This window comes from Equus caballus, chromosome 25 (assembly GCF_041296265.1).
Source record: "Equus caballus isolate H_3958 breed thoroughbred chromosome 25, TB-T2T, whole genome shotgun sequence".
In the NCBI taxonomy this organism is placed as follows: Eukaryota; Metazoa; Chordata; class Mammalia; order Perissodactyla; family Equidae; genus Equus; species Equus caballus.
Genome location: NC_091708.1, coordinates 34508375 through 34580463, shown reverse-complemented (window position 1 = coordinate 34580463; position 72089 = coordinate 34508375). Strand labels below are relative to the sequence as shown.

At 38.0% G+C, this 72089-nt stretch overlaps 2 protein-coding genes and 2 pseudogenes across 6 annotated transcripts; 1 reads left to right on the top strand and 3 right to left on the bottom strand.

The window, feature by feature from the left end:
- Positions 1–3460: 3460 nt before the first annotated feature.
- Positions 3461–4402, bottom strand: OR1J51 (olfactory receptor family 1 subfamily J member 51). The gene has a single exon (NM_001391487.1). It carries the CDS (start codon positions 4400–4402, stop codon positions 3461–3463), a length of 942 nt encoding a protein of 313 aa, NP_001378416.1.
- A 16540-nt stretch (positions 4403–20942) lies between these two features.
- Positions 20943–35356, bottom strand: OR1J42 (olfactory receptor family 1 subfamily J member 42). Of its 5 annotated transcripts, none has more exons than XM_070250391.1 (4): positions 35066–35356; positions 26612–26812; positions 24492–24579; positions 20943–24065 (listed from the first exon to the last, which is right to left on the bottom strand). In XM_070250391.1, the coding sequence occupies exon 4, from the start codon at positions 24013–24015 to the stop codon at positions 23080–23082; it is 936 nt and encodes a 311-aa protein (XP_070106492.1). In that variant the 5' UTR covers positions 24016–24065; positions 24492–24579; positions 26612–26812; positions 35066–35356; the 3' UTR covers positions 20943–23079.
- Positions 48232–49173, top strand: OR1J1DP (olfactory receptor family 1 subfamily J member 1D, pseudogene; annotated as a pseudogene).
- Positions 63570–64508, bottom strand: OR1J58P (olfactory receptor family 1 subfamily J member 58, pseudogene; annotated as a pseudogene).

The window sequence follows — 72089 nt, the reverse complement described above, 5'->3', positions numbered from 1 at the left end:
ACTTGGTAATTGTTGAATAAATTCTTTTGTTCATTCACTCAATCACTTAACAAATAATGATAAAGGATCTCACAAAAGTAAGACACTGATATATGCCCTCACGATGTAGCAGTGAATAATATAAACAGAAATCCCTCTCATGGAACATGTATCCAAGGGGGGATTGCAGAAAAAAAAATTCAAACGAAATAGTAGGTAAATAGTTAAAAATGCTGAGGTGTAATAAATATCAGGAATGGGAATAGGAAGAATCAAGGAGAAGTTCAAAAACACTACCCAATGTTACAGGGTTGTTTCTCTAAAGAAGCCAAGGCATGCTTCCAATCAAGTGGCTCCAAGAAATATAAACTAGTATACACCACTACACACCTATTTGAATGGCTAAAAATGAAAGCAGTGCTGCTATCAAGTGTTGTTGAAGCTATGAAGAAACTGGAACCCTCATACACTGCTGATGGGAATGTAAAATGGTGCTACTACTCTGAAAAACAGTTTTACAATTTCCTTGAAAGTTAAATATATACCTAGAATATGACTTCTTATTTGCCCAAAGAAAAAGAATGTATATTTCTATGCAGAGACTGACGCAAGAATGTTTATAACAGCTTTATTTAATAAGCCAAAACTGGAAACAACCCAAATATCCATCAACTGGTGAATGGACAAAAATGCCTTGGCATATCTATACAATGAAACACTACTCGGCAATGAAAAGAATGAACTGTTGCTATATATTACAACATAGGTGAATCTCAAAGCACTTATGCTAACTGAAAAAATGCAACAATAAAAGAATACATACTGTATCACTCCATTTAGACAAACTCCTAGAAGATGAAGATGAATCTATGTGACAGAAAACAGATCAGTGATCCCTCTGGGGACAGAGGGGAGGAGCAAAGAGGGAGCAGGAGGGTAGGCATGGAGAAACTTCAACATCTTGATGGTTTGTGGTAATATTTCATAGGTATATACATATGTCAAAACTATTCAACTACTGTATATTTATATACATGAAGTTTACTTTATGTTACTTATACCTCAGAAAACATGAAGGGTATTTTTTGTTGTTGTTTCTTTTTCTGTTTTATTCGGTGAGGAAGCTTAGCCCTGAGCTAACATCTTTCCTAACAGCGAATCTTCCTCTATTTTATATGTGGGATGCCCGCCACAGCATGGCTTGATAAGCGTTGTGTAGATCTGCGTCCAGGATCTGAACCCATGAACCCCAGTCTGCTGATGCACAGCATGCAAACTTAATCACTATGCCACTGGGCCAGCCCTAGAGTTCTTTTGTGTTTTTTTAAAAAAGAAACAATAACAAAAATAAATATGATCATGTTATTCTTTTATTGAATACTGTCCAATGGGTTCCCAAATCACCCAAACTCATAGCCAAAAACTCTACTATGATAGTTAATTTTACATGTAAACTTGGTTAGGCTATATTACCCAGATATCTGGTCAAACACTATTCTAGATGTTTATATGGAGGTCTTTTTCGGATGGGATTAGCATTGCAATCAGCAGACCTTGACTAAAGCAGATGGCCCTCCATAGTGTGGGTGGGCCTCATCCAATCAGTGGAGGGCCTTAGGAAAAAGACTGACCTCCCAACAATAAGAGAAATTTCTGTCAGTGTACTTCCTTTGGCTCAAATTACAACTTTTCCTGCATTTCCAGCCTGCCAGCCTAACCTGCAGATTTGGTACTTGACAGCCTTCACAATTGTATTAGCCAATTCCTTAAAATAAATCTCTCTCTCCTTCTACAAACAGACACACACATACACATAAACATGCACACACACTCTATTGGTTCTATTTCTCTGGAGAACCTTGACTGATACATCTACTATGACCTTAAGTGTCCTAAAAACTTGGTCCCCTGATATTTCTAAACTTATCACCTTCCATCCCTATCCCACTCAGCCCTGTTCAGCTACAGAGGACACTTAATGTTCCTGGAATAAGTCAGGTACCATCTCACCTCAGAGTATTTCCAGTTGTTTAACTTCATGCCTGGAATGCTTTTTCCCAGACAGCCCCATGCCTTGCTTACCTGTCCTCTCTAACATCTTCGGATGTACCTTCCCAATGAGCTGTACCTGGACCACACAATGTTAAATTAACCCACCTGGCACTCTTTCTCCTCCTTTTTATGCTTCCTTTATTCATAGCAGTTTTTACTTACAATCAAAACTTAGATTTTATTTCGGACACAGAAACCCATCTTTTGTAGAGATTGTGTTACAGGAAAGAGACAATAACAATAAATTAAACAAGTTAAACACTGCTATGGAAAAAAAGGAGCATGATGAGAGGGGTCAGGAGTGCTGGGGTGTAAACTCTGCATGCAGTCTGATTTGTGGGGTTTTTTTTAACTCATCTTCTCAGAAGTTAGAAAATTGTCTGGCATATAGTACTCATGCAGTAAATATTTCTGTGTGCATGAATTAGGAATTCATGGTTTTAGCTTTTCCCTATTAGAAATGGGATCTCTCAGTTTGGGAAGAAGACAGCACTAGTTTTCCCAGACTAAAATTAATCAAACAGATTTAAGCTGTTCTCACCACAAAAATTCAACTTTGTGGGAAAAATTACAGATTTCGTAGAGTGGGGAAATTTGGTAATTGCATTAACTCCACTCTATACTCTTATTACATTTCTGCTACAGGCAAAATCAAATTAAGGTTTTTGGGCTTTAGCACACCAGCAAAAGTACTTTATTAACTAGCTACTGCATCAAGAAAGTAAGGATTCTAGACTTTACTAAAACTAAACATTAGAAACTTTACTTGACATTCGTAACTTTGGAAAACAATAGAGAAGAAAGAGGAAATAAGGAGCTGATTTATATCTCATTTACTTCAACAGAATGACAGTGTGAGTGATAATTAAAAGCTGTAGTACCTATTTCTGAGGGATTTTTTTCTTTTACCTATCAAAACAATGTTCCGCAAAAGTTAAACTGGCTCTGTTTGAGGGTCCAAATGTTCATTTCATTATAGATAAAGTGAGCTACCAAAGACATTTGAGAATTCTGACCATCTACCACCTGGGAGTCAGAAACTCAGGGTGTGAGAAGGTACGGCTTAGTCCAAAACACAATCATGTTTCACACCTCTGAACTTAACCTAAAGCAAAACTGGTTTTATCTTTATAAAGGAAGCAGAAAACGATAGCATAATGTTTAGCATTTTAGCGAGGAGGTTGGTGTGTTTTGTTATATTAGCAAATATGAAAGTATATTTATACTGGCAAATATAAAAGAGTAGTGCAACCTACTCAGAATGATTAATCACACACCACACTAACAAGGAGATGGTCCTTTGAAGACTACAAAGATGAATGTGTGTTGTGGGTAATGCCTTATTTAGGGTTATGGAAGAATAAACGCACCACAGACGTGACTCTCTGACAAGGTCAGTGGGTGAAATAAGAACATGGTAAGGTGATTCTCACTTGACTAAAAGGATATTCTTTCTGAAAAGAATCTCCAGAGCCAATATCATGTCTTTGTTCCTTAGGCTATAGATGAAGGGGTTCAACAAGGGGGTCACCACTGTATACATCAGTGAGGCAATCATGTCTGTGTCATTGGAGTTGTTTGATGAGGAGGAAAAGTACAGTGCCATAATTGTTCCATAGAATAGAGACACCACAGAGAGATGGGAGCCACAGGTGGACAAGGCTTTCCAAATCCCTTTGGTAGAGGGGACCCTCAGGATAGAAGCCCCAATGCAGCCATAAGAGACCAGGATGCCACTGAATGGAAAAATTATAATTGCACCCCCTGCAGTGAATATGACTAGTTCATTGAGAGAGGTATTTGAGCAGGACAGCTTGAGTAGAATGGAGAGGCTACAGAAAAAGTGGGGAAGGACATTGTCAGCACAGAAGGACACCTGGCCCAGGAGGAGTGTGTGCAAGAGGGCACTGCCACAGGAGAGAATCCAAGAGACAGCCACCAGCAGCAGACAGAGCCCCTCCCTCATGATGATGGTATAGTGGAGAGGGTGGCAGATGGCCACGTACCTGTCATATGCCATCACTGCAAGAAGGAGATTATCTACACAACCAAAAAGTTGATAAAAATACGTCTGTGACATACACCCTGGGTATGAGATGGAGAGTTGCTGAGTCTGCATGTTCATCAGCATCTTTGGGACGGTGACAGATGAGAAGGAGACATCAGTGAAGGCCAAGTGGCTGAGGAAGAAGTACATGGGGGTGTGGAGGCGAGAGTCCAGTCTGATGAGTAGGATGATGAACAGGTTTCCCAGCACTGTAGTCAGGTACACACCCAGGAACAGGGCAAAGATCACACTCTGCTGCTCTGGCCGGATGGGGAGCCCCAGGAGGAGGAACTGGGACGCACTGCTCTGGTTCTCCCTCCTCATGCTGCTTTTCACCCTTCTGGGAATGAAGAGAAATGGGAAATGTCAGGAACTTAGAAACACTGAGCATAGCAATTACCATATGGTTGTGTACTTTCTCCAGTGTACAAAAAAATCACATTGCACTCTTTTCACCTTCAATAGAAATCAGGAAAGATTCATTCTTTTTTTTTACACTCATGGAAACACTATGATAGGCACTAGGGAAGGAGTAGTAAATAAGACACAGTCTCTTCCTTTGGCAAGCCCACTTCCTCTTGAGCAACTTTATAGAGTATTGATTAAGAGCATGGCTCTGTAGCCAGACTGCTCATGTTCTTGTGTCTGATTCTTGCTTACCCCAATTGTTGCTCTCTCGCCTCTCTCTTTCTCTTTCTTTCTTTTTCTGTCGCACACACACACATCACCTACAGCACTATTGGGAGTATTAAAGAAATGTACCATGTACTCAACACTAAACTCACTTCACATCATAGAATGACTATTTTTTTTTTTAGATTTTTTTTTAAAAGATTTTATTTTTTCCTTTTTCTCCCCAAAGCCCCCCGGTACATAGTTGTGTATTCTTCGTTGTGGGTTCTTCTAGTTGTGGCATGTGGGACGCTGCCTCAGCGTGGTCTGATGAGCAGTGCCATGTCCGCGCCCAGGATTCGAACTAACGAAACACTGGGCCGCCTGCAGCGCAGCACGCGAACTTAACCACTCGGCCACGGGGCCAGCCCCCATAGAATGACTATTATAAAAAAGAAGGAAATAAAGTAACAAGTGTTGGTAAGACCGTGGAAAATTTGGAACTGCTGTGCATTTCTGGTAGATATGTAAAATGATTCAGCCACTGTGGAAAACATTGTGGCGGTACCTCAAAAAATTAAACGTAGAGTTACCATATGATCCAGCAATTCCACATCTGAGGATTTATCCAAAAGAATTAATTGAAGGGTCTCAAACATATATCTGTACACCTGTTATTCACAATAGCCAAAAGATAGAAGCAACTTGTGTCCATTGATGAATGGATAAACAAAATGTGATATATGTGTACAATGGAATATTATAAGCCTTAAAAAGGAAGGAAATCCTGTGCATACTGCAACATGGATGAACCTTGAAGACATTATGCTAAGTAAAATAGACCAGTCACAAAAGTATAAATACTGTATGATTCCAATTATATGAGATTCCTAGAATAGTTAAAATCACAGAGACAAAAGGTAGAACTGTGGTTTCCAACAGCTATAGAGAAGGAAAACGAGGAGTTATTGCTCAATGTGTACAGTTTCAGTTTGGAAAGATAAAAAACTTCCGGAGGGTCATGGTGGTGAAGGTTGTACAAGACAGGAAGGTACTTAATGCCATGGAACTGTACACTTGAAAACCATTGAAATGGTAAATTTTATGTTACATATATTGTAACCACAATAAAAAATTTTTATTTAGAAAATATATCAAAAAAGTTATTAAATGAATGACTAAAAATAGCAGTCAGAAAGAGAGTGACGAAAAATTTCAAAAAATAACCTCATTTTGGCAGAAGGAGTGACCAAGATCACACATCAAGAATTAAAGATAACGAAGGTATGCGGAAGCCATCCAGCAAGATCAAATACTTTCTTGAAAAAGTATGTTTACTTCTGTGGTCTCTCTCTCACAGCAGAGAAAGATTAAGGACCCAGACGATGTCCCCAGAAGCTTAGTACATCCACAGCACTTGAAACATGGCATTTTTAATACAGTTGCCAATAAATAACTTACTTCATATCTTCCACTATCTCTCTCTTCCCTGTCATCTCCCATGCTTCAAAATGGCTGAGTTGTGAGCATACATACAAAGTGACTGACATGAGAATCTGCCCAATGATGTGGCCAGAGAACTGATATATTACAGATTCTGCAGGACCGAGGAGTTGTATCAGAATTCACAGTCATTTGATTAACTAGACAAGGTTCCAAAATTGACTACATCGTGTTTCCCAAAGTGGAAATGTAGAATTCATTGAATATTAATGAAGAAAATTTGGGGCCCCAGGGAAGTTCAGTAGCCTTCAAACCACAAACACCAATTGCCACCAACTTATCATAAAGAGGGCTCTGCTTATCATAAAGAGCCGCCTGTTTATATCTAGAGCTGGGACAAGAGAAGGGTAAGGCTGTTTCACCAGGTGAAATGCATACACATATTTCTATATCACTCACTTAGCCCTCTGATCTACACACATGCAAAGTGAAGAGAATTAGAATGTGAGTGTGCTATACACAAAAATAGACACACAGAGGGACTCACTGTGACAGAGAAACAAACACAAGGTGCTGGTTTTTGGCCCTCTCTGACCTATATTCATCCTGGTAGAAAGTGGAGAGGTTTTCATGGATTCATATCAACTTACATGCAAGTTTAAAATGAAACACTCTGCTGGCCGGCCCGGTGGTGCAGTGGTTAAGTTTGCACGTTCTGCTTCTCGGTGTCCTGGGGTTTGCCGGTTCAGATCCTGGGTGCGACATGGCACCCCTTGGCAAAAGCCATGCTGTGGTAGGCATCCCGCATATAAATTAGAGGAAAATGGGCGTGAATGTTACCTCAGGGCCAGTCTTCCTCAGCAAAAAGAGGAGAATTGGCAGTAGTTAGCTCAGGACTAATCTTCCAAAAAAAAAAAAAAAAATGAAACACTCTGTCATGCACAGCTTAAAAGACACATAAACAGGAATCTTTCTACACTGTTTTTGAGGATGTAAAATGGAATGGCCACTATGGAAAACAGTATAGAGGTTCTCCAAAACATTACAAATAGAACTATCACATGATCCAGCAATCCCACATCTGGGTATACACCAGAAAGAATTGAAATCAGGATCTCAAAGAGATATCTGCACTCCCATGTTCATTGCAGTACTAATCACAATAGTTAAGTTAGGGAAAAATCCCAAATGTCCATTGACAGATGAGTGGATCAACAGAATGTGGCATATACATACAATGGATTTTGTTCTGCCTTAAAAAAGAAGGAAATCCTGCTATTTGTGACAACATGGATGAACTTGGAGGACTTTATGCTAAGCGAATTAAGCCAGACGCAGAAGGACAAATATTCCGTGTTCACTTTTATGAGGTATGTAAAATAGTCAAACTCATAGAAGCAGAGAATCCTTAGTGGTTACAAATGGCTGAGGGGAGGAGAAAATATAGAGTTGTTATTCAGTTCAAGTGAAGTTTCAGTTATACAAGTGAATTAGTTCTAGAGACCTGCTGAGCAGCACGGTACCTGTAGTTTACTGCACTATATTCTACACTTAAACATTCATTAAAAGGGTAAATCTCATGTTAAGTTTTCTTACCACACACACAAAACAGAGACAAAGGAAACTTTTGGAGGTGATGGATAAGTCTATTGCTTTGAGTGTGGGGAGGATTTCATGGGTGTATGCACATGTTCAAACATATCAAATTGTGTACGTTAATTATGTACATTTTTTGTATAACAATTACACCTTGGTAAAGCTATTTGTAAAAACATGCAAACACCACATTCATTTATCCAGACAATTCACAAACCACCCACACAAAATCTCCTCTACACACACTAAGAATCACATGTAGTCAAACACAACACACAAACAATATAAAAAGAAGCAACATAAACACATCAACACAAACACACACACACGTGCCTTGGCAAGAGATTTCCAGCTCTCCATATTCTTTTATCAGCATGATTCGATAAGACTTTCTGTAATGATGGAAGTGTTCTATATCTGCATTGTCCACTATAGCAGCACTAACCTCATGTAACTATTGAGGAACTGAAATATAGCTACTGCAAGTGAGGAACCAAAATTTTAATTTGGGTAATTTAAATTTCATGCCCACATGTGCCTAGTAGCATTATACAGGTCAGTGTGTGCATCAGTGACCCACTAAAAACACAGGGTATGCAAGCAACGTAAACACACATTTTCTTTCTCTTAGTCTTCACAAAACCACACATATGTAGACTAAGCATTGGTTCCCCACCTTGCTCTAATCAATGCAAATTCTTGCTGGTCCAGGCTACTACCTGAATACTTATCTCTTAGGCCTCCATAGCCTATGGATCTTTAGCACCTTTCATGTCTATTTACAAGCACTACAACAATGAGCAGGGAGATCCACATTTAACAACAGAACTAAGACCCAGGGGAACCCAACCCCAAGCTTCTGGTTAGAGAAGAAGCCAACAGAGCTAATTGCCCAATTTCTTGCCTTCCTCTTGAGATAGATCCTGTGCAGGAGCTAAAGGGGCTGAACCACAGGAGACCCAGGAGAAATTTTCCCTAATGTCAGTGACATGTTGGCCTCTCCTCTGCCTAGTCATGAGGAGGAGGAAAGGGCGTGAACATTCTTGACCTGTGAAGAACACAACAATGGAATTTGCCTCTTCATACATCACAGAAAGGCCCAGACAGAATAGTACCAGCCCTTGTAGATTCAGACACTACTGACCCAGAGCTGCATTAGAACATGGATTTCACCGCCACCATTCACTCCATTGATAGGGAACCACAAAAGACTCACAGAAACCAAAGCAATCTTGAGAAAAATGAGCAAAACTGGAGGCATCAAATGAACAAAGCTGGAGGTATACTACTAACAGATAGTGTAGCATGTTACTGATATGAAAACAGACATGTGGACCATGGAACATAATACCGAGCCCAGAAATAAACCTATGTGTATACCATCCACTAATCCTTGACAAGGAAGACAAGAATGCAAAATGGAGAAAGGATAGTCTTCAATAAATGGTATTGGGAAACTGGATATCCACACGCTAAAGAATGAAAGTGGATCCCCAATAATGTGAAAATAGCTGTTTGTGACATCCTGCCCCAGGGGCTAAAAAATGTTTGCCTCCTTCATCAGCAACAGCATGGCCATGCAGGCATTGTTCAAGTGCATCTTGGAGCAATTCATGGCCATATTCCTGTGTAAGGCCTTCCTGCACTGCTACACTAGTAAGGGCATGGATGAGATGGAGTTCACCAAGGACGAGATTAACATGAATAACCTGGTGTCCCACTACCTGCAGTACCAGGACGCCACAGACAAGGATGAGGGCAAGTTTGAGGAGGAGGTAGTGGAGGAGGTAGCCTAACATCTGGTACCTGGTAGAGTGTGGAAGCCCTGTGAGCTCTATTCACTCACAACTTATCTGACAGCCATGTCTCACTGTATGCTCACTTGTTCTTCTTTCTGTCTCAACATTGCATGTTGTACAGCATGTGATTTTTGCATATGATATTTTCTATCTATTCTGGACACTAGACACTTATATATAATTTACAAATATTTTCTCTTACTATGTGGCTTTCTTTTCATTTTACTAATGGTGTCTCTCTCAGAGCAAAAGTTTTGAACTTTGATGAGTCTCATCATTTTTTTCTTTCATGGATGATCGAAGCAATCTTTTCTTAACCCAAGGAAGCAGACTTTATCCCATATTTTTTCTAAAAGCTTTACAATTTTAGCTCTTATATTTAGATTTATGATCCATTTTGAGTTCACTTTCGTGTATTGAATGAGGTAAGGGTCTAAGTTTAAGGTTTTGCATGAGGTTATTCAATTTACCAGTACCATTTGTGGAAAAGATTATCCCTTCATCATTGAATTGCCTTCATGCCTATGTCAAAAACCAGTTGACCACAAACATAAGGTTTATTTCTAGAATCATGATTTTATTGCAGTGGTCTAAATGTCTATCATTAGGCTAGTGCTACTCTTTCTTGATTATTGTAGCTTTACAGCATATTTTTAAAATAAGAAGTGAAATTTCTCCCTCTTTGCTCCTTAAGTTAATTAACACATCCATCACCTCCATAGTTGTCATTTTTTTGTGTTGCAAGAGCACTTAAGATATACTGCCTTAGAAAATTTCAAGCATATAATACAGTATTGTTAACTATAGTCAACATGCTGTATATTAGATCCCCAGAACTTATTCATGTCATAACTGAAAATTGGACTCTTTGACCAACATCTCCCCATTTCCTCCACCCCCAGCTCCTAACAACTGCCATTATACTCTGTTTCTATGAATTTCACTTTTTTTTTTAGTTTCTAGTTATAGGTGATACTATACATTATTTGTCTTTGTTTGTTAGGCTTATTTCACTTAGCATAATGTCATCCAGGTTCATCCATGTCATTGCAAATGACAGGATTCCCTTCTTTGTTAGGGTTGAATAATATTCCCTTGTAAATATATACCATATCTTCTTTATCCATTCATCAGTCAATAGATAGGTTGTTTCTATGTCTTGGGTTGTAAGATTTTGCATATGACTCTCCAGTTTTCCCCTTTGTTGAGGAAACTATCCTGTCCTCATTGTCTGTTCTTGGCACCCTTATTAAATGTCAGTTCACTATATATGTGTGGGTTTAATTCTCATCTCTCTATTCTGTCCCATTGGCTTATGTGTTGGTCTTTATACCAGTACCACACTATTTTGATTAGAGTAATTTTGTGACATATTTTCAAGTAAGAAACTGTGATGCCTCCAACTTTGTTCTTTTTTCTTAAGATTTCTTTGGTTATTCTGGACATTTGTGTTTCCATATGAATTTCAGAATTTTTTTTCTGTTTTTCTGAACAAGGCCATTGAGATTTTGATGGGAATTGCATTGAATCTATAGATGACTTTGGATAGTATGGACATTTTGACAATACTGAATCTGCCAATTCTTGATCTGAGATGTCTTTCCATTTATTTGTATTTTCTTTAATTTCTTTCATCAATGTTTGGTAGTTTTCAATGTACAAATCCTTCAGATCCTTAGATAAGTTTATTCCTAAGTATTTTATTGTTCTTAATGCTATTGTAAATGATATTGTTATCTTAATTTCTTTTCAGGTAGTTTGTTGTTCATATACACATGCAATGAATTTTACTACATTGATTTTGTATCCTGCAACTTTACTGAATTTGTTTATTAGTTCTACTAGTTCTTTTTCTTAAGTCTTAATTAAGAGTTTTCTGTGTAGAAGACCATGTCATATAAAAACAGATGCAATTTTACATCTTCCTTTCCTACTTAGATTCATTTATTTCTTTCTGTTGCCTAATTGCTGTGACTAGGACTTCCAGCACTATGATGAATTTAAGTGGTGAGAGTTTGCATCCTTATCTTGTTACTGCTCTTAGAGGAAAACCCATCAGATTTTCCCTGTTTTGTATGACCTTAGTTCTGAGCTTTTCACATATAACCTTTATTATGTTGAAGTAAGTTTCTTCTATACCTAGTTTTTGAGAGATTTTATCATGAAAGGATGTTGAATTTTGTCAAATGCTCTTCCTGCAACTGTTGAGATGATCATGTGTTTTTTATTCTTCATTCTGTTAATGGGGTATATTGAACTTAACCACTCGGCCACGGGGCTAGCCCCATGATACATAATATTTTTACTTAATATAAATGTATTACCATTTTCTGTAAAGTAAAAATTTTAAAGAATTAGCAACTTCATGTGTTTCAATCTAATATGACTGTGTGATCAGAGCACATGCTCTTAACCACTACACATAAAAACTTCCCATTTCACTGGCCAGAGGAGCCAAGCACCCTATATTATTTTAGATCTGCAAGGAAACCAATGATGTTCAGAATTTTCTTATTCCCCTGCCTAGGTATTTTCATTCATTCATATTCATATACTTTTCAACGGATTAAAAAAATTCTCACGTTCAATTAACTTCTATTTAAACAATAAACTTTTTCTGAGGGCCAGTAAGTTTCACAAGGCAAGTATAATTCTTTCCATTTTATAGATGTGGAAACTGAGGTCAAGGAGTTAGGTAATTTTTCCAAGATCTTTCCACTACTTGATGGTGATTCTGCACTCTAACTTCACAAAACATGATGCCTGGAGTATTTTTGCCTGAGATGTTTAGTGAAAGTAAAAGGTGACAAAACTCTAAGTGACTCAGTCATACTCAGTTATATTAAAATGATAGCAGATCCTTTTCAGGAACCAGAGGGTCACTTAGAACTTGTTTATCTCAGCCAGTAGTGTCCCAGAAGGAGGGCACTTAAGGAAATTTTTCATGTCATGGATGCAAATCAGACGCCCAGAAACACGCATGCACACCCAGCCACACATCATTCACTACAACAAGCAGAACACATACACTCTACTGAGAGACGTGCTTTGGCCCCTTTTGATCCACACCCTCCCCAGGGGAAGTCAGTCTGGGTGGGGCAGTCAAGCCCATTCACGCAGGCACAGTCATTTAACCACCAACAACCCATGTATGTGGTAACATACATATGGTAACATACAAACAGACAAAAACAGACAATACACATTCCCACTCTCACATACAAGTGTGTCACCCACAAACACAGCTCGCACATACACTAGCACACACTGCTGAGCAGAGGTTTGAGCCCTCTCTGACCTGGGTTCCTTGGCGAAGTCAGGCGTCTTATTCTCCAGCAGCAGAGACAACAATCTCACTCCTGATGCTGAGCTCTCATCCGCCCAGCTGTTATGCAAGTATTTAACATCACAGACATTAATTGGGAGTCCCTAATCACATGTTAGCAGGCTGATAACTTGGTTTTCACGAGCTAATATAGGGCCCAGATTGGGTCTAACAAAAGAAAAGAATCAGGCTGTGAGTCAGATACATAGAACACACACATACATGTAACTATCAAATAACATGAACACAAGCATACACACACACATGCACACTCATGAACACAAAGGCATGCAAAACCACATGCATACAGGCAGATCCATCACCAAGTGTAGATTTTCAGTTCCCTCTGACCTTTGCTCATCATTGGTGACCTGGAACACCTTATGCTCCGGACTTTAGCCCATATCCTCAGCTTCTCTTCAGAAGACTCAGTATCCAGACAAATGGACGAAATATCTGTGGTCTCAGGGCTTCTCCAGACTTTCATATTTCTTAACCAGCTGGAGAGAAATGAGTTGAAAGATAGCATTTTAATTACCATTTAGAGCACAGAAACAAACTCCCCTAAATTCCTGCTAAAGTCTGGCTCTCCTTTGGAGAGATGCATGTCCAAGAGCTGGAGCGCTGGAGTCCCAGGGGTTGGTGTCCCTAATGCCAGCAATGCCTGGGAGTCCTTTGTCTTAGTCATGGTTCCATCTGGGACAAAGGATTTTTTTTTTTCATTAATGTTATGATAGATTACAACCTTGTGAGATTTCAGTTGTACATTTTTGTTAGTCATGTTGTGGGTACACCACTTCCCCCTCTGTGCCCTCCCCCCACCCCCCATTTTCCCTGGTAACCACCGATCAGATCTCCTTATCAATATACTAATTTCCACCTATGAGTGGAGTCATATAGAGTTCGTCTTTCTCTGACTGGCTTATTTTGTGTAACATAATACCCTCGAGGTCCATCCACGTTGTTGTGAATGGGCCAATTTTGTCTTTTTTTATGGCTGAGTAGTATTCCATTGTGTATATATACCACATCTTCTTTATCCAATCATCAGTTTCTGGGCATGTAGGCTGGTTCCACGTCTTGGCTATTGTAAATAATGCTGCGATGAACATAGGGGTGCAACGGACTCTTGAGATTTCTGATATCAGGTTCTTAGGATAGATACCCAGTAATGGGATGGCTGGGTCATAGGGTATTTCTATTTTTAACTTTTTGAGAAATCTCCATACTGTTTTCCATAGTGGTTGTACCAGTTTGCATTCCCACCAACAGTGTATGAGGGTTCCTTTTTCTCCACAACCTCTCCAACATTTGTCACTCTTGGTTTTGGATGTTTTTGCCAATCTAACGGGTGTAAGGTGATATCTTAGTGTAGTTTTGATTTGCATTTCCCTGATGATTAGCGATGATGAACATCTTTTCATGTGTCTATTGGCCATATTCATATCTTCTTTTGAGAAATGTCTGTTCATGTCCTCTGCCCATTTTTTGATCGGGTTGTTTGTTTTTTTGTTGTTAAGCAGTGTGAGTTCTTTGTATATTATGGAGATTAACCCTTTGTCGGATAAGTGGCTTGTGAATATTTTTTCCCAATTAGTGAGCTGTTTTTTTGTTTCAATCCTGTTTTCCCTTGCCTTGAAGAAGCTCTTTAGTCTGATGAAGTCCCATTTGTTTATTCTTTCTATTGTTTCCCTCAACTGAGGAGTTACAGTGTCCGAAAAGATTCTTTTGAAACTGATGTCAAAGAGTGTACTGCCTATATTCTCTTCCAAAAGACTTATTGTCTCAGGCCTAATCTTTAGGTCTTTGATCCATTTTGAGTTTATTTTGGTGTGTGGTGAAAAACACTGGTCAATTTTCAATCTTTTACATGTGGCTGTCCAGTTTTCCCAGCACCATTTGTTGAAGAGACTTTCTTTTCTCCATTGTAGGCCCTCTGCTCCTTTGTCGAAGATTAGCTGTCCATAGATGTGTGGTTTTATCTCTGGGCTTTCAATTCTGTTCCATTGATCTGTGGACCTGTTTTTGTACCAGTACCATGCTGTTTTGATCACTGTAGCTTTGTAGTATGTTTTGAAATCGGGGATTGTGATTCTGCCGGCTTTGTTTTTCTTGCTCAGGATTGCTTTAGCAATTCGCGGTCTTTTGTTGCCCCATATGAATTTTAGGATTGTTTGTTCAATATCTGTGAAGAATGTTCTTGGGATTCTGATTGGGATAGCATTGAATCTGTATATTGCTTTAGGTAGTATGGACATTTTAACTATGTTTATTCTTCCAATCCATGTGCAAGGAATGTCTTTCCATCTCTTTATGTCATCGTCAATTTCTTTCAAGAAAGTCTTGTAGTTTTCATTGTATAGATCCTTCACTTCCTTGGTTAAGTTTATCCCAAGGTATTTTATTCTTTTCGTTGTAATTGTGAATGGGATTGAGTTCTTGAGTTCTTTTTCTGTTAGTTCATTGTTAGTGTATAGAAATGCTACTGATTTATGCACGTTAATTTTATACCCTGCTACTTTGCTGTAGTTGTTGATTATTTCTAATAGTTTTTCTGTGGATTCTTTGGGGTTTTCTATATATAAGATCATGTCGTCTGCAAACAACGAGAGTTTTACTTCTTCGTTACCTATTTGGATTCCTTTTATTTCTTTTTCCTGCTGAATTGCTCTGGCCAGCACCTCCAGTACTATATTGAATAGGAGTGGTGAAAATGGGCACCCTTGTCTTGTTCCTGTCCTCAGAGGAATGGCTTTCAGTTTTTGTCCATTGAGTATGATGTTGGCTGTGGGTCTATCATATATGGCCTTTATTATGTTGAGGTACTTTCCTTCTATACCCATTTTACTGAGGGTTTTTATCATAAATGGGTGTTGGATCTTGTCGAATGCTTTCTCTGCATCTATTGAGATGATCATGTGGTTTTTGTTTTTCATTTTGTTGATGTAGTGTATCACGTTGATTGACTTGCGGATGTTGAACCATCCCTGTGTCCCTGGTATAAATCCCACTTGATCATGGTGTATAATCTTTTTGATGTATTGCTGTAATCGGTTTGCCAAAATTTTGTTGAGGATTTTTGCATCTATGTTCATCAGTGATATCGGCCTGTAGTTCTCCTTCTTTGTGTTGTCCTTGTCAGGTTTGGGGATCAGGGTGATGTTGGCTTCATAGAATGTGTTAGGGAGTTCTCCATCTTTCTCAATTTTCTGGAACAGTTTGAGGAGAATAGGTATTAAGTCTTCTTTGAATGTTTGGTAGAATTCTCCAGAGAAGCCGTCTGGTCCTGGACTCTTATTTTTGGGGAGGTTTTTGATTACCGTTTCTATTTCCTTACTTGTGATTGGCCTATTCAGATTCTCCATTTCTTCCTGATTCAGTTTGGGGAGATTGTAGGAGTCCAGGAATTTGTCCATCTCTTCCAGGTTGTTCAATTTGTTGGCATATAGTTTTTCATAGTATTCTCTTATGATCTCTTGTATTTCATTGGTATCTGTTGTGATTTCTCCTCTGTCATTCCTAATTTTATTAATTTGTGATTTCTCTCTTCTTTTCTTGGTGAGTCTGGCTAGGGGTTTGTCAATTTTGTTAATTCTTTCGAAGAACCAACTCTTTGTTTCATTGATCCTTTCTATTGTCTTTTTTGTTTCAATATCGTTTATTTCTGCTCTTATTTTTATTATTTCCCTCCTTCTACTGACTCTGGGCTTTGTTTGTTCTTCTTTTTCTAGTTCTGTTAGGTGTCGTTTGAGGTTGCTTATGTGAGCTTTTTCTTGTTTAGTGAGGTGAGCCTGTATTGCGATGAATTTCCCTCTTAGGACTGCTTTTGCTGCATCCCAAATGATTTGGTATGTCGTGTTCTCATTTTCATTAGTCTCCAGATAAAATTTGATTTCTTCTTTAATTTCTTCAATGATCCATTGTTTGTTGAGAAGCGTGTTGTTTAGTCTCCACATTTTTGCACCTTTCTCTGCTTTTTTCTTGTAGTTGATTCCTAGTTTAATAGCATTATGATCAGAAAAGATGCTTGATATTATTTCAACTCTCTTGTATTTATTGATGTTTGCTTTGCTTCCCAAAATATGGTCAATCCTTGAGAATGTTCCATGTGCACTTGAGAAGAATGTGTAACCTGCTGTTTTTGGATGAAGTGTTCTCTATATATCTATTAAGTCCATCTGGTCTAATTTTTCATTTAATTCTATTATTTCCTTGTTGATTTTCTGTCTGGATGTTCTGTCCATTGTTGTTAATGGTGTGTTGAGGTCCCCTACTATTATTGTATTGTTGTTGATGTCTTCTTTTAGTTCTATTAAGAGTTGCTTTACAAATTTTGGTGCTCCTGTGTTGGGTGCGTATATATTTATAAGTGTTATGTCTTCTTGGTGGAGAGTCCCTTTTATCATTATATACTGTCCCTCTTTATCTTTCTTTATCTGTTTTGCTTTGAAATCTACCTTGTCTGATATTAGTATAGCGACACCTGCTTTCTTTTGTTCATTATTAGCTTGGAGTATTGTTCTCCATCCCTTCACTCTGAGTCTGTGTTTGTCTTTGGGGCTGAGGTGTGTTTCCTGGAGGCAGCATATTGTTGGATCTTGTTCTTTGATCCATCCTGCCACTCTGTGTCTTTTGATTGGGGAGTTCAATCCATTTACATTTAGAGTGATTATTGAGATGTGGGGGCCTACCACTACCATTTTGTGTCTTGTTTTCCGGTTTTCTTCAGTTTCCTTTGTTTCTCGTCCCATGGTTTAATCTGTTCTGATGTAGAGCTGCTACTCTCTGTTGTTGTCCTTCTACTTATCTCCTCTGCTCTTGGTTTTGTAGCCCCTTTCCTTTTTTGGATTTTTCAGGAATGAGGGTTTTCCTGAGGATTTCCTGAAGAGGAGGTTTTGTGGCAATGAACTCCCTTAATTTTTGTCTATCTGCGAAAGTTTTTATTTCTCCATCGTATTTGAAGGATATTTTCGCTGGGTAGAGAATTCTCGGCTGTAGATTTTTGTCCTTCAGATTTTTGAATATATCATTCCACTCTCTTCTAGCCTGTAAAGTTTCTGCTGAGAAATCTGCTGATAGCCTGATGGGGGTTCCTTTGTAGGTTAGTTTCTTTTGCCTGGCTGTCCTTAGTATTTTCTCCTTGTCGTTGACTTTTGCTAGCTTCACTACTATATGGCGTGGAGTTGGTCTTCTTGCATTGATAAAGTTTGGAGATCTATTGGCTTCTGTCACCTGAAGATCCATCTCCCTCACCAGATTTGGGACGTTCTCAGCCATTATTTCTTTGAATAGGCTTTCTGCCCCTTTCTCCTTCTCTTCTCCCTCTGGTATACCTATAATCCTTACGTTGCATCTCCTAATTGTGTCTGATAATTCTCGGAGAGTTTCTTCATTTCTTTTTAGTCTTGCTTCTCTCTCCTCCTCTGCCTGCAGCAATTCTATATTGCCATCTTCCAAATTGCTAATTCTTTCCTCCATATTATCGGCCCTACTGTTCAGAGCATCTAGATTTTTCTTAATCTCCTCTATTGTGTTCTTCATTTCCAATATTTCTGTTTGGTTCTTCTTTATCATATCAAACTCTTTTGTGACATAGCTCCTGAACTCGTTGAGTTGTCAGTCAGAACTCTCTCTTAACTCATTGAGAATTTTAATGATGGCTGTTTTGAAGTCATCATCATTTAGGTTATATAGCTCATTTTCTTTGGGATTGTTTTCTGTGTATTTGTTACTTTCTTTCTGTTCTGGAGATTTAATGTATTTTTTCATATTGCTTGATGTTGTTGATTTGTGCCTCCGCATGGAGATAGAGTTTAGTTGCTCCTTTCACTTGTTTCAGCTGCTGCGGTGGGGGAGCAGCTGTTTATACTGCACCAACCAGGAACCCTGTCTGCAGTTGCTAACTGGGCCTGGGCCCCTCCTCGTAGCCACAGTGGCCCTTTGGATTCCCTCCTCTGCCGTGGGGGCCGTCACAGGGGGGCTTCAGGCTGCTGGTGCCTACTGTTGCAGCCCACCTAGATGTGCTCTCTCCTTGGGGTCTGCAACGGTGTTATGGGCTTTTCCAGCGGCCAGGGGTGGGATCACTTATATTTGTCGCTCCATTGCTGTCGGCACCCACAAAAATCTCACTTGTCCTCTATGGGTCGCAGGAGAGCTATTGGCATCTTCTACAGTCTGTGGTTAGTTCACCTAGCTATGCTGCTTTTGCCCTGGGGTCTTCCAGCCTTGTGGCTGGCGGCTGGGTGCCTTCTACTGGTGCTGTGCAGAGGCTTTCCCTAAGGCTGCTGTGAGCCTGTAGGGTTTCCCCCTAGGCTACGAAGCTGGGTCTCTGGAACTCCCCCCAGCCCCAGTCCTCTCTGAGATCTCCGGCTATCCCTAGTCCCACGGGGCGGGCAATGGCAGCTGGGGGTCGCCCCGCCCTCTGGGATTCTCTCCGGGCCTCTCCCGGAGCCGTGAATGTTCGGCGTGGCCCCTCTGCTAATGGCAGACAGAGAGTTTTGTCTGCTGCCCAGGCGGAACTCCGGCGCTTCCCGTCTGGGTCGCAGAGCCGGCCTTTGAAAGTTCCCCCAGCCCCGGTCCTCTCCGAGATCTCTGGCAATCCCTAGTCCCACAGGGCGGGAAACGGCAGCTGGGAGACCTCCGTACCCTCAGCGACTCTCTCTGGGACCCTCCGGGCGCCGTGAACACCAGGCGGGGTCTCCCCGCCAATGGCGGGGAGAGACTCTCCCCGCGGGCTCAGGTGTGCAACTCCAAAGTTTCCCTCTGCATTTAGGAGTAATTGCGGGGGGGTTAGGTAGGGTTCTGGTCACCTGTTTCCACCGTCGCTCCTCTGTTGTGTGCTCGCTCCTGCCCTAGATGTGTGTAGATCCTCTGGGAACGTCCGTTGGAAGAAAACCGCTTGCGGGTACTAGGCTGCTCATCGGGGTCGGAGAGTTTTCACCTATTTCCACATCCTCCCGGAGGAAAGTCCATCCGCCTTCCGATGTATAGTCGCGTGGGTGTCTCAGACGTCCTGAGATGCTGTCTGGATATCCTTTGTCAAGCGATAAGTGTCCAAATAATTGTAGACTCGAAGGGGGAGAGACAAAGAGGACTACTCACGGCACCATTTTGGATCCTGCCTCTCTGGGACAAAGGATTTTTTAACTTTTTATTTTGAAATTATTTCAAGCTTATAGAGAAGTTGTAAAAATTCCTACATGGAGTTCACCCAGATTTCCCCAATGGTTAACATTTTAGTATGTTTACTTACATATATGTCTGTTTAAGGCTTAGATTTTTGGCATATCTACCACAGTACATATTATTGAAAAGCACATGATATCAGTGTTTCCAATTACTACTGATTTTTTATCTCTGATGAATTGGTTAAGGTGGTATCGGCTTGGTTCTCTACTGTAAAGTTACTATTTTAACCTTTGTAATTAATATATATCATTTCGATAGAATTTGTAGGCTACATAGCCATAACTTTAAAAAAATTTCAGTTACTATCTTTCCTATCCATTGGTGATTATTATATGAAAAAATTATTGAAAATGTGGTGGACAAATGATGATTTTCTGATTCTATCGTTTCTCCTACCTTTATCAGTTGTGTCGTCCTATAAGAAGGAACATTCTATCAGCCCCCACTCATATGTCTGTTCATTGATTTATTTATATCTAGAACTTGTGAATTCTTACTTCTTTGAGTCACAATCCATTACTGTTGTTATCAATTTTGAAGCTCAAATTATTCCAGATTTGGCCAGTGGGAGCCCCTTCGAGCTGGCCATGTGTCCCCATGATTCATTTAGCACTTTTTACTTTCAGACTTAACAAAATTTGCTTGGATAATCTTGTAATGTCCTAGCCTTGGCCCTGCAATCAGCAGTTTTTCTGAGTAACGTTGGTCCCTTTTAGAGGAGCATGGTAAAGAGCAAATTTGGCATTAGGTGTGTTCATTGCTTTCAAGTCTTCTAAGTGATCTCAGAGGATGCAGCTATGGAACACATATAAAAGAAACACAGGAAGTAGACACTAGAAACTAATAAACTAAAGGAGTGGTTACCCATAGAGGTGGGTCAGAAGTAGGACAGAAAGAAAGGTAATGGGAATAGTATATTTATTGACATATACAATATATAAATTTCAATCTGTTCACACATTTGAAAAATCATGGTTCAATTTGACATCTCCAATTTTAGTTCGACATCATAGAGTTCCTTCCAGCCCCTCATTTTCTATGCACATAGCTTCTTTCCCTAAGAGTGAGGAGTCGTTTCCCCTTTCCACAATCTGTTTACTTATTTGCTCAATCTTTGAATACAGGCTAAGTAATTTCAAATTCTTGAACCAATACCGCTGTTAATGACAAACTAACTGCAGCTCAAAAACTTTGTTTACAGTTTTTTTTTTCTTGTGAGATTATATAAACAAAATTCTCTGTTCAAGAATTACTTAGGTTATTTATTTTCCCCATAGTCTAATTATGCTTATTAATTTGAAACATAGATCTTTTTTTGTTTGTTTTATTGTTTTGCTTTATTCCTTGCCCTTTTCTCTTTATTGTCTAGTAGGCAAAAGATAACATAGTCAAAACTACCCAACTTTTCTACACCATTCCCACCCTCCTCTTGTAGGTAAGCAATCTCATTAGTTTCTGATTTCTTCTTCTAGCATCATATTTTGCACAAATTGGCAGACACATGTGCATTTTAATTCCCCTTCATTATTACACAAAAAGTATCATACTATAGATTGTTTAAACTTTTTTTTCATTTAGCAATATATCCTGTAAATCTCTCCATGTTGATTCTTAGATATCTTTGTCATTATTTATTCTCATCTGCAGAGTACTCAATTGCTGTGATGTTTTGTAGACTTTCCTTTTGGAGTCCTAGAATGAGACAGTGGTGATGAATGTACTAAACGCCACTGAATCTTATATCTCAAAGGGTTCAAATGGGAAATTTCATATTGTGTATACAATACAACAAGAGAAAAAAATTCGAAGAGAATGTAAGAAATAATCTCAACATACAGCACAGAAAAGAATTGTAAAATAATATTACTGTATGAGAAATAAGTTAATAGAAGGGGAATGGAATAACTATATGTATATTTAATACATAACAAGGGAGAAAGAGATGACAATAAGTATGAAACATGTTTCATGAGGAAAATATATAGTAATATGGAAAACATAAATTCAAATATATCCTGATTACATTAGATGTTAATAGATCTAATTCTCCAAAACTATAATTATTGTTGATCTGCATATAAAAGAGAAAAATCCAATTTTATTCTCACAATGGACACTTCACAGATAGAGGGACATAGAAAAGTTAAAAGTAAAATGGTGGAAAAGAAACACCATGCAAACACTCACCAAAAGAAAGTTGGTATATCTATAGTAATATCAGAAGAAGTAGATGAGATGTTAACATAGGAGCCATTGATGAGATAAAGAGGAATATCTCCTAATTATAAATGCAGTACTATATTGGTAAATGCATAAAAAAAATGACTCTCTCTTTCTCTTTTTCTCACTTTTTTATAAAGTCTTGATTTGTAACACTTATCAATTTTCATAATTAAATTATTTGCACTATGGTTGATATCAGTCTACCAAAATGATGTCATTTAATGTAGATTGGGGAAGAAATGTACACAATCACCTTGAAGCCAACGTAAGCCAGCCTCAGCACAACAGGAGCAGATCATGATGCTAAATTTGTATGTCCTCAATAACATAGCATAAAAAATATATAAGCTAGGTGTGGCTTGGTAGTGTGGTAACTAAGTTCACATGCTCCGATTTGATGGCCCAGGGTTTGCAAGTTCAGATCCCTGGCGTGGACCTAACACCACTCATCAAGCCATGGGTAGACAGTGTCCCACACACAAAATTGAGGAAGATTGGCACAGATAGTAGCTCAGGGCCAATATTCCTCAAGCAAAAAGAGGAAGATAGGCAACATATGTTAACTCAGGGCCAATAAACAATAATCAAAAATAGACAGATCTACAAGGAAAAAAAGACAAATCCACAAATTAATTAGTAACAAAGAATATTTAACAATACAAGTAGCTCACTTGACCTGGTTGACATATTAAAAACACTATAAAAACAGCAGAACGCATATGCTTTTAAAGTTATATGGAGTTGTCATGCATATAATAATTTTAGGAGATATGTCTCACTGTGCTCATGACTGCAATAAGAGGATTTAGTGATTGTCACTTAAGGAACTTGGCCTTATTGACAAATATTTCTAGGGCATGTTTTATGTCTCTGTTCCTCAGGCTATAGATGAAGGGGTTCAGCATGGGGGTAACTACTGCATACATGACTGAAGCAATTAGGTCTTTTTCATTGGAACTCCGTGTAAAGGAGAAAAGGTAAACACCTGCAATGGTCCCATAGTACAAAGACACCACAAAGAGATGGGAGCCACAAGTTGAAAATACTTTAAAGAGTCTCCTCCTGGAGGGGACCCTCAGGACTGTCATCCAAATATGGATATATGAGCCTAAGATACTAAAGAAAGGCAAGATGACAACCATTGCTCCTTCGGTGAAGATGACCAACTCATTGAGGAAGATGTCTGAGCAGCTAATCTTCAGGAGAGCAGGGAGGTCACAGAAGTTGGGGATGGCATTGTCAGCACAGAAGGACAATTGGACCAAGAGGAGGGCGTGCAAAAGTGCATGTCCACAACTGAAGAACCAGGACCCAGCTACTAATGAGACACACAGCTCCTGCCTCATAACAGTTGTGTAGTGGAGTGGCTGACAGATGGCCACGTATCTGTCATATGCCATCACTGCAAGAAGGAAATTGTCAAGACAACCAAAAACTATGATAAGACACATCTGAGAAATGCACCCCACATAGGGGATGGATGGTTGCTGAGTCTGCATGTTCTTGAGCATCTTTGGAACTGTGACAGATGAAAGGAAAATGTCAGAGAAGGCCAAGTGGCTGAGGAAGAAGTACATGGGAGTGTGGAGGCGAGAGTCCAGTCCAATAAGCCAGATGATGAGCAGGTTCCCCAGCACTGTAGTGAAGTACATGCCCAGGAACAGGGCGAAGAAGATGCCCTGCTGCTCCAGTGGGATGGGAAGCCCCAGGAGGAGGAACTCAGACATGCTGCTTTTGTTCTCAGGCCTCATATTGCTGTCCTATATGCTGGAGATGAAGAAAGTTTGGGGATCTCAGGAACCTAGAAAGGATGATCAAGACCATCACATTTCATACTGTAATTCTCTTGGAAAACAGTGAATTTTCAAATACACTTTCATTAATTTCTCACACCTGTGGATGGAGACATCTTCCCTCTATCCCAGTCTGGCTCGAGGAAAACATCATACCCAAAAGCAGTCAACAAGACCTCATTGCACAGAAGCAAGAGAGTGCTCAATGCTTCATTAGACCATTATTTTTTGAACAACAAGTCTGAACAAGGACGTCAACTAAGGACTGAGAATGCAGGACTAAAAAAGAGAGGCAAGGTCCCTGATCTCTGTGAGTGTAGATCTTGATGAGCATACAGGGTTAATTACTACACCAAGACAGAGCCAAATTGTAATAATTCCCTGTGTCAAAAATAATAGAGGAGCCTCCACACACTGGTATCAGTTGTATCTACCTTAAAGTAGCATGAGACTCCAGTGCTGAGGCAAAGTCCTTGAAGCTTTGTCACACTCCTCCAGTCAATCTTTCTGGGTCCCAGAGACCTAGAATTGTAAATCATGGTCACTCTAGAAGTAGGTGGTCATTTAAAGCTGTCTGCTTCCAGAATAGATCCCAAACCATAATAGTTTTCTAACTATCTTTCATAAGAATGGTGAACATTTTAGTGAACAATTTGGGTACCAGGCTGAGGACGTTTTAGGTACATTGGCTAATTAAATCTGTGCCTCAGACTTTCATTCCCAGAATTTTAAAATATCTTTCCAGCTTCTATAAGAATGAATGTTCTTTTGCCTATTTTAGCTCTTAGGAAACAGAATTATAAATGGTATAAATTCCATGCATATATAAAGTTTATGTATTCCCATTTTCCGTAGGTCAAAAATTTTAGCAGATTGATTACTTCATGCTGTTCTATCTAATATAACTGTGTGATCAGATCTTGGGCTCTCAGGATGGGAAAATTCCTCCATCCCTGATTAGGAGCGCTAGATGCCTGTGTTGCTTTAGGGCTTCGAAGAAGCCAAAGTAGTTCAAAATCTTCTTACTTCACGTCCTAGATAGTTACATTCACTTGTATTGATCTACTTTCCAATTGATGAAAGTCTTTCACATTTATTATCATTTATTCAAACAATATTTATTGAGGGCCTGTAAGTTTCATGAGGCAAGTGTAATTGCTTCCATTTTATAGATTGAAAACTGAGGCCTAGGAATTAAGCAATTTTCCCAAGATCTCCCTGCCATTTGCTAGGGGTTCTGCACTCTAACTTCACTCAGTATGGCGCCCAATGTGTCTTTACCTAGGATATTAAGTGAATGGTTAAAACACTGAGCGATACAGTCATATTCAGGCATATGAAAATCATAGCAGATCCATTTCAGAAACAGAGTTGTTTGGGGCTTTAGTTATCTTAGTCAATGGTGCTTCAGAGTAAGATACTAAAGGAAACATTTGAGTCATGGAGGAAAGCCAGAACTCCTAAAACACATACAAACAACACGCACGTGCAAACACACATTGCTGATTTGAGGATTCCAGTCACCTGTGACCAGTTCCCATCCTAAGGGAAGGATGGTCAATATGTGGTTCAGTTCATAAACACTCATATACATTCACACAAGTCATAAATAATGCACAAAGTGAGACATACACAACATACGAGGAAGCACCATTCACCCACAAACACACTCACAATGCACATCAATGCACCTGACACATGACATACTTGGTAAACATTCAACTCTCCACATATAGGTAAATCATCACCATACACACACATCACCAAAAACACACAGGGCACACACAATGCAAAGGTCTCACAGGAAACACACACCAAAAACGCACACGCACACGCAGCCACACACTCACCACAACAATCAGCACCCACACTCCCACTACTGAGGGGCATTCTTTGGCCCCTTCTGACCCATACCCTTTCTGAGGGAAAGTAGTCAGCATGAAGTAGTTAAGCCTATTCACACAAGCACATCAGTAAAGCACCGACAATGCTATCTTATGCATGGCAACATACACATAGACAAAAGCAAACAATATACTTTCTTGCTTGCACACATGACTGTGTCACACACAAACACAGCTCACACATACACTAGCATACTGCTGAGTTGTGGTTTGAACCCTCTCTGATCTGGGTTCCTTGGGGAGGTTGGGCATCATCTTTCCCAGCGGTCGAGACAACAATGTCACTCCTGATGCTGAGGTCTCATCTGCTCTTCCTTGACACCCGTCCAGTGTTGGAAATGTTCCCATCATAACAAAAGGAGGCAAATATTTAAGATCATTGGCATGAATGCGGAGTCCCTAAACTGCATGTTAGGAGGCTGATGACTTGGTCTTCCTGCACTAAAATAGAGCCCAGATTGAGTCCAACTCAGGAAAAGAAGCAGGCTGTGAGTCAGATGCATAGGATACACACAATGGATGCAGCTATCAAACAACACAAACACGAGCATACACAATAGATGCAGACACACACCAATGAACACAAAGGGAACGAGCATACACAATAGATGCAGACACACACCAATGAACACAAAGGCATGCAAACTCACAAGCACACAGGCAGATCCACTGCAAAGTGTAGATTTCCAGCTCCCTTTGCCCTTTGTTCATCGTTAGTGACCTCAGACACATTTTGTTCCAGACTGCTGCCCAAATCCTCAGTTTCTCTTCAGAAGACTTGGTATCCAGATGAAAGAAGAAATATCTGTGGCCTCATCACTTCTACAAATTTCCATGCTCCTTTATGAACGCTAGAGAAATGAGCAAAAAGATAACTTTTTAAATACCAGCAAGAAGACAGAAACAAAGTCCCCAGGCTTCTGGGTCAGGGAGGAGCCACCTTAGGTTAATTAGCCAAGTTCTTCCTGAACTTTGGGGAGCTACATGTCCAGGAGCCAGAGACGACAGGATTCCTATGGGGTGGTCTCTCTGCTGCCAGCAGTGCCTTTCTTCTTAGGCATGGTTCCAGCTGGGACAGGAATTTTTTTAATGATTGTAATAATGGCTTATTTACAAAGGTGTGGGCAAGATTAATGGAAACTACTAAGGGATGCTGTGGCACCCAGGACTAGCAGCAGTGGGAAACAAGTACAAGGGGAAGGAGTGGTTGTGAGAACCTAGTGAGACGTGTAGGAGTAGGAGAAAATTCCTGGACATGACTGCAGACAGTCACTGTCAACCTACAGTCCAGCAGGGAAGAAAACAGAATAAATACCCAAATGTCTGTCTCTTTTTGTGTTTGATCTCTTGCTTTCGGCCAAATACAAAGGACCTGGAAGCCAAGTTCATGCAGTTCATAAGACCTCTTAGAAAAACCATGGTGGAAAGGCTGGAGAATGGACCTGGATGGGCAAGTGGAGATTATCTACCACACATTAGTATAGATAACATGTTCTAGTTACACATTCATGCGCCAATTTGTACATGGAAAGTATACTTATATGCTTTTTCTTACAGACATGCTTCTTTTCTTGGGGTAAAATTGCTACTACAGTTTCAATATAGGGACAGAAAACTTGTAAAGAGGAGACATACCATTTTATAGAATTACTTTCCTGCGTCTTGCCCATGGTTCAGCAGTTCATAGTCTGTCTCTGACGGGGACTTCAAGGAGAATATTTTAGAAGATCATAATTGTCGGCCTGGACGCCAACTTTAAACTTAAGAATAGACCTGTAGGATATTCTATTCTCTCCTATTGAGTACTTGTGGACAAAGTATTATTTTTTCTTTTTGGTGAGGAAGATTGGCCTTGAATTTACACCTATACCAATCTTCCTCTGTTTGGTATATGGGATACTGCCACAGCATGGCTTGATGAGCCAAGTGTAGGTCCACACCAAGGATCCAAACCTGCAAAGCTGAACCACTTAAGTGGAGCACGTGGACTCAGCCACTAGACCACTGCACCAGCCCTGACAAAGTATATTTTTTAATTTTTATTTTGAAACCATTTGAGACTTACAGAAAAGTAAAAATTATACAAAAAGTTCTCATATACATTTCACTCAGCTTGTCCAAAGGTTATCATTTAACCCTTTTTTTTTCTTTTTTTGATGAAGAAGATTAGCTGTGAGCTAAGATCTGTTGCAAATCTTCCTCTATTTTTTTATGTGGGGTGCCACCACAGCATGGCTTGGTGATTGGTGTGCAGGTCCCCGTCTAGGATCCGAACCTGCAAACTCTGGGCCACCAAAGCAGAGCATGCTAACTTAACCAGTACACCACCTGCTTGGCCCCTATTTAACTATTTTTGCTTTATTATTATGTAGGTATGCACATATTTCAGATTCAGCCTATAGATCTGTGCATATCATCAGAAGGCAGGTGCAATTTTCCCAATTAAGAGAGATTTTAATCTTGGTCAGTTGATTAAGGTTGTGTCTTCTAGGTTTCTCTACTGTGAAGTTACTATTTTTGTCTTTGAAATTAATAAATATAACTTGGGTAGATATTTTGTAGTTATATAAACATGCTATTTCTCTTTAAAATGTCAACCACTATATATTACATCACATTTAACATGAGTCAAGTGATTCTTGCCTGAAACATTATTGTAATTGTGGTGGCCAAATGGTGATTTTTCTCATCCCATCCATAGTTCTGCATGTATTAGTTATCTCTGAGAGAGAAGTTTCCCTTCTCTTCCATTTATGTATTTACTTTTATTTATATCATTATGTATTCATGGATTCTCATTTAATCTCTGAGTCATAATCCATTACAGTTGTGATTCTTTTTTTTAAATTATTTTACCAAGGTCAAATTGGTTTAAAATATTGTATAAATTTCAGGTTTACATTATTATATTTCAGCTTAGGTATTGACTGCATCGTGTCTTCACAATAGTCTAGTTTCTACCCATCACCGTACATATGTGCCCCTTTACCACTTTCACACTCCCACCACCCTCTTCCCCTCTGGTAACATCCAATCTGTTCTCCTTCTCTATCTGTTTGTTTGTTGTTATTCTTTTTGGAACTCAACTTATTCCAGATTAAGCATTTAGGAGCCCCTTTAACCTGGCTCCTGTGTTCCCATGATTCGTTGAGGACTTCTTTCCCTTCAGGCTCAGCAAAATTTCCCCAGATCATCTTTCTATTTTCCGGCCTCAGCCCTAGAATAACCCATTTTCTATGTAATTTAGCTTCCTCTTAGAAAAGAATGGTATTTAGAGAGAAAATTTGTTAGGTGTGTTCATTGCTTACAGGGCTTATATACATACATACACACACACATACATGCATATATATATATATATATATACACATAGGCATACATATATATATATCAAAACAGGAAGTATAAACAGAAAACTAAGAAACTAATAGAAACGATTACTCATAGGAGATGGATTGGGAAAAGGGTGAAAAGAATAGGGCTTAGAGTAGTATAAATTTTGATATATAATACATAAATTTTAACCAATTTACATATGTAGTAAAAACCACAAGTTCCAACTGATGCCTCCAATTCCAGTTTGATACCACAGAGCTCTTTCTGCATCTCCTTTTCCAATTATGTGACACCTTTCCCTGATAGTGAGGAGTCATTCCCTTCTTCAACAATATTTTTACTTATTCACTGAATCCTGAAATACATGTTAAATAATTTCAGAATCTTGAACCCATATCACTGTGAATGACAAAATTATTAACTGCAGCTCTATATTTTTAGATATTTTCCCTTATTTTGAGTGCATATAGACAAAATATTGTGTTCAAAAATTACCCGGATTAGTTATTTTAATTCTCCACTCTGTCTAATCATGTTATTCATTTGAAATATAGTTAATTTGTTTTGCTTTTGTTCTATTTTTCTGTACCGCATTATTTTTATTCATTTATTTATGAGCAAGTAAAAGATAACTTGGTCAAAACATACAAATAGGTATGTCCATCACCCCAATCTTCCCACACCTTCCAACCCAGCCCTTGTATGAAACCAAACCCATTAGTTTCTGACTTCTTCCTGTGTTCCTTCTTGCTCAAGTGAGCAGATACACATGTGTTTTCTTATTTCTCTTTCATTTTTATGCAAAAGCTAGCATGATACAGAATTCATGGACATATTTCTTTCCTATGGTAACAGTGTGTCCTGGAGGTCATTCCATTTCAATTCACAGATATCTTTGTCACCTGGAGAATAATAAGAGCTTAAATTATAAAAATAGAGTCTGCTAATTGCTTTAGATGATGGACTGATGTGAAAAAGTTGACTTTCACTGTTAACAGCTTAAGGAAGACTATTCTTTAAAAGTTTAGATGACTTATCTGGGATTTGAAGGAAGTTTACTCAAATAAGAAAGGAGAGAAAGGAAGGGCCAGAAACCTGCGAATAGTTATTGACAGGTTGGAGAAGCAGGCTCATTGTAGCAAAGACTCCTCTGCAAGAGGAATGGGCTTAAAAGATGACAGCAATCTCTCACGTGACTTCAGAAAAACTGTTGGCATCCTGATCCAAATTCCATGCCCAGTATGGCATGATGACTGCGGTTATAGAAGTTTAAAAAAAGTCTCTGAAACGTTTCACACCTGGAGACTTATCCCAAAGGAGCAGGGTATGAGCTTGAATTCAAGGCAGAACACCAATATTTTTTCAGGGGAAATTGAATAATAATGTTGGGCTGAGTCCAGGTAAGAAGTTCCTTCAATAAGGCACTACAAATAGGAACTTAGAATGCGGACTTAAACAAAAAAAATGAAGTAAAACTTCATTTTAAAACAGTAATTGCCCTGTGTGAATGTTGCGGATTAGGAGAGAGATGCTGCAAACCAGATTATATCACAGGATCACAAAACCAGGGTATTGAACCCAAATCAATGTAACTGTGAGGGTGACACAAAATTGTCCATTTTTGGAAGGAGTTTGGAGATGGCTGGGTCTATTTAGGTGCGACCCATTTCATACTTGGATTAAATTCTAAAAAGTGAGGAAATGGTGAATGGGAGTTTAGTCTGCCAAGGTGTGAGTTTGCTGGTGAAGAAGGATCAAGAAGAAGTGAGGCAGGATTGACAAATGTCTACCTCCTGACGACTGCTTGCATTCTCCTGAACTGACAGTGGAGTTACAATACTCCATAAAATTTCTGCTTTGGGGATGTTATTTTCCCTGTTTTTAAAGTGAGTAGAAAGTCATTGGAAGATTTGCCTTCTTTCTTCTTGATTATTACAACTTAAATGGGTCTCATTAATCTAGTTGCATTGGCCAATATCTTCACCACAGTGTTGATTTGTGAGCATTCTCATTTTGATCATGAACTTAAAAGAAATACCTCTAATGTTTCCTATTAAGACATTGGCTGTTTAACTGAGATATATAGATCTTATTATGTATAACAGCACACATAATATAGTATATATTTTACGTGAAATATGTGATATATACATATATATTTATTGTGTATAGTAATATACATAAATAACATTATAAAGAATAAAAATATAATTATAGGCATCATATATATTTCATGTAACATATATTTATTTTTGAGTGTTATCAAATTCTGTTGAGGTCTTTCAGCATCTGGGGGAGAGTTATATGATTTTTAACCTAAGATTAATTAATGCATTATATTATATTCAGGGTTTCCTAACATTGAACTAACTTCAAATTGGCACTTGGTTACATGTGCTGTTTATTGATGTGTTGCTGGATTCTACTTGTTGATATTTTATTTAGCTTAAGTGAATAGTCATAAGTACTGTCAAATTGAAATTTTATGTTTGTACTTCTTTATCATCCTTACACATCAATGTTGTATTTGTTTCATCCATAAAACAAATTAAGATATTTTCCTTTATTTTCAATTCTATTGAACAATTCATGCAGTATTCATACTATCAAGTCTTTGAGCAATGATAGAATTCCCCATGAAATCATGTGGGCCTGGTTCTATTTTATGGAGTAGTTACCTTAGAGCATTTCTACTTATTCTACAGAAATTGAAGTGTTATGTTTTCTGTATCATACAGAGTCAATTTTGGTAATATGTAAAAGATACATTTGCTGACAGGATTCTAGGTTGGCAAAAATTGCTTTTTTTACTCAAGATGTCACTTCTTTGTCTTCTGATTTCCTTCAATCTTTTGTTGCTGCTCTTGTTAAAAACTCAGCTCTCATTATTATTAGGACTTATTTGAGTGTGATGTTTGTGTATATAAAGTCACTTCTCATTCTGGATCCTCAGCTCTCCCTCAAAAACTTGGTTTAATTCACTCTTTCAGCTCCTCCAGCTTCTGAGCACCCTAGGTAGGCCTTGGTAACTCAGTGCCACGTTCTACTCATCACCTACACCTGTGTCCACCTGTGAGCTGCAAGATGATGGGTTTAGAGCGGATTTGCTGGTAAAGTTTCGAGACTAATATAAGAAGAAAGAAGACTTTTGTTTAAGTATGTTTTGATGTCAGCAAAAGACAGAAAACATTAGAGAGGAAAGAAAAAACAAGTAGGAAAAATGGGAACATCTCCTCTCCAAGACAATGACATTCATTATATACAAATATATGTTCTTTCACTTCTTCTGAATAGTTTCTTGCCTTTCCTGTCTCCTCCCTTTTAGTATTAGTGTCTAACATGCATACCCTATGTGCATAAATATAAAATGTTTGTCCTTATTTCATCAGCTTTAAAATGCTAATAATAATAGTATTGTCATTATGAAGTTATTATGATTAAATGAGTTAATGCATGATAAGCAGATAATAAATAGCAAATGTCGGCTCTATCATTCTCTTTGTACATTCCAATACAAGAGAAATATATCTATAATCATTGATGTTGATATAGTATTGAGAGTGAATGAATGTCTCAGTTAACTGATTCATAAATTCATCAAAACTTATAAATACGTACTTCCTCCTTGAGGAAGACCTAACTTGTCCCCTCAGAACAACAAAATATGTGATACAAACTTCAATAGATCAGCCAGTCCACGTTTACTCACTCTGTGTTTAACATATGTTAACAGACAGCCCCACAGGCTGGGTGGCTGTCAGGATCTTCGCAGACTCTTCAGAAAGTGGCTATTTGCACAGGATTCATTTCAAGCTTCCCTCCTACACACCCTGCCCACCTCAGCCACCACCCTCAGTTCTCATCATGCACGCAATCTGCCCTACAATTTGGGACACATTTCTTTCCTATGTCCCCTGAAGTTGTAGCTCCTCTAGGACAGAGGTTGTGTAATTTTTTCTCCCCTCTCCCCAACCATTCAGAGCCTAGCATGCGTCTGCACACACAATAGGGTCTCCTTAGATGTCAGATTCTGACACCTAGTCTCTTTCATTCAGACAGAAAGACCACTGAGGTCTCCTCAAGACTAATACCTTGTCCACAGGCACTTTTCATTCTTCTTTTAACTCTTGGATCAGGGAATGAGGGAGCTAACAGAGATTAAAGATTTTCCTCAGTTCAAGCTTCTGTCTACTTATGTAAAGAAAACCAGACTGATTCATTAAAGATGAATTAGTCAGATGACTAATTCTACAAATTGTTGTCCAACAATGCTAAAAGACAAGTAAGGTAAGAAATTAACTAGTAAATAATACTCACAGCATAATTTCTCTACCAGTTGCTAAACATGATAAATTGGAACCATTTCTTCCTTTAAAACATTTGATAAAATTCACCAGTGAAGCAGTCTGTGCCAGTTTTCTTTATGAGAAGACTTCAATTAAAAATTAAATTTCTGTAATTGATATAGCAGTGTTCAAGTTAACTATCTAATTCTTTTTTCTTTTTTCAGCTTTATTTGTATGTCATTGGTACAATAAACAGGTATTTAAAATGCACAATTTGATGTTTTCACGTAGGCATCCATTCATGAAACTATCACGTCAACAAAAATTGAGATACTATCCATCACTCAGAAGATTGTCTTGTCCCACTTTGTAACATCTCTTTCCCATACTACCCTTCTCCACCCTCCTCACTGTAACCAGGCAAACACTGACGTGCTTTCCATCTATAGGTTAGTTTACCTTTTGTAGAATTTTGTGTAAGTGGAGTTAGATAGTATGCACTATATTTTTTCTTACTTATTTCACGTAGCATATTATTTTGAGATCCATCAAGGTTGTTGTGTGTATCAATAATCCATTACTATTACTGCTGAGTAATATTCCACTGTATATTCACCTATTAGTTAACATTGGTTTGCTTCCAGTTTGGCTCTATCAAAATAAAGCTGAACATTTATAAATGAACATATGTTTTCATTTCTAATGAGTAAATACCTAAGAGCGGAATAGATGAATGACACAGTAAGTATATGATCAACATTGTGAGAAAATGACAACGTTTTTCAAAGTTGCTGTATCATTTTCCCTCTCACAGACAGTGTATGAGTTTTTGAATTCCATCACATTCTCTTAGTATGATCAAAGTTTTCCTTTTGTTTTGTTTACTTGTTTTTTATTGAGGTATAATTCATATATAGCATCATATGTGTTTAGAAGTGCAACATAATTCAATATTTGTAAATATTGGGAAATGATCACCACAATGTCTAGTTAACATTTGTCACCATATATAGTTACAAAACTAGTTTTTTCTTGTGATGAGGACTTGTAATTTCAACATTCTAATAGATACAGTCAACATTTGGTATGGTCAGTCTTTTTAATTTTAACATTCTAATGAGTTGATCTTGTCCAGCATCTTCTTGTCCAGCAAAATAGACATTAATCTCACTCCCGATGCTGAACTCTCATCTACTCAGCTGTGAAAGCCACCAGTGGGGGAAATGTCCACAATTTATAACAACAAAAGGCAAATATTTATGATCAAAGGTATGAATCAGGTGTCCCTAATCACCTGTTCGAAGTCTGATAACTTGGTTTACATGCACTAAAACAGAGCCCAGATTGGATCTAACTCAGGCCAAGAATATGGCTCTGTGTCAGCTCCATAACACACACACACACACACAATTATCAAACAACATGAACACAAGCACATACACACATGAACACAGAGATACTCAAAGAAAAACCCGCACATACACAGGCAGATCCATTGCAAAGTGCAGATCCCCAGCTCACTCCGACCTGTGCTCCTTGTTGATGAGTTCAGACACTCCCCTCACAACCATAGCCCATATCCTTAGCTTCTCTTCAGGAGAGTCATTTTCCAGATGAAAAGAAATAATATCTGTGGCCTCAGCACTTCCCCAGGTTTTCACGTTCCTTAACCAACTCCCAAGCTATGAGCAAAAACATAACATTTAAAGTACCAGTACAAGGACAGAATCAATGTCCCCAGCCTTCTGGGTCATGGAAGAGCCACTCTAGCCTAACTGGCAAGTTTTTCTTCCTTTTGGGGATCAACATTTCCAGGAGCTAGAGGGGACTGGAATCCCAGGGGATGGAGTCTCTGACGTCAGCAGTGTCTTTCTTCTTGCTCATGGATCTAGGTGGGGCAAAGGATGTTTTTAAAAAGATGTCAAAATGGCTTGTTTTTTACAAATCTGTTGGCAAGTTTAAGGGAAACTATTAAAGGACGGTGAGAGAAGCAGGGCTAACAGCATTGAAGAACAGGTGATAGGAAAGGGAGTGTTTATGAAAACCTAGTGAGACTTTTGGGGTAACAGAGGACCCCTGGACAGAACTGTGGACAGTCATTGTCAACCCATTGTCCAGCAGGCTAGAAAATAGAATTAAAGCTCCAACCTTTCTCTCCTTTAGCATTTGATGACCTCCTTGTGTTTACATTGGCCAAATCTAAAGGGCCAGGGAGCCCAGTTGACATAGTCCATAAAGGTCAGATTCCTGAGATATAAGAGGCTGGAGAAGGCTGGAGAAAGGACTTGAAGGAGCAAATGGAGACTATATAGCAAACATTGGTATAGATAACATTTTCTAGTTACACATTTGTGTGCCAATTTGTGGATGGCAAATATGCAGATACGGTTTTTTCTACAGAGACACTTATTTTCTTGGTGTAAAATTGCCACTTCAGTTTCCTTTCAGAGACTGTAAACTCTTCTTTTTTCCAAGTAATTTTAGTGAGACCATAATGGTTTATGACATTATATGATTTTGAGTGTACATTATTATTTATCAATTTCTGAATAGACTTCATCGTGCTCTCCACCAGTGGTCTAATTTTTGTCTGTTGCCGTATATATGTGCCCGTTTACCCCTTTCAAGCACCCTTCAACTCCTTTCCCCTCTGGTAACCACTAATCTGTTCTCTTAATCCATGTATTCATTATCTTCCACATATGGGTGAAATCATGCAGTATTTGTCTTTCTCTGTCTTGCTTATTTCACTTAACATCATACACTCAAGATCCACCCATGTTGTTGCAAATGGTGTGATTTTGTCCTTTTCAATGGCTGAGTAGTATTACAAGGTATATGTATGCCACATCTTTTTACATTCATCCATAGATGGGCACTTGGTTTGCTTCCACATCTTGGCTATTATGAATAACGCTGCAATAAACATGGGGAGGCATAAATCTCTTTGGATTATTGATTTCAAGTTCTCTGGGTAAGTACCCAGTAGTGGAATAATTGAATAGTATGGTATTTCTATTTTTAACTTTTTGAGAAACCTCAATATTGTTTTCCATAATCACTGCACCATTTTGCATTCACATCAGCAGTGTATGAGAGTTCCCTATTCTCCACATCCTCTCCAACATTGTTGTTTTTTGTCTTGGTAATTATAGCCATTCTGACGGGTGTAACATGATTTCTCAGTGCAGTTTTGATTTGCATTTCCCTAATAATTAGTGGTGTTGAGCATCATTTCATGTGCCTGTTGGCCATCTGTATTTCTTCTTTGGAAAAATGTCTGTTCATATACTTTGCCCATTTTTTGATTGGGTTGTGTGTTTGTTTTTGTTGAGTTGTATGGGTTCTTTATATATTTTTGAGTTCAAATCCTTGTTGGATAAATGATTTGCAAATATGGTCTCCAGTCTGGTAGATTGTCTTTTCTTTTGCTCATGGTTTCCTTTGTTTTTCAGAAGCTTTTTAGTCTGATGGAGTCCCATCTGTTAACTTTATCATTGGTTTCCCCTACCTGAGTAGACATGGTATTTGAAAAGATGCTGCAAAGACCAATGTCAATTTGTGTACTGCCTATATTTTCTTCTAGGAGTTTTATGGTTTCAGGTCTTACATTCATGTCTTTAATCCTTTTGAGTTAATTTTTATCTACGTTGCAAGATAATGGTCTACTTTCACTTTTTTGCATGTGGCTGTCCAGTTTTCATAACACCATTTATTGAAGAGAACTTCTTTTCTCCTTTGTATGTTTCTAGATCCTTTGTCAAAGATTAACTGTCCATATATTTATTTCTGGACTTGCAATTCTGTTCTATTGATCTGTGTGTCTGTTTCTCTGTCAGTACCATGCTGTTTTGAATACTATAGTTTTGTAGTATGTTTTGAAGTCAGGGATTGTGATTCCTCCAGCTTTGTTCTTTTTTCTCAGGATTGCTTTGGCTATTCAGGGTGTTTTGTTGTTCCATATATATTTTAGGATTCATTGTTCTATTTCCATGAAGAATATCTTTGGGCCTCTGATTGGGAATGCATTGAATCTGTAGTTTGCTGTAGGTAATATGGACATTTTAACTGTATTGATTCTTCCAATCCATGAGCATGGAGTATCTTTCCATGTCTTTGTCTTCTTTAATTTCTTTCAATAATGTCTTAACAGTTTTCAGTGTTTGGGTCTTTCACCTCTTTGATCAAGTTTATTCGTAGATACTTTATTCCTTTTCTTGGGATTGTAAATGAGATTGTAGTCTTGATTTCTCTTCCTGCTAGTTCACTTTCAGTGTATAGAATGCAGCTGGTTTTTGTAAGTTGATTTTGTACCCCTGCAACGTTGCTGTAGTTGATTATTTCTCATAGTTATATGATGGATTCTTTAGGGTATTCTATATATAGAATCATGTGATCTGCAAACAGCAAGAGTTTCACTTCTTTCTTTCTAATTTGGATTCCTTTTTTTTTTCTGACCTAGTTTCATTGGACAATACCTCCACTATGTTGAATAGGAGTGGCAAGAGGGGGCGCTCTTGTCTTGTTCCTGGTCTCAGAGGTATCACTTTCACTTTTTCCCCATTAAGTATTCTGTTACCTATGTGTTTGTTGTATATGGCCTTTATTATGTTGAGGTAATTTTCTTCTCTACCCATTTTCTATCATAAATGGATGTTGGATCTTGTCAAAAGCTCTCTCTGCATCTATTGAGATGAAAATATGTTTTTTGTTCCTCATCTTGTTAATGTGATGTATCACATTGATTCATTTGCAGATGTTGAAACATACCTGCATCCCTGGACTAAATTCTATTGATCATGGTGTACGATCTTTTTAATGTATTGCTGTATTCGGTTTGCCAATATTTTGTTGAGGATTTTTGCATCTAAGTTCATCAATGATATTGGCCTGTAACTTTCCATCTTTGCATTTTCCTTGTCTGGTTTTCATATTAGGGTAATTGGCTTCATAGAATGAGTTAGGAAGTGTTCTGTCTTCCTCAATTTTGTGGGATATTTTGAGTAGGAAATGTATTAAATTTTCTTTGAAAGTTTGGTAAAATTCTCCAGAGAAGCCATCTGGTCCTAGACTTTTGTTGTGTGGGAGTTTTTTCATTACTGTTTCACTCTCTTTACTTGTAATTCATCTATTCAGATTCTCTACTTCTTCTTGATTCAATTTTATAAGGTGGAATGAGTCTAATAAAATTTATCCATTTCTTCTAGGTTATCTGATTTGTGGGCATACATATTTTCATATATTGTCATAATCCTTTACGTTTATGCAGTATCTGATGTAATTTCTCCTCTTTCACTTCTAATTGTATTCATTTGATCCTTCCCTATGTTTATCTTGGTGAGTCTGGCTAAGGGTTTGCCGATTTTGCTTATCTTCTCAAAGAACCAGCTGTTAGTTTCATTAATCCTTTCTACTGTTTTTTAATTGCTACTTCATTTATTTCTGCTCTGATTTTCATTATTTCCTTCCTTCTGCTTACTTGGGGCTTTGTTTGTTCTTCTTTTTCTAGTTCTGTTCCATGCAGTTTAAGATTATTTATTTGAGATGTTTTTCTTGTTTGTTGAGGTGAGCCTATATTGCTGTGAGTTTCCCTCCTATGACTGTTTTTGCTTCATCTCGTAAGAGTTGGTATGTTGTGTTTTCATTTTCATTTGTCTCTAGGTATTTTTTTAATTTCTCCTTCGATTTCCTCATTGATACAGTGGTTGTTCAGTAGCATGTTGTTTTGTCTGCACATATTTCTGACTTTCCCATTTTTTCTTGTGGTTAATGTCTAGTTTCATAGCATTGTGGTCAGAAAAGATGATTGAGATGATTTCAATAATCTTAAATTTACTTAGGCTTGCCTTGTTTCCCAACGTATGGTCTATGTTTGAGAATGATCTGTGTACACTTGAGAAGAATGTGTATTCTGCTCTTTTTGGATGGAGTGTTCTGTATATATCTAAGTTCATCTGATCAAGTGTTCCATGTAAGTTTACTATTTCATTGTTTACTTTTTGTCTGTATGAACTGTCCTTTGATGTAAGTGGGGTGTTGAGCTCCACTACTATTATTGCATTGCTGCTCATCTCTCTCTTTAGGTCTATTAATAGTTGTTTTATGTACTTTGGTGCTCCTGTGTTTGGTGCATATATGTTAACAAGCATTATGGTATTTTGGTGGAATGTCTCTTTTATCATTATATACTGCCTCATTTTCTCTCATTGTGTTTTTTAATGTGAAGTCTGCTTTGTCTGATTTAAGTATGGCAACATCTGCTTTCTCTTGTTTCCGTTAGCTTGGTGTATTGTCTTCCATCCCTTCATCTGAATCTATGTTTGTCTTTAGAGCTGAGGTGTGTTTCCTGGAGGCAGCATATTGTTAGGACTTGTTTTTTATTCCATCTAGCTACTCTGTGTCTTTTTATTGGAGAATTCAATCCATTTAGATTTAAAGTGATTATTGATATATGAGGGCTAAATACTGCCATTTTCTCTCTTGTTTTCTGGTTGTTCTATATTCCCATTGTTTCTCTTTCTTTGTATTTCTGAATGCCATTTCATTTGCTGGTTTCCTGAGGAGGTTTTCTCAGTTTTCTCTCTCTTTGTGAATTGCGGCTCTGCTCTGCTTTATTGTTTAGTGATTACTGTGAGGATTGTATGAAAGATATTGGAGATGAGATAGTCCATTTTCTCATATCCTCTTATCTCCATTAACCTAAGTAGGTTCCTTCCCTCTCCTCTCCTCCTCTGAGTAATTGCTGTTACAAATTGTTCTATTTTTAATTTTGGGATTTTGTGGCAAAGTTGAAGTGTTTATCATTAGACTCTTTGGAGGGATACATTCCATCCTCAATACTGACTTTGCCTGCATTTATGATCCATTGTTTGTAGGCAAATGTATCCCAAAATTGTCTTTAGGGGACCTAAATATCAGCTTCCAAGTTTCTAGATATTTCTTGGGCATCAAAAGAAAAGCTTCAAATTCAGACTCTCAGTCCTGTATACCAGCCTCAGATCTACGAACTGAGGAATATAATCAGCCCAAGGAGAGAGCTCTCGGGGGTAGGGTACAGGACTTGTAATTTTCAGTTAAACAGATCCATCAAACTTGAATTAATTGCCCAATTTGCCCATTTATTCCTCTAGAAAAGATGTCCTGTAGGAAGGGTGTTTGTGCTGGGAACTTTAGAGAATGAGCCCGCAGAGAAAGGATCTCAAGACAGCCTCAGCATCCTTTCTGTTTCAGGTCTACTTTCCCAGTCATAATCACGCTTTGGCATAGGTAACCTCCAGAGAGCTTAAAAAAAAAAAAGAATTACTGGCTCCAACCAGGTCCCAATAGAAAGCCAATGATCAAATCGCCTCTGAAAATTTAGGTAGAACCATATCCTATTCAAAGGGATTTTATTGGGCCCTACCCACCAGGTAACCAAATAGAAATGACTTTGTGTTTCTTATCTCTGGTGATAATTATGAAATGAAAAGTGAGAATAGTCAGGGATAATCACTTTTTTGGAGGTTTTATAGCTTTATTGACAAACTTAGGTTTGGTGACATCAAATAAAAATAGTTTTCAAGGAGGGAAGAAAAGAAGGGAAGAAAGAAGAAGGTGGGAAGGAATAAAGGAAGATAGAAAGGAAGAAAGGAAAGAAGGTACAGAGAGGAGAAGGAATGGAAGATAGACCAAGTAAACCCCACGAAGAAAAACAGCTTGCAAATAGGAACATAAACTTGACAGATATAACCAGAAAAATTTACACTTACAATTGAAAAGTTTCAGGTTCTTTGAAATTGACCCTTTGGACAAAATGATCATTTATTGTGGCGTTCATGATTCTTACTGTTGAGATACATAGGACAAAGAAGTATTTATGTCCTGAGATAATAATCATTGAGGATTTATTTTGGCCTTTTTCTTAAAATGAAGAGTATTTTGGCAAAAACAAGCAGATGAACCTATGAGAGTGGGGAAGAAAGTATACAGACCTTTTTTCCTGGACCACTATCTTTCCCCTGAGAATCAACAGTGGTTCAGAAAACTTTCCAATATTTTCATTACTTATAAAAGGAATGCATGGTTATATCAATGTTATGGGAAAGAAATATTTTTAAAACACATAAATGCATCTACTCCCAAGAACAAAATACAGATTCTGTTAACATTTTAGAGCACATACTTTCAGGTTTTAAAAAAACTGATAACCTGCATTTTTGCCAATAGTTGTAAACATGCCTATACACAATTTTCTATTACACTGTTTCAAAAATAATATCATCAGCTTTTCATAAACATCATTTTAATGGTTGTGTAATATTTCTTCCAATGGATATGTACCATAGTTGCCTTAACCCTTCCCTTATTGATAGAAATTAGGCTGTAACTGATTCTTATCTTTTTAAATTATGCAGTAATTAGATGTATTTTTGCATAAGTCTTTTTCAGTGCTAGGCAAAGAGTAGAAACTGTTATACATCAAAGCCTACACCACCAACTACAAAACTCCAATGACTCCTATTTTGTTATGGCTTTGGTACCTGAATTAGCTTGCTTCTTCCCTACAAGTTGCCCATCAACTTGGGTGCCTTCAACATTTGCATGAATGAACCATTCAAGGACATTGTAAATTTATTCTTTGATCTTCTGTTCAATGACCTTGACCTCCATCACACTTTAGCCATGTCTTCCCATGGCTATAATATGAAAACTGGAATTACTTTAACTATTAAATATTGTTTAAACATTCAGTTAGTGCACTATCTTTCCACTCTACTCATTATGGAGGATCTTTGGCCTCATAAATCTATCCAGTCTCTGATCCTGTCTGTTTTTCTCCAAAATTTGTTTTGTCTTCATTCTATTACCTCTTCAGGATGGATCTCCTGATTTATTACTTTCTTACCAATTTGCCCAAGTGTTTACCACAATGGTGTTCCATCCCACCAGCTAGTAAAGATTCAATGTTGGGTCAGGCCAAATAGTCCCCTTCTGCGCTTCTTACTTTCCATTTATTCCTCAATGAACTCTAATCTATATTCTGTTCCCACCACCCACTGAAATTGCTTCTGGTTACATCATCAAAATCCTCCTTAGTACTAAATTCAATGAGTGATTTTCAACACTTAACCTTCTCTTCCCTTGGTTCCCAGGGTCCCACATTTTTATATTTTCCTTCTATGTCTCTGGTAGTTCTTTGAAGTCTTTTTTAGAACACTCTTTCTCTACCATTTCCTTAATTGTCAATATTCATTATGATCTATCCTCCACCCTGTTCTCTTCCTTTCCTTTGCTTTTCTTTCCCTCCTCCTTCTTCTCCTCCCTTTTCTCTTTCCTTTACATTCTTGCTCTCTTTTCTCAACTTTTCTTATTCATCTCATTTCTTTTCAGGCAATTGTGTCCTCTTCTATGTTGATGGCCCAAGAATTTCTATCTCTATCCAAAATAGACCCGCCTGTCTCCTGAACTTATTTTCATGGATGACCCATGAGTACTTCATACTCAGTGTGTTAAAAACTTCTCAAACCTGTTTCTCCTCCTGTGCTCCCTGTTTCAGTGAATAGCACAACCATACACTTAGCTGGCCGAGCCATAAATTTAGAGAGGTTTTTAACTCCTATGTTTTCCTTATTTTATATAGTTTTGTCAAAGTCAGCTCACATCAAAATTGCCACATCCTTCAGATTTTGACTCTGAAGGAGACTGAAATCCACATAGTTCTCTCCGACTCCATTATCTCTTAGACAGACTTCTATACTCTCTTACCTAAATGACTGTGGTCACGTCCTAACTAGTCTTCTTGCTTCTGGTATCCCATCTCACCACATTATTCCTGTTCTGCCAACATTCCCTCCACCCACTGAACACATGCTCATTATCCATTCTTCACCTATAGTGATAGTTTTAAACATGACACTGTCAATATTCTTATCAAATCCTTCTACAGTTCTCCCTTTCCTTTTGGATAAAGTGCACATTGTTCAGCATGGCTTCCAAGGTTCTGCATGATTCATTCCTGCTAATCTTCTGGCCTCATCCTGAACCTCTTCCCCTGTTGAAAGTGTACATTTCAGCTATTCTAATTTTCCTAATAACATCTTTCCAAACTTGCCACCTTTCTCTTCTCCAGGTCTTTTCCTGTTCCTCTCTTTTTCTCCCTTCCAAATATCTGTCCCTGTGCTGTCTGTATCACATTTTACTTGTTTTGATTGTCTCGGGTATCTGCTTACACGCAACTTCCTACAAGTCTGCCTTGATTGACCACTTAAATTTCAGTTTGACACCCTTCTTCTGTGTTCCCAAAGCACTCATCACTCACCTTAATTGCACTTGACACACACTGTTTTGTCTATTCTGCTCACTACTTTGGGAGCACTCCCAATGTATTTTTTTTTCAGATATTTACTCAGAATACTCAAATTCTTTGCCACATCGTAGCTACACAATATTTTTGTGAATGAGTAAAATAATGAATGAGTTATTGAAAAAATAATGTATAGAATGCTATCTTCTCTGCTCGATCTGTTATCTCTTCTCTATTTTTGCCAATCTGAATGGAACAGGTTTCCAAAGGCTTCTCACACTCAATCTTATGATTAAAAATATATTTTGAGCTCTGAGAATGTGCCAACTATTATGTGTTATAGCCAACAAGAAAAATCTCTACATACATGCAATTCAGGTGTTTCTGTAGGAAAAAGTACTCTCTATTTGTAAAAAACAGAAGCCTAACTATTCCTTGATAAGTGTTTTTATTCCCTGGAACTAGTGGCCATTCTCCTCCCAGTTCCAGATAGAATATGGGAAGGAAGAAGTCCATAAGATACAAAGCCTACTATTATGGTGAGATGCAACTAGGCTTTTGGTTTGAAGGTAATGCATTTGGGTTTGAAACCTCATTTGTCCATTTTCCTGTGAGCCATTATCAATCACAATAAAATGGGGGAAAAAACCACTATCCACCTGAAGAATTATTGTGAAGCTTAAGTGAATTCATAGATGTTAAAATTCTCCATGAATAAATGAATCTGCAAATAATAGAAGTCCTCATTCATATACCCAAAGGAGTTGACTATCCTTAGTATCTGGCAAGGGCACCTATCCCCTGGGAGTGGCTAAGGGAAATGCAGTAATTACTCCCAAATTGTCCTTCACCAAAATCTGTTCCCTGGGTTTTCTGGGTTCTCAGAGTGGCTGCTAAAAATGGATGCCTTTGTCACTGTCTGGATCTGGTGAAAAAGAGAGCGTGTACTTCCTTCCCACTTCAGAGTTGAGTTTGTGACATTTTCCCTGCACAAGATCTAAAGAAAAGTTAGTTCCTACCCTGAAGCTGACAGTAGTGCTTGCATTTATTACTCCTGAGATAGGTAAGGGCAGTGCCTATAGACTTCACTCAGCAATCAATATGTGTGTGTGTGTGTGAGAGTGTGTGTATGTGTTTGAGAATGGTCTTCTACAAAATCTTGCAGATGATTATACTTGTATCAAGCACTTTTATAGTTTTCGTGTATCATCTCAACTTAGATGGACAAAATAATTATTACTCTTTGGAGTTTACACTTCTCTAGGAAAACGCTATTTCTTTCACAGTTTTGTTGAATATCTGTCATGCATCCAAACTGTGAGCAAAACTCCACGTTTAATAAAATAATAATATAATCTGCATTGTTTTTACAAATAACTGTAAGCATGACTATACATAATTTTCTATTGTGTTTTCAAATATTATATCATGAGCTTTTCATGAATGAATTTTACTGGCTACATGATATTATTTCCAATGGATGTGAATAATAGTTGCCTTATTAACAGAAATTAGGAAGTCCATCAACCACATTTGCCAGGATCTGATCTGCTTTTTTTCTGGAGACCTCACAAATTCACTTTATGAGCTCTGCTCTTTCACTTTACTCTTTCTTTTCATTTTACTCTCTGTAAACCCCGTAGCTGGTATCCTAGTCTCTCTAGGCACTTCTGATCGTCTGATTAACAACAGAGGCAATATATCTATCAAAAGGCTTTGGGGAAATTATAGATCCCATCTTCTTCTCTTTAATGGGAAACACATATCCAGATGTCTCTTTTTCATCAAATCATGCTCTGCTGGAGGCACTATTGCTTGGTGGTTAGCAACATGGGTTTGAAATCAGATAAATCTGGGTTTAAATGATCTGTCCATCATTTTCATACTGAATGATTTTAGGAAAATTACTTACACTCTCTAAGCCCTAGTTTCCAAATGGTTAAATGAGAATAATTCCATTTTTGTGGTCCTGTTAGGCTGATACGATATACAGGACATGTCATAGCATCTGGCCTACATTATTCAGACAATAAATATTTGATTAATGAAAAATTATTATAATTTTATCATTATTATCATTGATATTAACATCTAGGCACATATCTTGAAACCATAGATTTTCATTCATCCTCAAACTTCCTGATTTACTTCTTGAAATTCTTGAGTGCTCTCAGGCAGCAAGGACTGTCACACTTGAGGATATAGTCAATGAAGGCAGGTAACACACTGGGAGAAATATAGTCCTTGAAGTCAGATAGACATGGGATCAAGTTCCAGGTTCACCATATAGTAGTACAATAACATTAGGCAAGTTTCTTCACTCAGTCCCAATGTTCTGAGGATCAGAATGACTATGTTGAAAGGTTGTGGGAAGTAGTGAACAGCACTTGAAAAGCACCTGGTGAAAATTAGATGGTAAATCAGATTTTTTTATTAATAATGTGACTATTTCTATCCCTTTATCAGTCATCTCAGACAAAGTGGAAGGACAGTAAATTTGTTATCAGTGTCTTCAGCCTCTGACTTCATTCCACCTGTAATCCCCAACAATCTCCCCTTCTCACTTTGTCTGAGGAGGTCGGTGCCCTTGTTCTGCCATCTAAATGTTGTTCCCAAATATTAACAGTTCCAAGCCATGCCATCTCAGTGAGACTGCTGGCCACAGGGCTCTGTCTTCCAGAGATATTTACTTTTAAATCTAATCTGTAATTGAGACTTTAAAATCTTTTTTTCTCCTGGTGAAAGAATTTCAGGTACCAGCAACCTATTAACGGTGGTATTTTGGGTAAGGGTGTGGAAGGCTCAACGCTTTTCTGGAAATCACACTGTACAGCCATAGTTCTTCACGGCACCCCACCCCCACCCCCACAAATGGATCCATAAAATCTGAAGACTCTCAAGAAAATTAGAGAGAGTAGTCCATCATTCATTTTCCACAATCCGTGATGACTGTGGCGTCAGGGTTGGGGCCAAGGTGCTGGAATCTGTGCAGAAGGCTTACTGTTTCTAGGACTGAGTAGCAAACTACCTTTCACCTGTTTCTCAGACAACTAACATATTCACAGATATTCTGATTTAATTTCTGATTCCAGACACTATAGGGAGCCAATTGGCTCCCTACACTTTGCAGCAGTCATTGAAAGTTGTCATTTGACATGAATTTTCACTACTGGATTCATTTGTTTCATAATTACACTATTCTTTTCACTCAGTTGGAGGTAGAGGAACCAGGACTCATACCTGGTTGTCTTCTGAATCCAGCTGAAAAAGTGATGGTGAGGCCAAGTCCTCATTATAAACGTGTCTGTTTCTAGACTCTCTATTTTCTTCCACTGTTTTATTAGTTTATCTTGTAAAATGCATTTTCTGTTGAAATCAATATATCTTTATAATCAGCTTTGATAGGTTATAGTGACTCCCTATCTTCTCTTTTAAAAAATATATAGACATTTTGACAACCATTGATTGGAGTTAGGAAATAAATCTCTTACAGTCTATTTTAGAGACAATGAAAAGATTAGAATTCCTTTTTATAATTATGTTTCATTTTTAGATTATACTTCTTTGAATGCAATTTCATGTGACAACTAAATAATATTATTATTAGGGTTTATTATTATTAGGATTATTAGGGTTAAACCTGAGTCTTGAACAAGGTCTGATGCAAGTTTCTTAAAGATACCTCTATGATGAATTTAATTTGAATATCTTATCTTTTACTGGATAGACTAATTTATATTGTGTGTGCATTCATTTTCTTTGATAGATTCTGGGTCTACAGCCAATGAACAAATTAGAAATAATCTAAGATGTGTAGACAGGAGGAGGATACAGTATTAAAGAGATTATTACACAGAAAATTAGGAAGGGCAATGATATTTCTGATGTCAAATAATTTGTTTTGCTTCCAGAGACCAAATTCTGGAGTCAAAACACTTGGGCCCAAATCCCAGCTTCTCCTCTTCTTACCTCAGTGACTGTGAGACTGTCTGCTTCAGCTATCCCATAGGAAAGTGGAAATAATAACAGTCCCTACCTAGTTCATATACTTCAGACTGTGGAATCAGTTACTACATGTAAGCTATAAGAACAACACATAAGGACAATGTTTAATAAACACTGTTAGTATTATCATTTACAGAGACTGGGGCCAGATTGATAGAAAAAGTAGCTGTATATCATAAACCTACACTTCTACTTTTATCTGAAAAATATATGTCAAATATAAGAAAATATGGATGAAGACATTCTAAAAATCAAAAGAACATCTCTTTTATGCTATGCCACTATTATCATTTTTTTTATTTTGAGACATTCCTTTCCCCCTCAGCTTTCTACAGTAATCCCCTCCAGCTGATATATCAGTATGAGAGGAGAGAACCAGAGCAGCGTGTATGAGTTCCTCCTCCTGGGGCTCCCCATCGAGCCAGAGCAGGAGGGCCTGTTCTTCATCCTGTTCCTGGGCATGTACCTGATCACGGTGCTGGGGAACCTACTCATCATCCTGCTCATCAGGCTGGACTCTCACCTCCATACCCCCATGTACTTCTTCCTCAGCCACTTGGCCTTCACTGATGTCTCCTTCTCATCTGTCACCGTCCCTAAGATGCTGATGAACATGCACACTAAGCACAAATCCATCCCCTATGCAGGATGCATTTCACAGACATATTTTTTCATCTTCTTTGCTGCTTTGGACAGTTTCCTGATCACTTCAATGGCTTATGACAGGTATGTGGCCATCTGTCATCCTCTCCATTATACCACCATCATGAGTCAGAGAGTTTGTATCATGCTGGTGGCCAGGCCCTGGCTCATTGCCCATGCGTGTGCTCTTTTGCACACCCTCCTCCTGGCCCGGCTTTCCTTCTGTGCTCACCACACTCTCCCTCACTTCTTCTGTGACCTTGCTGCCCTGCTCAAATTGTCCTGCTCAGACATTTCCCTCAACAAATTGGCAATCTTTACTGTGGGATTAGCAACAATTGTGCTTCCATTCTTAGGCATCCTGGTTTCTTATGGCCATATTGGGGCCACCATCCTCCAAGTTCCCTCTGCCCATGGCATCTGCAAAGCCTTGTCAACATGTGGATCTCATCTCTCAGTAGTGACACTTTACTATGGGGCAATTATTGGTCTGTATTTTCTTCCCTCATCCAACAATGCCAACAACAATAACATAATTGCTTCATTGATGTACACAGTGGCCATTCCCATGTTGAATCCCTTCATTTATAGCCTGAGAAATAAAGACATGAAAAAGGCCTTGAGAAAACTCCTGAGTAAGAAAACATACTCCTCCAACTGATACTTACCTTTCTTTTAAAACACCTATATGATCCTATTTCCGCAATAATATATAGCTCACTTGTCTTCTTTCCACAGCTGCTAATCAGAAATCTTTTCTGGAATTATTCTTGAAACTATTAGAGAAGTAAAATAGAATTTGGCTTATAGGACTTGAATAAAGTGGGGCTAAACTTCTCTTGGATAGTGGGGATTGTAAAATACTTTGAGGGTGCTATGGCACTTCAGCAGTTATCATTGAATGGAAGCCATTAAAGCTGGTGGTTCCCCAATATTAAAGTTGTTACAAAATGTTTTTGGAGTTTCACATTTTCATTTCTAAAGAATTTTCCATTTTGGTGACAATATGGCTTCTCCTTTACCCAGGCACCCAAGCATTCAGGGACCATGATCCCTTTGAGGGAGAATTAATTAAATTTTACTTTCTTTATATGATATCAACACACTGCTTTCTTGTCCTTCAGGAATATAACCCATACTTTCTCCCCAAACACATACAGATATTCAGCAACAAAATAAATGTCAACTCCTTTGTCTCAGGTACTGGTCAAAGAGCTTAATATGCATTAAAATCATCTACTTTAATCCTGATAACAACCCTAAGAAATATGGTGGGAAAACTCAGACTCAAAAAGCTGAAGAACTTCTTAAAATTGCACTTAATGAAAGTAATATTTCAATCTTGGCAGAACTCCAGAGTTCTTCAACCAAGGACCATAATTGTTTACATGGAACGCTGTGTCCTGAGGAGGAATAATTAGCTCAGCAGGGGATATGAAAAATTTCCCGGAGAAGACATTGCTTTACCTGAGACTTGACAAATCAGTATTATCTAGACACGAAAAGTTCTATCTTGTCTTGATGACCATAGGAAGAGGGAACAGCATGGGTCAGGATGTTAACCTAGAAGTTTCAACTGAGGCACCAAGATTTGATAGACAGAAGATACCAAAGTGAGTTGGAAGACCCAAAATGAAGACGTTTATAGGAAGTACTCAATGATCAATTTCATAACTAATTTTGTCTGTGTGTGAGGAAAATTGTCACTGAGCTAACATCTGTGCCAATCTTCCTCTCTTCTATGTGGGATGCTGCCATAGTGTGGCTTGATGAGTGCTGCTAGGTCCACACCCGGAATCTGAACCTGCAAACCCTGGACTGCCAAAGCAGACTTAACCACTAAACAACCAGACCATCCCCCAATTTCATCACTCTTGAGACTCCCAGCATAGATGTGGATCTAAAAAGTGATAGGAGCTGGAAATGAGGGATTCTTGTGAAGTGGTGGAGCTTTTTTTCAGAAAGCTGTATGGTGAGCCCCAAATCCTGCAAACAGAGAGGGGGGTACCCTTCTCCTCATACCAAGCTTAGTGGGAGAAGCTTCAAAAGAACCTTTTAGAGAGATTTATTTACATCCTTTGCTTTTATAAGAGTGAGAACAATAGGAAAAATGAAGTGGTAGGGGAGAGGGAGAGAATTGGAATTATGGAATAGAATTATGTTTGGGAAATACCTTTACTTCTTTTCACCGTAGGGCAATAAAAGCAAAAACGTTTCTGATGGACAACAGGTGGGCTATGTGAGAGAGATAAGTGATATGAAGCCACATTAAATTCCTCCCAAGAAAACCTATTAGTAAGCCTAGAAAACACCAGGAGAGAATAAGAGATTTGTAGTGGATGAACCACCACAAACAGGGGCTATGAGGCGAAGCATTCACAGGATGAAATATACTTAGTTAAATCACAGAGCATGTGTGTGAAGGCAGCCCAGAAGTCTCTGATTATCCCATGGCCCAGAAGTGACAAGAGAATGAGTCAGTTTTAACCATCATCCAAGTCAAGAGAGGTCAAAACCTCCTTAATATGGTAGTGACCAAAAAGGCATATATTGTCACTTCTTTCTCATTCTTCCTTCCATACTCCATCTCCAGAAGGTGGGTTCAGTAGCTGCAACTTTACTTGAGAAAAATAAGGGAAAAAGAGATAATATGCCATTATGACTCCTTTCTGGACCTCAGGTTCTTGCCTGCAGCTGAATTCAATGAGAGAAATGGAAATTTAATTACAGAATTGAGGGAGCATTTGTAATAGAAAGTAATCCTTACTGTTTCTAATACCTAAAGGTTAGAAGAGAATTTATGGGGTCTATAAGAGGTTTTCTTTTTTTTTTTCAGTAGTAGAGGAAAACAATCCTCAACTAAATAAATTTTGAAATAACAGCAATAAGAAATTACATCTCCTGAGAGGTAACTTGTTCAACACTACATATATCAAGTATAGTATATTGCATTATTGTTTAAAATAAGATTTACTCTTTCTTCCTCACTTCCATGGGAGGAATATACTTTCCCACTCCAATGATGTTAGGCTTGCCCTTGTGACATAAGGACTTTTTCATACCCCTATGTATCAATCAGCTCTTGCCACAAAAACACTAGATAACAAATGACCACAATATCTCAGCAACATTCAATGGATCTGAAGGTTAGTTGAGGCTTGCCAGAACTAATTTAAGCTGATCGAGCTTGGGATGGTGATTTTTCTGGACTTGACTGTTCTCACTTGTGCTTCTATGGGCACCTGCAGGTTATCTGATCTAAAGTAGGCTCATCTGGGGTGACTCTGCCCCATGCATTCCTCATCCTGTTCCTGGTGCTTGTATATGTGCCCTCTCCCAGCCTCCTACCCAACCCCCCTTTCTTGTACTTAGATCCTATAGTAGATTGTGGTTGTTAGCATCATCATCATCCGTGTCTAAGGCTTCTCCTATATTGCAGTGGTGAGGCTGGAAATTACGTTTTCCACATTTTTCTTTTCGGTATCGTTCATGTTTAATGTTTTCCACTGAGAGGAACTTGTGAGAGATTTGAAGGTGGAAGAGAAGCCATTACTCTCTGCAGGAAACTATAGCCAGCAATAGAGGCAAATGTGAGATTCACAGTAGTTTCCCACTGAGCTCCTAAGAGCCGCCTGCATTATTGCTGAAGACTGAGACATTTTGGGGAGTTTTTCAGTGATTCTTGAGATTTGCAGCTACTCTTCATTAACCTTTTGAAACTATCTATTTTATGCGTTAGGCTGAAATCTTTAGTTTTAGCTTTTTTAATCTTCAAGAGCAACTTCTCTAACCTCTGTTCCCTAGTTCTTTCAGACTATCTCCAGTTTTATAGGTACACATCTTTGTTCTACCTTCCTGAAGAAATCCTTACTGATACACTTCCACTTAAAGATTACCCGTCATTTATCTTTGTCTATTTCTTAGAGTACTGATAAAATTACCTAATCGATATTTCATTTTCAGTCAAGGGCATCTATTGCAAAGTAGTGGAGAAAAAATAAACTCTTTAAAGTTAGTGAATTTTAAAAATTTTATTATTAATATGAACAAACATTAAAATGAATCTCTATCTCACACTACGTTAAAACAATCAACTCAATGTATTTCAAGGACTGAAGGCAAAGTTTTAAAATTTCATGCAAAAATATAGAACACAATCTTTATGTACATGAGACATGGAAGTCTTTTTTTTATTTTTAAAACTTCAGATGTATTTGGTTTGAGCCACACTGAAAAGCACATGATTTGCCAGCCAATGCCGGTATAAAAACCTATCAGGGATGGAAATCATCAAAGTGTTATAAAAACTGGATCCTGTTAAGTTATTATCAAAGCATACACTGTTGATATTCTTTTATTCTATTCTGATGAAATCTAGCTCAGCTTCTTATCACATAGTGTTAATCAGATCAGGGGCATGGGTTTCCCTGTAGGCATTTCACTGGATTCTATTTTTGAAGGTCACAAACTTCCCCCAGACTCTGGACAATGCCTTGCACATATAAGCTGTTAGTTGTAAGGTGTTTGTGCATGTATATGTGTGTGTGTTAAATTAATATCTCTGAGTTTAGAGGATATTTTCTCTGACACGACTATATAGCACAGTATCAGTCTTGTAGGTTACTTTGCTAAACAACTCTATCCTTTGAGCAAGAGTCTAGGGTAGAACCATGTAATGCTGAGTTATCTGTAGCAGATTGTTCTAGAGGGGATTCCACTGGGATATTCGCACTATTTATGCAAATTCAAAACGTTCTCTCTGAGAAGAAATCTCAGTACACCCTTCCTCAGTCTCACTTCCTAATCTCACATCTCTTCTTTGTTGTCTACAAAACAGAATTGTTGCCATTTTCAAGGTGACATTCTCAACGAAGTACATTAAATTCAAGAATACAAATCATACAATAATTCATTAATAACTTTAATCACATTAAAATTAAGACTAATAGTAAAAAAAAGCTAAAGTAACAATCTTCAAATAATGGAAGGTGTTTGCAATATAGACAAGTGGTAAGGGATTTACTTTCAGATTTACGAGGTCTGTCTTACAATATAATAGATAAAAGAGAAGCAATCCAATAAAAAAAAAACCAAGGGAAATAAATAATCATGTATTTCACAAGAGAAAATTTTGTATCAATACTGAGAGTGATGATCAATAAGGATAGTGATAGCTGCTACAATGGTTCAGTGTGGGTCTTCTGATGGAGTGATGGCATTTCACTTTATGTTAATTCAGGGACCAAGTTCAATTATCTCTCAAAGAAGCAGGTAATTTTCTTCCAGACAATAGAGCAGAAGACACACTATTCTTCACAATTTAGCCAGGAAATAAGACACGTTCTCTTCCTTTGTGGAGAATGTGCCATCTACCTACACCTAGATTAGGAGGAAATGTGTCAGCTGCCTCCCAGTGACAACTTCACACGTGGGAAGTAGGTCATGAAATTTTGGAGGACAGCCAGCCATCTCTGCCACAAATATTCAATAAGCGTAGCATAAGATGCTATACCTCTTCAATAATCAGGGAAATAGAAAGTGAAACCACTATGAGATATAATTTTCTATTCACCAGAATTGCAAAAATTAAGAAATCTGTAAATACCAAGTGTTGTTGAACATGTAAATTAATAGGATTTCTCATACTCAGGTGAGGGAGATTTAAATTAGTATAACTTTTAAAAGATTAAAGGATTTTATTTCTTAGAGCAGTTTTAGGTGGGCAGAAAATTTTCATATGCATCTCCCCCATCTCTATCCAGTTCCCCTATTATTAACATCTTTCATCCATGTGTTACATTTGTTATGATTGAACTAACATTGATGTATTATTAACTGAAGTCCACAGTTAACATTAGAATTCACTATATTATACATTTTTTTTGTTTTTTGACGAATATGTAATGACATGTATCCACTGTTATAGCAACAAACAGAATAGTTTCACAGCCATATAAATCCCCTTTGCTCTACCTATTTATCCTTATTCCTCTCAAGTCCTGAACCTCTGGTAACCACTGATCTTTTTGCTGTCTATAATTTGTCGATAATTTCTCCAGAATGTCCTATTGTTGAAATCACACAGTATGTAGACTTTTCACACTGGCTTCTTGGTACACCTATTTTAAGCAGAGCTTAGCAGCTATAGTCAAGTTTAACATACACATAACTACAATCCAGTAGCTTTTCTTCTGGGTATAGAATTTACAGAATCTCTTGCATATATATGCACTAGATGATGTACAAGAATGTTTGTAGCAGCCTTGTCTGTAACAGCAAAATGCTGAAAACAAGCAAAATAGCCATCGAAAATAGAACAGAGTGTGTTATAGCTTCATGGTGGACTATAAACAATATAGATGTTTCACAAGGACAGTATGAGACAAAAAAACCAAAGCCTAGAAGAATAAATATAGAATTATTCCATTTATATGCAGTTCCAGAGAAATCAAAATTGAAGGATCAATATAGAAGTGTTAAAACTGTATGGAAGCCTAAAGAAATATTGAAAATATTAAAGATAATGGGCACTTTCAAGAGGAGAGGAAGATACCATTGAGGAAGAGACACAAAGGACTTAATATTGTTAGTGTTCTACTAGTTAAGCCTCAAGATTAAGTGAGTATTTCTTATAATATTATTTTTTAAAGTGTGATTATATGTCACATACAAATAAAACAAACATATATAAATATCTATATTAATACACAAATATATTTAAACTGTATATATATTATATATGCTTTTTTGTTCGTATGCTAATTTAATATTATTTTTAAATTTAAATAAAATTTCCAAGTAAAATAGGTAAAAATATTGTTCAAATTTGAAGACTATTGAAATTATTTAAAGGACTCAAGATTTGACCTCACACATAGAATAGTTTGAGTACCACCTCCACTAAACATTGCTAGTTTAGTGGTGATGGGAAACTTATGAAATGTCTCTTAATATGAATTCCCTACTTTATACCAATTACTGGGGTTAAATGAAATAATGGATATGGAAATATTTGTCACAGATATCAGCATGTCACAAGGAAGTTACCTACAATTGCCTTGAACAGAGGTAGTTCCTCAAGAACTGAAGACAAAACTTCACTATGTCAGATGGAAACATAAGACACTATATTGATGAACTTGGGGCAGGGAAGTAATATTTTTAGAAACCAGATACATTTGGATTAAAGTACACTACGTCCTGCCTGAGTTCAATTCAGGTTGCCTAGATTTCCAGATATTCTTACTAGCCATTCTTAGTCTCATATCCTGAAAGGCCGAACCCCTGTGTCAGATTGGACTTATCACCCATAATCAAAATCACTTGGAAAGCCACTTGGAAATCTCTTCTATTATCACTACCACGCATCACATCCAATTGGCCATCCAAGGACACAGGGCTACAGCCAAGTTTGAGTTCACCAACTAAGGCCAGTACCAGTCCTGTCTGTACAAATTTCCTGGCCTTTTACAGAAAACCATCTCATTTAAATTTGTGGCCAGGTCCACTCAACTTATGGAAAATAAAGTGACACACCATGTCACCATAATGCTATAAACACAACTGTAACGAAAATTTAGAAAACTGATAAGAAATTAGAAACAAAAATAAAACTCAATATCTGATTAGTGTCATTCATAAAAATACATTTCAAATGTATTACAAAATTAAACACAAAAATAAAGTCATGTAACTGCCAGAAGGGATATTTTTGTTCTCTTGAGAAGGGAAAAGCTGTGCTATATAAAAGTTATAGACTATAGAAAAAGCGAAATAAAATGACTGAGAGCTATGACTTGATAAAAATTTTAAATGCTTGTAGGTCTTGGGATACCAAATGAAAAGGAAATAAAAATAAGAAAGGATAGTTTTGTAGGTATATTTTTAATAAATCTTTCCCATGACTTTCTTTTTTTGGTTTTATTTATTTATTTACTTACTTATTTATTTATTTATTTTTATTTTCGGATGTACATCATAATATATTTCAAATTCTGTGTAGATTACGTCATATTCACCACCTGAAAACTAATTATAGTCCATCCCCTCACCTGTGAGCCTAATCACCCCTTTTGCCCTCCCCCTCTCCTGTTCTCCTATGATAATCAGCAATCCAATCTCCAATGCTATGTGTTTGTTTGTTCTTGTTTTTATCTTCTACTTATGAGTGAGATCATATGGAATTTGACATTCTCCCTCTGACTTATTTCACTCAGCATAATACCCTCAAGGTCCATCCATGTCATCACAAATGGCCGGATTTCATCATTTCTTCTAGCTGAGTAGTAGTCCATCGTGTATAAATACCACATCTTCTTTATCCATTCGTCCTTTGATGGGCACCTAGGTTGCTTGCATGTCTTGGCTATCGTGTATAATGCTGCAATGAACAGGGGTGCAAGTATCTTTATGCCTTTGTGTTTTCAAGTTCTTTGGATAAATACCCAGCAGTGGGATAGCTGGATCATATGGTAGATCTATCCTTAATTTTCTGAGGATGTTCCATACTGCTTTCCGCAGTGGTTGCACCAGTTTGGACTCCCACCAACAGTGAACAAGGGTTCCCTTCTCTCCCCATCCTCTCCAACATTGGTTGTTTCCTGTCTTGTTAATTATAGCCATCCTGACTGGAGTGAGGTGATACCTCATTGCAGTTTTTATTTGCATTTCCCTGATAGCTAATGAAGTTGAGCATCCTTTCATATGTCTGTTGGTCATCCGTACTGCTTCTTTGGAGAAACCTCTGTTCAGATCTTTTGCCCATTTTCTAATTGGATTGTTGGGTTTTTTGTTGTTGAGCTGTATGAGTTCTTTGTATATTTTGGATATTAACCTCTTATCTGATATATGGTTTACAAATATCTTCTCCCAATTGTTAGGTTGACTTTTCGTTTTGTTGATGGTTTCTTTTGCTGTGCAGAAGCTTTTTAGTTTGATATAGTCCCATTTGTTCACTTTTTCTTTTATTTCCCTTGCCCGGTCAGACATGGGACTTGAAAATATGCTGCTCAGACCCATGTCAAGGAGTGTAAAGCCTAAGTTTTCTTCTTGAAGTTTCATGGTTTTAGGTCTTACATTCAAGTTTTTAATCCATTTTGAGTTGATTTTTGTGCATGGTGTAAGGGAATGGTCTACTTTAGTTCTTTTGCATGTGGCTGTCCAGTTTTCCCAACACCATTTATTGAAGAGACTCTCCTTTCTCCATTGTATGCTCTTGGCTCCCTTGTCGAATATCAGCTGTTCATAAATGTGTGGGTTTACTTCTGAGCTCTCAGTTCTGTTCCATTGATCTGTGTGTTTGTTTTTGTGCCAGTACCATGCTGTTTTGGTTACTATGGCTTTGTAGCATATTTTGAAATCAGGGAGTGTGATACCTCCAGCTTTGTTCTTTTTTCTCTGGAATCCTTTGGCTATTTGGGGTCTTTTGTTGTTCCATATAACTTTTAGGATTCTTTGTTCTATTTCTGTGAAAAGTGTTGTTGGAACTTTGATAGGGATTGCGTTGAATCTATAGATTGCTTTAGGAAGTATGGACAATTTAACGATGTTAATTCTTCCAATCCAAGAGCACAGAATATCTTTCCATTCCTTTGTTTCTTCCTCAATTTCTTTCAACAATGTTTTATAGTTTTTGGTGTACAGAACTTTCACCTCTTTGGTTAAGTTTATTCCTGGGTATTTTATTCTTTTTGTTGCAATTGTAAATGGGATTGTATTCTTAATTTCTCTTTCTGCTACTTCGTTGTTAGTGTACAGAAACGCAACCAATTTTTGTACATTGATTTTTTATCCTGCGACTTGACTGTATGCCTTTATTGGTTCTAAAAGTTTTTTAGTGGAATCTTTAGGGTTTTCTAGATATAAAATCATGTCGTCTGCAAAGAGTGACAGTTTCACTTCTCCTTTTCCAATATGGATCCCTTTTATTTCTTTTTCTTGCCTCATTGCTCTGGCTTGGCCTTCCAATACTATGTTAAGTAAGAGTGGTGACAGTGGGCATCCTTGTCTGGTTCCTCTTCTTAGAGGGATAGCTTTCAGTTTATCTCCATTGAGAATGATATTTGCTGTGGGTTTGTCATATATGGCCTTTATTATATTGAGGTATTTTCCTTCTATATCCGTTTTATTTACAATTCTTATCATAAATGGATGCTGTATCTTGTCAGATTCTTTCTCTGCATCTATTGAGATGATCACGTGATTTTTATTCTTCATTGTGTTAATGTGGTGTATCACGTTGTTAGATTTTCAGATGTTGAACCATCTCTGCATCCCTGGAATGAAACCCACTTGATCATGATGTATGATCTTTTTAATGTATTGTTGTATTCAATTTGCTGGTATTTTGTTGATTTTCGCATCGATGTTCATCAGTGATATTGGCCTGGAATTTTCTTTTTTTGTGTTGTCCTTGTCTGATTTTGGTATCAGGATAATGTTGGCTTGGTAGAAAGACTTAGGAAGCCTTCCCTCGTCCTCAATTTTTTGGAAGAGTTTGAGGAGGATAGGTATTAAGTCTTCTTTGAATGTTTGGTAGAATTCATCAGGGAAACCATCTGGTCCTGGACTTTTATTTTTTGGGAGGTATTTGATTGCTGTTTCGATCTCCTTACTGGTGATCAGTCTATTCCAATTTGTTGGCATATAGCTTTTCATAGTATTCTCTTATTATCTTTTGTATTTCTGAGGTGTCTGTTGTAATCTCTCCTCTTTCATTTCTGATTTTATTTATTTGAGCCTTCTCTCTTTGTTGTCTTGGTGAATCTAGCTAAGGGTTTGTCAATTTTTTTTATCTTTTCAAAGAAGCAGCTCTTGGTTTCATTAATTTTTTCTCTTGTTTTTTTAGTCTCTCTTTCGTTTATTTCTGCTCTGCTTTTTATTATTTCCTTCCTTCTGCTGATTTTGGGCTTTGTTTGTTGTTCTTTTTCCAGTACCTTTAGGTGCACTTTTAGATTGTCTATTTGGGATTTTTCATCTTTGTTGAGGTAGACCTGAATTGCTATAAACTTCCCTCTTAGAATCACTTTTGCTGTATCCCACAGATTTTGACATGTCATGTTTTCATTTTCATTTGTCTCCAGGAATTTTTTTATTTCTTCTTTTTTGATTTCTTCATTGACCCAATCGTTGTTCAGTAGCATTTTGTTTAATCTCCACATTTTTGTGGCTTCTCTGGTTTTCTTCCTGTAGTTGATTTCCAGTTTCATACCTTGTGGTCAGAAAAGATGCATGGTATTATTTCGATCTTCTTAAATTTATGGAGACTTGTTTTGTGGCCTAATATGTGATCAGTCCTGGAGAATGTTCCATGGGCATTTGAAAAGAATGTGTATTCCGTGGTTTTTGGATAGAATGTTCTGTATATATCCACTAAGTCCATCTGGCCTAATGTGTCCCTTAAGGCCAATGTTTCCTTATTGATCTTCTGTTTGGATGATCTATCCATTGGTGTAAGTGGAGTGTTGAAGTCCCCTCCTATTATTGTGTTACTGTCTATTTCTCCTTTCATGCCTGTTAATAATTGCTTTATATATTTAGGTGCTCCTATGTTGGGTGCATAGATATTTACAAGTGTTATAACATCTTGTTGTGTTGTTCCCTTTATCATTATGTAGTGCCTGTCTTTGTCTCTTGTTACAGTTTTGTTTTAAAGTCTATTTTGTCTGATATAAGTATTGCTAGCCCCACTTTCTTTTCTTTGCCATTTTCATGGAATATCTTTTTCCATCCTTTCACTTTCAGTTTGTAAGTGTCCTGTCCTTAGGTCTGAAGTGTGTCTCTTGTATGTAGCATATACATGGATCTTGTTTTTTTATCCAATTGGCCACCCTATGGCATTTGATTGAAGCGTTTAGTCCATTGACATTTGAAGTAGCTATTGATGAATATGTATTTATTGCCACTTTGTCACTTTTTTTTCTGGGTGTTTTAGTAGTTCTTCTCTGTTCCTTTCTTTTTCTCTTTCTCTCTTCCCTTGTGGTTTGATGGCTATCTTTAGTAATATGTTTGATTTATTTTATCTTACTTTTCTTCTTGCTTGTTATAGGTTTCTGATTTGTGATTACCATGAGGATCCTATTTAATATACTATGCATATAATAGTCTGTATTGAGTTGATAAACTCTTTAGCTTGACCTCTTTCTAAAAACTCTACTTTTTCACTCCCCTCCTCCCACATTATATGTTTTTCAAATCATATATAGTCACTTGTTTAGTGTGCATCTGTCCATTACCTTCTTATCATTGAAATAGGTCATTTTAGTACATTTGTCTTTTAACCTTCATATTATCTTCACAGGTAGTTGATCTGCTGCCTTTACTATATTTTTATCTTACAAATGATTTTACTGCCTGGTTTTGTTGTTGTTCTGTTTTTTTGATAGTTTTGTTTTGTTTTGTTTTGTTTTTGAGGAAGATTAGCCCTGAGCTAACCACTGCCAATCCTCCTCTTTTTGCTGAGGAAGAGTGACCCTGAGCTAACATCTGTGCTCATCTTCCTGTTCTTTATATGTGGGATGCCTACCACAGCATGGTGTGCCAAATGGTACCATGTCCACACCTGGGATCCGAACCAACGAACCCCAGGCTGCTGAGATGTGGAACATGCGAACTTAACCGCTGCACCACCGGGAAAGCCCCAGATAGTTTTTTGTGTGTGTGTGTGTCTATTTGTGGTCATTGCTTTCCCACTTAAATAAGTCCCTTCAGCATTTCTTGTAGAACTTGTTTCTTGGTGATAAAATCCTTTAATTTTTTGCTTGTCTGGGAAGCTCTTTATCTCTCCTTCCATTCTGAAGGACAACCTTGATGCATAGGGTAGCCTTGGCTGTAGGTTTTTTCCTTTTATCACTTTAAATACGTCGTGCCATTCTCTTCTCGCCTGTAGGGTCTTGGCTGAGAAGTCCACTGATAGCCTGATGGGCTTCCCTTCATTTGTCACTTGTGGCTTTTCTCCTGCTGCTTTTAGGATTCTGTCTTTGTCTTTAATTTTGGACATTTTAATTATATGTCTTGGTGTGGGCCTGTTTGGGCTTATCTTGTTTGGAGCTCTCTGTGCTTCCTGAACTTGGATGTCTGTTTACTTCCTCAGGTTAGGAAAATTTTCATCTATTATTTCTACAAATAAATTTTCTGTCCCTTTGTCTCTCTCTTCTCCTTCTGGGACACCTATAATCCAAATGTTAGCATGCTTGATATTGTCCCAGAGTTCCCTTACACTGTTCTCATTCTGTCTAATTCTTTTTTCTCTTTTCTGTTCTGCTTGAGTGATTTCCTCTAGTCTTTCATCCAGCTCGCTGATCTGTTCTTCTGCTTCCTCTACTCTGCTATTCAGTCCCTCTGGTGAATTTCTCATTTTGAGTATTGTATACTTCATTTCTGATTGGTTTTTTAAAATATCTCCCAGTTCTTTGCCGATGTGCTCACTCTGTTCATCTGTTCTTCTCCTGATATCTGTGAGCATCCTCAGGATATTTTGTTTGAACTCTTTGTCGAGTAGGTCGCTAGTTCCTGTTTCATTTAGTCCTTTTTGGGGAGTTTTGTACTATTCCCTTGCTTGGAATGTATTCCTTTGCCTCCTCATTATTCCTCTTTCTCTGTGCTATTTTCTTTGTGGTAGGTGAGTCAACTAAGTCTCCTGATCTTGGAGAAGTGGCCTTACATATGAGATACCTTATGAGGCCCAGCAGTGTGCTTCCCTATTGTCAGCAGTCCATAAGAACCAGGAGTGACCCCTTTGTGGGCTACTTGTGTCCTTCTGCTGTGGCAGGGTTGCTCCCACTGCAGGTACCCAGGGAGTCTAATCTTTCCTTCACTGGCCAGCTGTTTGTAAATCCAGTTTGGGGAGCCTCAGCACCATTGGCTACAAAGTCTATCAGCACACTCCTATTGCAGTTTTCCTCTTAATTGGGTTGGTACCCAGTGTAGTTGGTTGCTAGGCTCAGGGGCTTACAGTTGTGATAGGCCTCAGGCCTATAAGCCTGTTGTCAGTTCTCTTAGGGGTGCAGCTGAGTAGGGCTGGCCCTTGGCACAGGGGCACTCAATTGTTTCAGGCTTTGGAAGGTAGGGCTGATCCTTTTTATGGCTATTTGTGAAGCACAAGTCTTCTGCCACTGATAAGCCTCACCCCCAACAGGACCACATACACTGCCCACACAGTCCTGGTCCATGCACACTTCTCAACCCCCTGGAACGTACCCCAATGCCACACTGCAGAGGCCCCCACCTCTCCACCAATGCCCCCCACAGTTCACCTGGTCCTCACACAGGCCCTGCCCCATAGAGGCAGACACCCTTGCCTGCCTGTAGAGGATCAAGGCACCCAGTCAGTCACTGCAGGCTGAAAAGTAGCCTGAAGGCTTGCTGTTAGGTGGGGCCAGTCCCTAGGGCGGGTTGCCTGCCCTGGCTGAACTGGATTAAATCTGTGCTCTAGTGGGCATTGCAGACCCCTGGGTTAAAAGGCGAAGGGATGCACCTCAATGGCCCCCACCAGGGTCCATGTCAGCATGCCTGGACCAGCTCAGAACAATGGCCCCCACCAATGTCTCAGTCTCCAGAGAGGTCCCTCCTCTCACCAAGATGCCCCCAGAGCCCACCAGGTGAGTCTCATTTCACCAAAGGACAGTCAGCCTTCTCTCTGGTGATTTTAGGTTGCTGCAATGAGTGAGTTTGTGCATGGGCCCTTTAAGCCCTGGGTCTTTTTGGCTTTCGGCTGATAGCTTTTCTGGGGTTATCCTCACTGCAGTTAATAGCCATCAAAGCCAGACAGTAAGACCCCCATCTCTGTTGGACTGAGTCTGAAGGATGCTTATAGCAGTATCGCCCCTGTTCCGGACCTCACTCCTCCAGGGAAGGCTGCGTTCCTTAGGGTGGCTCCCACTTGGCCAGCTGAGAAGCTCTGCTGCTCCCAAAGGTGGCTTTTTTCCTCTCCAGCCAGAATTACTGCCTCTTCTGCCTTCATCAGGGCTGTCCCTTGTTGTGGTGGCTCTTTTTATCCAGTTTTCAGTTTTCAATCCGGGGTAATTGCTCTGAAAATTGTTGTAACCTGGTTGTGTTTGCGGGAGGAGACGAGTTCAATGTCTGTTCACACCACCGTCTTGACGAGATCCTCATATCCTGATCTTTTAGGCTGTAAAGAAGGGGTTCAGCATGGGAGTGGAATGACAACAATGTACATCACAGAAGCAACTGTATTCTTGTCTTTGGACTTGTTTAATGAAAAGGAAAAATAAATGCCTGCAATTGTCCCATAGTATGAAAGTAATACAAAGAGTTGTGACCCACATGTAGGCAAGGCTTTGAAGAATGTCTTCATGAGGGGAACAATCAGGATGATGACTCCATGCAGAAATATGAGCCCAAGATAGCACTCAATGGCAGAATGAAGATCAATCTTCCCTCAGCGATGATTAGCAGCTTATTGTGGGAGATGTCTGAGCAGGAGGACTTAAGGACAACCACAAGACCACAAAAGAAGTAGGTGATGATAGTTCATGCACAGAAGGACAATTGGTCCATGAAGAGGATGTGCAAGAGAACATAACCACAAGAGGAGAACCAGGACTCAGCAACTAGGATGATACAAAGCTCATCCCTCACAATGGAGGTGTATTGTAGAGAGTGCTAGATGGCCACATACCTGTCATATGTCATCATTGAGAGAAGAGAGTTGTCGATACAACTAAAATTAATGAAGAAATACATTTTTAAAATGCACCCAGCATAGATGATGGAGTGATCCTGACGACACATGTTTTTCAGCAGCTTGTGGACAGTGGTGGATGAAAGGTAGCCATCAGTGAGGGCCAAGTGGCTGAGGGAGAAGTACATGGGGGTGTGGAGGGGATAGCCCAGCCTGATGAGCAGGATGATTAGCAGGTTCCCCAGCACTGTAGTCAAGTACATGCCCAGGAACAGGATGAAGAGCAAACCCTGCTGCTCTGGCAGGATGGGAAGCCCCAGGAGAAGGAACTCAGACACACTGCTCTGGTGCTGTTCTAGTCATGCCTCATACTACTCATCTTTATGCTGCGGAAAAAGAAGGCTTGGAAATCTCAGGAAGCTAGAAAAGATTAGCAGAACCACTACATTTCATACTGCAATTCTCTGCAAAAACAATGACTTTTTAACTGCATTCTCATTAATTCTTCACACCTGTAGATGAGTGCATCTTCCTTCTATCACAACCTGTCCCCAGGAAGACATCACACCCAAAAGTAGCCAACAAGACTTCATTGCACAGAAGCAAGAATATGTTTACTGTTTCATTCAACCATTATTTATTAAACATTGGTACTGAACATGGGCTTCTTTTTAGGACTGAGTATGCAGCAGTGAACAGAAAGGCAAGGTCCCTGCCCTCTGTGAATGTAGAACTTGATGAGAATAAAGGGATAATTCACTACACCAACACAGAGTCAAATCATAATAATTTACTCTGGCAGAAATCATAGATGAGCCTCAGCAAACTGGTATTTGTTTGTTCTGCCTTAAAGTAACATGAGACTTCAATTCTGAGGAAGCCTTGTTGTAGCATTGTCACATTTCTCCTGTGAATCTAGCCAGGTCCCTTTCACCTAAATTCAAGTCACTCTAGCTGCTTGATCTCAGAATAGTTTCCAAAACAAAATAATTGTCCACTAACTATGTTTCATAAGAATGGTGAGCATTTTGGTGACCATTTGGGTACTAGGGTAAGAACTTTATCTACATTTCCTAATTAAATCAACACATCAGAGTTTAAAAGTTCAGAGCTGCACTAAGCATTTGTGGTTTATTTACCCATTCTATAGCTAAAATCTTTTACTAAATAGAAATGTAAATGGTATCAATTCCATGGGCCCTCAACAGTACAGCAGGAGATAAAGATCACACACACACAGACACACAAAATAATGTATTTCTGTATATCTTTAATATACATGATATATAATGTACATAATATTTAATACATATAACTTGGTTTTTATATTACCATTTTCTGTAAATTAAAAATTTTAAAGTATTAGCTATTTCATGTGGTTCCGTCTAATGCCTGTGTGGTCACAGCCCATACTCTTAACCACTACACCTCCTTTCTTAACCTCCTTTCATTGGCAGGGGAGCAAATCACCCTCTATTATTTTAGAGATACAAGGAAGCCTAAGTTGTCACCAATTTTCTTAGTCCTCTGCTTAGATAATTTCATTCCTTAATATTTAGAAACTTTCCAACTGACTAAAAATTCACATAATAAGCTATATTTAAACAGTATTTACTGAGGGCATGTCAGGTTCACAAGACACGTGTAATTCTTTCCATTTTATAGATGTGGAAACTGAGGCCAAGTAGTTAAGTAACTTTCCCAAGATCTCTCTGCTACTCGATGGTGATTCTGTAGTCTAAGTTCGTACAGCATGATGCCTGGAGTTCTTTTTGCCTGCAATATTTAGTGAAAGTAAAAGGTTACAAAACTCTGAGTAACTAAGTCATACTCAGCAATGTGCCAATGATAGCAGATCCCTTTCAGGAAACAGAGAGTCTCTTGGGTTTCAGGTATCTCAACCAGTGGTGCCCCAGAAGGAGGGCACTTAAGGAATATTTGAGGTCATGGATGCTAATCAGATGCCCACAAACACACGTGCACACTCAGCTATAGACTCGCTACAACAAACAGCACAGACACTACCATTACGGAGAGGTGTGCTTTGGATCCTTCTGACCCACACCCTACCTGGAAGAAGGCAGTTAGCATAGGGCTGTTAAGCCTATTTGCACAGGTACAGTCACTAAACCACCAACAACCCATGCACGTGCTAACATACACATGGCAACATAAACACAGACAAAAACAAGCAACACATTCCTGCTCTCACACACAAGTGTGTCACCAGCAAACACTGCTTCTACATACACTAGTACACACTGCTGAGCAGAGATTGAGCCCTTTCTGATCTGGGTTCATCGATAAGATTGGGCATCTTTTTCTCCAGCAGCAGAATCAAGAATCTCATACCCAATGCTGATTGCTCATTCACTCAGCTGTGATGTAAGTATTTAAGATCGCAGGCATAAATCAGGGGTCCCTAATAACACATTGGGAGGCTGATAACTTGGTCTACAGGCACTAAAACAGAGCCCAGATTGGGTCTAACTCAAGTAAACAATCAGGTGAGTTAGATACATAATACACACACACGTGCAACTATCAAACAACATGCACACAAGCATACACACACACACACCCATGCACAAACACACACCCATGAATACAAAGGCGCACAAATGCACAAGCACACTGGAAGATCCACTGCTTAGTGCAGATTTCCAGCTCCCTCTGACCTACTTGTCCTTAATGAGTTCTGACAACTTCTGCTCCAGACTGTTGCCCAAATCCTCAGCTTCTCTTAAGGAATTCAGTATCTAGATAAATAGAAGAAATATATATGGCCTCGGCACTTTCATATTCCTTAGCCACCTCCAGAGAAATGAGTCAGAAGATAACATTTTAATTACCAGTGAGAGGACTGAAACAAAGTCCCCATGGTTCTAGCTAATTTCTAATTGTCCGTTAGGATGCTCTGTGTCCAGGAGCCAGAGGGACTGAAGTCCCAGGGGATGGTGTCCCTGATGCAAATGATGACCTGGGCTCCTTTCTTCTTGGATATAGTTCCGTCTGGCACAAAGAATTTTTTTTCTTTTTACTTTGAAATTATTTCAGACTTAAAGTTGTAAAATGATACAAAGAATTTGCACATGCAGTTCACCCCGATTTCTCCAATGGTTAATATTTTATTTTTAACTTATATGTGTGGGTTATTACAGGCTTAGATTTTCAACATATCTACCACAGTGCATATTATCAGAAGGCATATAATATCAATTCTTCCAATTGCTAGTGATTTTGTCCTTGATCAATTGGTTAAGGTAATGTCTGTCGGGTTCTCTACTGTAAAGTTACTGCGTTCCTTTCTAGTTAATAATTATCATTTTTGTAGATATTTTGAGATTATATAACCATAACTTTTTTATTTTAAAAATTTTACTCACTATATTTAACATCCATTGATGATTCATATATGAAAAAATTATTACAAATGTGGTGGCCCAATGGTCATTTTCCAATTCTATAATTTATTCCACATTTGTCAGTTGTGCTGTTCTACAAGAGGGAACTTTCCATCAGAACTGCTCATTTGTTTTTTCTTTGAATTATGTATATCATTATGAACTCCTGTGTTCTTATTTATTTGAGTCATAATCTATTTCTTGTATTATTCATTTTGAAGCTCAAATTATTCCAAATTTGGCAAATGGGAGCTGGCCTTGTGTTCCCATGATTCATTCTGCACATCATACTTTCAGGTTCAGCAAAATTTTCTATGATAATATTATTATGTCCTGGCCCTGGTGGTAAATCAGCCATTTTTCTGTATAATATTAGTTCCTTTAAGAGGAGAATAGTAAGGAGCAAATTCGGCATTAGGTGTGTTCATTGCTTTCAAAGCTTCTAAATGATCTCAAAGGACGCAGCTAGGAAATATATATAAAAGAAATACAGAAAGTAGAAACTAGAAACTAATAACGTAAAGAAATTGTTACCATGGGAAGTGGGTCAGAAGTGGGACAGAAAGAATGGGTGATGGGAACAGTATAGATGTTGATATATAATACATAAATTTCAATCTATTTATACATTTAAAAAACAATGACCTCAAGCTGATATCTCAAATTCTAGTTTGACACCATAGGTATTTTTTTAGCCTCTCCTTTTTCATGTATATGGTACTTTTCCCCTGACAAGAAAATTCTTATATATTAAAGTATATGGGAAAGCCATTCAGTTTTGAACTTGACTTAGCCTGAATTTTATTTGAACCAAGGAAGCCTGACTTAAGGTCTACCTGACATACATTGTATATCTGCTTTAATAATTACCCTAAAGTAAAGAATGTACTCATTGAATTAATGCCTCTCTTCCTATGATACCAGGGTCATGTTGACCCACTGTGTACGTGATAATCTGTCTATGTATGAAAATCTCCTTGAACTCTTGAAAGAATGTATCCTTGTCATGCTTTATGTATATATCTTTGTTTTGAAATGGTATATAACTGTGCTGAAAATTGCTCTTCTCTGGAGTAATTTCTTCCTTTGTGAACGTTTTAACTCCCAAGCTATATTCCTTAGTTTGTTCAAATATAACTCTCTTATTTTCTTTAAAATAGAATGATTGTTGATTGTTAGCATTGACATTTCTTAGTTGAGCCAGGTAGGAGTTCAGAGAAACCCACCTAAGACCACGTGGAGCCTACTTTAAGTTAGAGTACCAGCCCAGTTCCATTGTGCCCCTTCAACTTCACTGCACTGTTTAGAGGTTTTGCTGAGTTTTTCTGAAATCCAGGCTTCCTTATTTAAGTTGACAGTCCCGACTTTTATTCAAGCTGTTTCAGGTCTTCGGACTTAACATCTTAAGGGTGTACCGGTACGTTTCCTAGGTAAAGGGAATGTAGGGGGAAATTTGGAGTGAACTGGGTTGGCTGACCTTTAAATTTTGCTTTAATAATTATAAAAATTTATGCTTACAAAGTCTGAACAAATTGTTTGAAAGCAAAATGAGAGGAGGTCCTAGTTTAGCTCTTAAAGACAAAGGATATTTGCTCCTTGCAGCCACAAGGCACTCTCAGATGACTGAGAATCTAGTGGAAGCATCTGCAAACAATGCTCGTGATGTGCAGCAGTCTCATTGGGAACTCCATCGTGATTGTTTACATCAAATAATTAACTGATGGCTCATCTAAGGAAACGTACATGGATTCATCATCCAGTGCTCTGAGCCCTCATGGTTATTCTGGATGGCTGGCAGGAGAAACTCAGTCATATAAGACTGTTCACAACCTTTTAGGAAGTGACACTCACAAGCAGCACACTTTTGACCCACTACACTTCCCTTAGGAATTGTTCATATTTTACATTAAAATGAAACTAAAAGAAAATGGGAAACCACACTTAAAGCTGACCAGCTTCCAGATGGGCAGCTACCCACTGCATCTCTGGCTAATTTATGTAAGGTACGTACAGAGCCTTTACTTGCAAGTACTTAACAAAATGAGAAAAATTGACAAAAGATAATTTAAATCTTAGATGGTCAAAATGGGGAACACCAATTCTAAGTCCTCTTTGGGAGAAATGCCTACTTTCAAGCTATTGGATATGTGTTTAAGAAATATGAAGAGGATAGCTGTAAGTGGATGAATCTTTGGATCAAGAAAACCAGGGGTAATTTAAAATTCTAGTGGCCAATTTGGGGCTCTTTTAGGGTTCCCAAACTTGTCTTTTGTGCACTAGATTTGAGAACCCTGGAACAGATTAAACGCAAACTGTAATCTTTAAAGAGTCAAGCATGCCACCTTCTGGCACACTAACTCAGAAACTAATGGTTCCAGAAGCTTTAAATATTTACAAATAACTCCAAAATTATATTAAGCGTTCTTTGTGTCCTGAGAGCTTGGGTTGGTAACCAACAGGTTGGGGGCCTCAAAATATGATTGGACAGAAATGCAAACGGCAGTCCATTTGCTTTCAGATATGATTGGACACAAATGTGTGTTGATTCCATTAGTGACTAGGATCCTACCAAACTTCCATTGGACTCAGGGGAATTACATTGGCCCTTAGAAGGAACAGTCCAATTATATAAGATCATGTAAGAAGTGCACCTAAAACTAAAGGCTTCAAAATTCCAAAATAGCCTTATTGACAGTTTCCTGGCAAAAAAAATAATAAAAAATTGAGATATAAAAGGTAACTAAAAGAAAGGACTATGCAAAAGTCTGTTAAGTTAATGACTTAACAAACACCCCCATAGCTACCTGTAAAATAAGGTCCCATATGAGCCCCTAACAGAGTTGATGAGATGCTGAGAGATTTTTCTGAGAAACTGCTACATTATTGCCTTAAATAGTCAAGGAAAAACTAAAGTTAAAAAATTAATGGAGTTGTTTAATACCACCAGAAATATTTACTGTTTGTCCTGGCTGAAAACTGACAAGATATTTGAAATGGTTTAGCAACTTACTCTTTTTATAGGCTAAGTTAAAATAAAACTGTGTCCCCAGAGAGAAAGAAGCAAATTAAAGACAATGTAGTTTGGCAATTAGATCAATCTCTTATGTCATTTAACTTACAAGACAATTTCTGAGGAATTGATAGCAACTGTATTCATCTTACGAATCTTTGCAAAACTGGTAATGCAGCTGTAGAGGCACTTCAGACACCATCCATTCCCTTTCACCAACCCCAACTCTCCACTCACATTTATCTCAAAAAGCTTCTAACCTCTCTGTGAACTGTTATCTAGACTATCACTGATTTCTAAGGAGATAACCTAAATTTATTCCATCTGCCAGAAACACAATTTGGATCCAACTATTCTTTTATAAATTAGGGAGTTTTGTATGGTACCTGATTCACAGCAAAAATTTAACAAAAGCTATTTAAGATCTCTGCTTGTGTCTATATAGCTATGTATGTCTATATATGTGTGCCATAAACACATGTGAATTTTTCAACCTCTAATGATATAGTTTCTAAAAGAGCTCTATTTAATTGGCTTAGAGTAGTGCTTATGTAAATTATTTCTAAATGCAATAGAAACTAACGCAAAGGTTTTTCAAGTTAACATGATATAAAATAATATATGGTAAGTGAAAGCTTATTTAAGTTGCTTGTTTCGGTTGAAATAAACATATCTTCAGAGTTATCAGCATTGGATAAAATGCATATATGCAGTCTTCATGCTACGCATATTAGTCAAATAAGCTCATGTTATGTCTGTTACAAAATTTGTTAGCAAAAATAACTTAAACTGATAGATTATTTTGTTATATGTGTCATGAAGTTTTTGTAGGCAATCTAAACATAACTATTGAGAACAAATAAACTAAATAGATGTGAGGAAGATAAAAGGTTTTATGTAAAACTTTAAAAAATAATTGTATGTTATGGTACATGTACTTAAAAATGGCTTCAAAATCTTTTGCTAACTTGAAAATTTAGACTATTGCTAAATTAAGTTAAATGGTAGAAATTTATTAGGTAAATAGGTAATTTCCACTATGATAAAAATATTAGACATTAATTACTGAATATAGATTTATCTATCTTTGGCTTCTTATTACAGAGAAACTGGAAAAAATAACGTTTTTGTTAATAAACAACTTTTGTGGCATGCTGAAAAATTTTCCATGAGAAATCACATATTTCAAGACGGTATATATAACTCTGCCAATCCATAGAAAGTTCAAGTAAAGAATAAGGGAAATATCTCTGAATACAAGGAGAGGAAGATGCATGTTTTCAGTAAAGAAGATATGAGGAGTGGAGATATCTTTGTTTGTTTATTTTGTTAAGAAAGTAAATGTCCAAATTACTAGGATGGAGGGAAGGCATGGAACAAATTCTGAATGTAAAAAGGAAAGTTTAAGAATATTTGTGGAATATAAATTCCAAGGAAAGAATTTTCTGCATGGTCAGGTTGGCAAAGATTGAAATAAACTTAATTAAGTAAATGAGTTTCAATATAAAAAGTAAGCTGGTGCA

Bases quoted from the DNA above. Each gene is read 5' to 3' on its own strand.
- OR1J51 (NM_001391487.1), bottom strand. From the start codon at position 4,402: ATGAGGAGGGAGAACCAGAGCAGTGCGTCCCAGTTCCTCCTCCTGGGG.
- OR1J42 (XM_070250391.1), bottom strand. From the start codon at position 24,015: ATGAGGCCTGAGAACAAAAGCAGCATGTCTGAGTTCCTCCTCCTGGGG.